The 72,089-nt window shown below is 22.6% G+C and overlaps 2 protein-coding genes across 2 annotated transcripts; both read left to right on the top strand.

Annotated features, from left to right (window-relative positions):
• The first annotated feature begins 29,884 nt into the window (after nt 1–29,884).
• Nucleotides 29,885–31,267, top strand: LOC145829155 (kelch-like protein 36). Its single transcript, XM_082936882.1, has 2 exons — nt 29,885–30,198; nt 30,397–31,267. The coding sequence occupies exons 1-2, from the start codon at nt 29,885–29,887 to the stop codon at nt 31,265–31,267; spliced, it is 1,185 nt and encodes a 394-aa protein (XP_082793008.1).
• Nucleotides 31,268–45,833: 14,566 nt separating this feature from the next.
• LOC145829154 (spermatocyte protein spe-26-like) lies at nt 45,834–47,210 on the top strand. Its single transcript, XM_082936881.1, has 3 exons — nt 45,834–46,147; nt 46,346–46,936; nt 47,024–47,210. Exons 1-3 carry the CDS (start codon nt 45,834–45,836, stop codon nt 47,208–47,210), a joined length of 1,092 nt encoding a protein of 363 aa, XP_082793007.1.
• Nucleotides 47,211–72,089: the final 24,879 nt, after the last annotated feature.

Raw genomic sequence — 72,089 nt, 5'->3', positions numbered from 1 at the left:
AGTATTTTGATGCAAGATTTTAATAAATTGTTTAGTTTTACATAACAATTTTTTCTTGTTTTATGAAAACGAGTTTCTAGTTGAAACTTTAATAAAGTTAGTAAATATTTTATTTTGATATCTTTTTATTTGCTATATTAAATAAAATCACATAAATAAAATAATAAAAAGTTAAAATTGTTGTGGAAAGATGTACTTTTAGATTTTTAAAGAGAACTGTATGAGATTTTAATGCAAGATATTAAATAAATATTTAGTTTTACAAAAAAAAGTTAACTTGTTTAGTGGCTACAAATTTCAAATAGAAACTTAAATGCAAGTCCTTAAATTTTGTTCTGATATCTTTTTATTTTGCTACATCTCGTTAAGTGGCAAATTTTGTTTTTGGAATAAAGATGAAACTTAAAGTGTATTTTTTTTGTATAATCTTCAGAACTACTAGTATACAGTTTTTTTTTTTTAATATAATAGACCTTTGTTTATCAATTGCAAATATCAAACACTTTTTCATACTATTTGTTTTAAGCTTGCTATAAGTTTGTGGTAGTATAATAGTTTCGTAGAAACTGTATATGATAAAAGTATGATCAAATACTTGTTTACTTACTACACTTACTATAATAAGGTAGGATGTTTATATGATGTACATAAAACAAGTGTTTGGACCATATTGAATTGACTATTTATAATTAGATTTATTACTTTAGAAAAAAAATTACTGTTTTAAAAAGTTAGTTTTTGCTTAGTTTGATTGTTGAGAATTTTATAAAAGAAGAGAAAAATAAAAAAAATCATATAAAGTGAAAACTACACTTAAATACCAAAAATGTACTTTTTAATTCAAGACTTTTTTTTACAATTAAACTATATTTATCTATTAGTTAACAAAAACAAATTCGACTAATCATTGTAAAATCACAAATTTTAAAACAAAAAATATTAAGTTAGCAATTTAGAATTAGAAGTTATTATACCAGTACTTAATCTTATGTAAAAAGTTCTATATAGTTACTTTTTTATAGTTATTGTAACTTTTACACAAAATTTACAGTTTTTAATAAATCAACTATATAATTTATTGCTGCACCACTACTTTATATTTCAATATTTTCTGTTAAAAGTAAACTTGTTTAATAATAAAGTAATAAAAGTACTAATATAATACTTGTATTTATATGAATAAGCAATTTTCTAAGCTTCCGTCGTCGAAGTTAAATTAAAATGTTAATTAAAATTAAGCTTTACAAAAGTTATCAGATATTCATGTTTCTAACCTTTTGTACTACGTAATTAAATTTTGTTATAAGTTTACTTATTTTAACGTTGATCAACTTGTTAATTGTTATTGTATAGTTATTAATTGAAAACATCAGTTTCATAATAAAAAAAATCATTAACTTCTTTTTATAAGAACATCAATAGTTTGTTAAACTCTGAATTATAGACAGCCTTATAATTTTATTATATAAAAGAAATAGTTTTTTATGATCTAAAAATAATAAGTTAAGACCGAAACTGAAAATCAATGAACAAACAATTTATTTGTAATGAAATTCAAATTAAAGGTCAAATTAAACACCTATACAAGGTCATTTTGACATTGTATACAAATTCATTTTGAAACACAAGTTATAAAACCTGATTTATTATTTACAAAAATAATGAAAAATTGTATATGTAAAGAGTCAAGAATAATTTTAAAACTTCAAACTCTGAAGCTAATATTAAAAATATAAGTGGGAAAAATACTTAAACAAATAATTTAAGCTAACATAACTAGGGTCAGTCAAGATTTTAGTTAAATTTTTGCAGTATGATGGTTATTTAAAATAGTTATGTACTTAATTTACTGAAAAAAGTTTAAACAGAAAATTTATTTTAAGATTGTATTCAAATAACTACTAATTAGAAATTTCTGGTGAAAAAGGTGTACGTTTTGAGAAACTGTTAGGTAATAATTTGCAAAGTTTACTGTTTATCAGAGAAAAAAGCTTTGTAGGATTGAATTCAAGTAACTATTACCGATATACTACAACATTTTTCTTACTATACGCATTATAGGTACAACTTTTTGAAAAACAAGCTACACAGAGTAAAATTTATTTTCTCTTTTTTATTATAAAAAAATCATTTTCATTAATTTTAATTTCAGAAAGTTGTTAACTTGTTTAACGAAACATTGTTGTTATCAAAACATTGACAAAACTGTATAGATAAGATACATTAATAAAACTATATAGATAATAACCATTGATTTATGTCATACTTAATTTTGTTTAAATATATTAACACAAATATTAGCTTTATTTTACGATCATTATTACCTGTAAAATAATTAAATCTGTAGAATTATTTATAAATATAATATTTATAAATAACTCTAATTGATTAATCTAAGCTTAATTTTTTTGTGACGTCATGCAGCTTAAAAAGTGTATTCTTTTCCAAGTAGCAAAAAAAAAATGGCACAGCCTGTAAACATTTGTAACCTACTAATTTGAGGATTTTTCAAAATTTGATTAAAAAGTTCTTATTAGTGTCAAACATTTTTAGTTGTACTGATATATTGTACCAATAAAAATGTAGATTTTTTTTCGATGGAAGTATTGGAAAAAACGCATTCAAAAAAAAATATTAAACCATTTTTAAGTAAAGTTAAACAACAAGATACAGATTAAAAAATTTAAAAACAAATTCAATTTAAAGAAATAATTTGTATATCATGAACATTTAAAATTTGATAAAATACTTTTTTCTTACTAAATAATGAAACTTTACAGTATAAAATTATCTCACTACTAATTGAAAAGGAAACATGGTAAAAAGCAAAAAGATAAAGAAAATACCTATTAAGTTCGATACTATATTCTAAATTTAAATTAATTTTTACTATTAGTTAAATGTTAAAGTCTTAGTTTAAACTAAAGAGAATTATTAAATTGTCAACTTAAGAAAAATTTGTGAACAAAGTTACTTTAATCTTGTAAAATACTTATATTGATATAAACGTTGATTTAAATGCCATTAAGTGCTTAGATAAAACTACAGTTACTAAAGTCGTTCTAAATTAAGCATACAAGTTTTTTTTCACATTAGTACTTGTTAGACAATGAAATCCATAACATAAATAAAATTAAAATCTCAATTTTTATTTATTAAATTAAATTAATTAAAATGCTTTATTATATGTAATTATATTACTTATTTAATACTAAACTTATTTTTTAGTTTCAATTTAAAATTTTAAAACGAGCGTTTTAAAATTGCAAACACTTCGTAAATTTAGTTTACAGTCAGTTTTAGTAAATGTTAAATTGGTTAGAAGTCTTTAAATTTAAATTTAAAATATCCGCTTTTATCTTTTTGTCTAAAATTTTACATCAAAATTTTTTCATGTTAAGATAAGTTGACAAAACAACCTTCGTAGAAACAATTAAATAAACGTGTTGATAAAAAAAAAATTTAAGTTAAATTCAAATGAATATATTAGTAAAAAACTTATTTAAAAAACGTATCTAGTACTTGTTACTGCATCTTAGAAATCAGCAAAGTTTGTAGAGTTGAATTATGTTAATTAATTAACTTCATAAAACCTAATTAGTTTTTGTATTATTAAGTACAGCTAGATACATTAGTAAAAAATTCAAAAAAAATACAGAGGACGCATTTTTATATAATTTTTATTAACTTTTCAAATATGTAAGCATTTATAAGATATGTAAAAAAATGCTAATTACAATGTTGTCGTTAAGAAAATACTCTATTACTTGTAAATAAAAATTTAAATTGCTTGAATAATTTTTTTCAGAGAAGATCTTTTAAGTGTATAAACAAGCTGAAAAATTTCAATTTTTTTTTTCTTATCATGAGAAATTTAGTACCAAACAGTAGTTTTAACATACTTACTTAACATTAATTTACATATTTTTTAGTTAATATACCGTTATATTAAACAAAAATTAAATTATTATTTTGCTGTACAAAGTCACTTTAGTGTTTTCTTCTTCAGTTTTATTTTTATTTTTGTTTAAGATTGAATAATATTTTTATAGTAAAATTAATTTATCTACAAACCACTTATTGAAAACCTGTAGTAACTATCATTTTTTTATTATAAACTTAAAATTTACTTCTTTTTTATATAACCGGCGATCAAAATTTAAATAAGTTACATTAATAATTTTAAATTTCATTTCCGAGTTAAAAAGTTCTAAGACCAATGTATAACTAATTTACCCGCAAATTGTATCAACATTATGGTTTATATAGAAAAATTAATAAATAATTATAGCTCTGTATATAGTGAATAAGTTTAAAGCTTCCATCTGTGAAGCTTAAGTAAGTAATATGGTTTATAAAAACTATCAACAAAAACAAGTTTATAAAACTTATAAGCTAGCATAGTTCTAAAAATATTTGTTTTTCAAACGAATTAGTACTTCCACAGTATAAATTAGTTTTATATTTTTTATTAGTTTAAAAATTATTACTTTTTACTTATTATTAAATAACATAATTTACAAGTTATTTTAATACAATTTTTTTTGTTATTTCTCAATAATAAAGACTTTTTTAGTTTTTAGTACTTCTTTTATTACAAACAACTCTACTTAGATTTAACAAAACAGTTTAGGTGTAAATGCATACAAGTTAATTTAAGACCTGAATTTCAAAAAAGTAAGTATTATTTTAACTGTATTTATAAACATAGATAAAGTCATATGCTTTTAGTCACGAATTATGGATTTAATATGCGTTTAATACTAAAAAAATAAAAACAATTATTCACCAATAAATGCAATTATTGTTAAAGCCTATAACCTGGATAAAAATACAAACATTAAAACTTACAAATTTGTGTTGAACAACGAAAATGAAAATAAAAGTTTTGTAATATTTTATTCTTGTCAATTGTTTATTCGCTTTGAAAATTTTACGACAAACTTTAACACCATTTGCATTTGTTTAAGTTTTAAGTAAGACTAAAACTAGGTATTTATACGAAAATGATAAAATAATTAGTTACAGTTCTACATTAACAAAAGTTATTCTTTTTTTTCAGGTAGTAATAGCATCGTAATAATGTTTTTTATTTAGTAATAGTAATTCTAGGTTTCTTTAAATTTCATAAGCTAAACTAAAATACTTGTGTGTTCAAAGTTCAAAGAATTCTTTTACTTTATTAATATAATTTTGTAAAGTTTGCTAACTATACATAAATATCTATAAAAAAATCGCTTTGAGTAATTAAAAATTCACTTCAGCATTAGTTATCTAATTATACTAAATTTTTATTTTGAAGCTAATTTAACGATCGATGACTAAAAGGCCCTATAATGGGTTTTATAAATATTACATAGTACAAAGTAAATTTATTGGAACATAACGTGGAAAATTAATATTTTTAACAGTTATAATTAAGCTGTGATTATTTAAATAAAAAACCTGAGAAAACTTCAAATCTAGTTATAACAAACCGTTTCAAAAACGTTTAAGACAAGCTATGTAAAAGTTTTGCTTGCTACTTGTCCTGAAAAAAAACTTTGAAATGTATTCGACTCGATAACCGAGGACCAGGTCCTAGGACAAAATGTTTTCAGCGTATTTTTACTTTGTCATTCACTAAAAAGTATTCTTTATATGAGTATATTAAAAAGGTGCTGATAATATTATGTTCTAGAATAAACAAAAAAAAACAAGTGTTTCTTTACTAAGTTCAAAGCTTATTTGTTTCTATATATGTAGAAAGAGTCAAATGATCTTTTTACTGTTATGTTACTAATAAAAAAAATGCTTCTATTTTACTGGTTTCATTTAATTTAGATTGTAACTAGTTAACAATAAGAAAACTAAATTTGATAATTATTAAAATAAGCTCTATTTAAAAGTTAGTCTGAGGAAAACAAGCTAGTAAAAAAAAATGTTTAAATAAATGCAATATAAATACCAAAGCTTAAACAAATTACTAAAATATAATCTATGCTTAATTGTTTTCGATAGTTAAATTGTGATACATAGAACCGTATTTAAGTTAACCAATGTGGTAAACTGGTGGAAAAATGCAATTTTTTATGAAATATGAATTAAGAAAAAATTAGATGAATTTTTAGGCGAGAATGATAAAAACTCAAAATTTTCATCATTAAAAAAAAACTAATACAATAAAGTATAAATTTAATAACCTAGTGTTGACGTCAAACATACTAAAAGTGAATGTTTTCTTTAGATGTTTTTATTGAATCAATTTAGAGTTATGGTTGTTGCAGCTTTATTTTTTTACAGAAAATAATTAAATACATTTAAGTACAATTTTTTATAAAAAGTAATAAACTTAAGCTCTATTTGTCAAATTTTATAATTTAAAAAAATTACAGCTTAAAAAATTAGTTTTACCTAATCTAAAAATATAAATCATCACCTAGTGTTGAATGTGCTAATATTATAATTTAAAAAGAAATTAAAATTGTTAGTAATTGTGTTCTTATTTAGGATTAAAGTAAACTTGAAGCTATTTGTATTTTGTTAAGAAAACCCAAGTTGTGTAAACATAAAGATTTTGATTATGTATTGTTAATTACTCTTTGCTGTTTGCAATATATAATGTAGATTTGAAATTTAGTATACAACTGACAAAAGAACCATGAAATATATTTTGTTCTGAAAAATTGAGTTTTATTTATATTGTTTGAAAGAATTTATTTTATTGTCAAAAAATGTTTAATTATCTAATTTAAAAAATCTAAAACTTACTGCTACTTCTTTTTGAAATTTAATGAAATTAAATAAGTCTTTATTGTTAGTTGTGACTAAAAAAAATTAAAAAGAGTTAGGGATTATTTTAATTTTAACTTCTAATATTCAATTCACCTAATGTTTTTTTAGTAACTAGTACGTTTAAATATGACCCGAAATTAGGTAGCAATTTTCACATTATATAGCATACATAACTTTAATTTTTGATTTTTTCGAATACTTCTTAACACAATATTAATAAAATGATAAATAACTGATTTAGAATCTATTATCAATTTATTTTTGCTACGAACGTTATCATCTGACTTAGTTAATACAAACCATACAAACCAAGATACTTAAGAAAATTTATAAATAACTGTTTTTCATTTACACTACATGTTAATAGTAACATAAAAAACAATGTATATGTTTTGACAAAATCTAAAAAATACTCGATTATAACATTTAATTTAAAAAAAACAGGGACAGAATTATTTTCTTGTTTTCTTGGAACCAAACTTAATGCGATGAGAAAATATTCCTAAAAGTACAAACTTGGCTCATACTGCAACATACCTGCTTTTATTTTTTGGTTGTTTTATAATACTGATAATCTGCAATATTATGTTTTTAAATTACATTCAAAATGGTTTAAAATGTTACTAAATAAAAATAGTTATAGCTATTTTATGAAACGTTCAGATTCTTAGACCATTTATAAAGGTTATTAAAATTGAAAACTAAATCAGTATATATGAAAAAGGTAACTTTAAAAGTTGTTAACTAGTTTTATAGTTTTATATATTACTTAACTTCTTAAAAATGCTTGAAAGAATACAAATCTTATAATATTATAACCAAAATAAACTAATACTAAACATTATTTTCATATATAGTGACGTCATTTGTCTCATTTTTAAACATTTACCTTAGATAATTGTTTATAAACTAAATTATACTTTTAACAAAAATAACTCTATAAGCATATAATTTAAAAGCATCTTTAAAAGAGGTTGCAAAACAGTTTTAAATCATAGTGACGACTACTATGTTTTTACTTCTATTAATAAACTTACTCGTGTCAAAGAAATTATTGCTTATACTGATTGTTAAAAAACTTTAAATTACATACTAGTTAAACTACTTTTATTTAAGTTTTTTATTTCCTGTTTATAAGTGATAATAACATTTGAGAGTAAATTTTTTAATAGTTTTGTTATTTATGAATTGTTTTACATATATGTAAATTACAAATATGTTTATCAAAATCAATCATTGAGATAAAACATGTTTCAAAGTGTTTTACTTTGTAAACATTACCTAATCCTACATTAGGCAACTTTACAAGTCAAAGATAAAAAAATAAAAATTAGGCATCGTATATAATAATATCTGTTACAGCTGATAAAAATTTATAAATAAAATAATAATAGTGTTTGTGTGTAATGTTTTAAATTTTTAATGTTAACCTTTTCTAAATATGCATAAGATAGTTCACAACACTTAAAAATGCTAGTAATTATATTTAAAACTTTTATTATCAAGTTTTAATTATCTATACTTCTTTTTTAAGTATTTTTTTGATGTATTTCGAACTTTAATTACGTTAAATTAATAGTTCATACGTTTTAATACGTTAAAACTATGTTTTTAATTTAACTTTTTTGAGCCTGTAAATAAGATTTGCCTTTTTAACACTTATTTTATAATAGTAAACTTACTGAAAATTTAACGTTTCAATATACTTTTGTTTAACAAACTAGGTTTACATTATACTTTAATATATCATAGCTAGAGTTCAAATACAAAAGAATATATTTAGCAAAGATAAACAATTAAAATAACATTATTGTCGATAAACAGTTTTATAATATTTATATTAGTTATAAGTAAATAAGTTATACTCACAACCTTTTTCTTAAATAACAAATATTTAAATGTAAGCATAAAGTATTATTTAGCCCAACATACCCGAAGAAACTTTTACCTCTCTAAAGAGGTTAAAAACATATATTGAAATTAATAGTTTGAACTATAAACTAAATAGTTATGACTTTTTATATCAATCTTTAAAATCAAATATTTTCAGATAATTTTGATTGTAAATTTATTTATCTAAAATTAATATAATAGAAAACAATCAACCATATAAAAAACTCAATGAAAATAATAAATTTGCTTTTAAAAACTAATATGAAAAGTCATAACTATTTAGTTTAATAATAGTTAAAAAAAAGTAGATATTTTGCAAAAACGACCATCTTATTATTCGTTGACATTTAAAATATACCTATTAAAAAGAAAGCTGTTTTTGAATGTAATTTAGTTCAAAATACTGTTTTTCACTGATTATCTTTTGGTCGTCAAATCTTATTTCTGTAAACCTAAATGTTCATTTAAATAAAAAATTTAAACACATTTTTACAAACATACTGTTTTTATGTTTGATGACTTTTTAATTAAACCATTTACGAATAAGGAAACTAATAAATCCTTTTTAATCCAAAATATCTTATTAAATGTTTATTTTCACTCAAATACATATAAACTTTTATTAAAAACTAGTTTTAAATTTTTTTTTGCCTCAAGCTGTTTGAAGCTTACAAACAAGGTTCAGCGAAAAGTCATAGAAATTTCGTTTAAGTTTTTTTATTTGTAAAACTTTGAACAAACCGTATACCGCTTGTTTAAAAATCTATTTAAATAATAATAAAGAAACGTATTTTTATAGATAAGGTTTTTAAGCATTTTTGTTTCACACTTAATCTGTTAGGTCTTATGTTAGTATATTTTGGTTGTAAACTATTTTGCTCAAAAGTAATTAAATACAAAGATTGTTTTAGGGAAAAACTGAAAATTCTTTTTGTACAAAAGTGATTCTTCTGTTTTCTTATAAGCATTTTTTACATATTTATTTTATTACTAACACATAAGTTATACAATGTCAAATTATCAAACTAATAAACTAGTTTATTAATAAATGCTTAATCTAAATTAAATTTTAATAAATTTAAAAATGCATATTTCAAAAGAATAATAAAAAAAGTATTTATAGTTTCAGTGGCGTTAAAACTGTTGCGAAGAAATTTAAAAGAAGATTTTTTTTTGATAAGTTACTTTTATTATAAATTTATATTATTTGTACCTTATTAATTTATCAAGCAATTAAACACTATACAGTAATTTTGTTTATTATATTTCAGATAACAAAACAGCTAAAAACCATCTTTGGTTTAAATTTTATGCTTCTATCTACTATTCTAAATACATTACTTATCCTAAATATATAATGACTTAATTATTTGAAATTTACTATATAATTTTTGTACAAAAACCTAAGAAAATATTTATTCAAAAACATCTTTTTTTGAAGCAGACAATAAATAAAATCTATTTTGGCTAATGTTTTTCAACTACTTTTGTTAACAACTAATTTTAAGATTAAATTTTGAGTAAATAAATAGTTAGAGGTTACATCAGAAAAAATCAATTAACACTAATTAGCATAATTAAGCAAAAATAAATTAGACATTCACAGTTCATAAATACATATATAAATCAGTTGAATAGTAATTTAACTATGATAAGAAACAATAAAAATATAAAATAAAAACACTAAAATAAGCGAGAAAATTCAAATAAAATAAAACTAAAAAAAAATATTTTCCCTAAGCATTTTCTTTTAATTTAATCAATAACAACTTATGAAGATTTGATATATAAACGTATTGTTGCTTACACAAATTAGGTTGTTTTTACAAATAAAGATTTATAAACGTATTGTTGCTTACACAAATTAGGTTGTTTTAATAAAGATTCTAAAACACTTAGGTGATAATCATTACGAGCTTTACTTATAATTGAAAAGTTACTATCACTATAGTTCTTTGCACAACCTGAACTGTTTAATAAATGTTCCGCAATCACTGATGATCTATTAGATGGTTTTTTTAAACTAGTGTCCATCCATCTTCTGAGGGAACTAAAAACGTGTTCGTCCTTTCTGATATGGAATCTTTGGGACGTTCTGCCAATGTATAAACTGTCAACACTTATAACGATTACAATACCTTTCTGTAGTTTCTTAGAAACGGCTAAATATTTAAAATACTGTAATAACCAGTCTAAAAATATAAATAATCACTCATTTGTATCGCAATCCAAGTAATCTGTTATGTTTAAGTAACTATCTTCAATTAAATTTCTACACTTAATTTGAAAACAAAACTGGTTTTCATATACAATTAGTTGCTAAAAACATTTTAGGAAAATTATAAAATATCCTTTAAAATAATTAGTTAAAACAGAAAAATACTAAAATACTTAATATATTGGTTCTATATACACTGTAAATTTGCACTACTTTGTAAAATAATTACATTATTGTTCGTGAGAATGTCTGTTACAAAAAATAAAACAGCTTGTGATAGTTTACAATCAATTTATTAAATAATCTGATTTAAAAGTCAATTTAGAAAATTTGCTTTAATAACTATTTGTAGAACTACAATATCATTACTTTTAGTAAAAAGAAAGAAAAAATACAAAGGTTACAAAAAATTCAAAATATGCAGTTCTTTAAGTGCTATATTTATTTACTTGTTATATCTCAATTACATCGTTTATGGTTATTGAAAAAGTTCACTTAACCATATTGAATTTGTTCTAAAAAACTTTTTTGGTTTTAATAATTTTAATATCTTTTAGTTTAAAAACCTCTCTGAAGGTTACTTAGTTGTATCTTAAACGTAACAAATTAGTTGTCTCAGTTTAAAATAATTTTTATTGACCATGTTTTATTTATAATTGGTAAAATAATTATGTAAATATTTCAACCAATTATTTAAAAACGACGTATAAAAAAAGGCTTAAGTCAGCCAATAAAAATGGTGTTTTTGATACTTTTGTATGAGTTTTTAAGAAAATTATAAATAATATCTTAAATAAGAAAAAATGTTAGTATAAATAAAGCATTACAAAGTACTTTAATGTGTTAATTTCTGAAAGCAAAATAAGCAATGAATTTTACTTTTTTAAAACAAAATTTTCTATTCTAATTCTTATAAAAAAATTTTTTTAATTTTCAATAGGAATTGTTATAATAAGTAGTTACAAAAATATGAATACAACCAGTCAATTATACATTTTAAGCTACAGCGTATTAGATAATAATTATGTTAATTAAGTACTTAAAAACCTATAAGATATTGTTATATGTTTGAAAGGTAGACTTGTAACTAAAATTATTTAAACTTAAACAATATTTAAAAGGTAACATCAGACAAACAATGTTATTACAGTTTATTGAAGGACAAAAAATGCTTTTATCGTGTAAGCTAAATGAAATATTTTAATTAGAATGTCGAAGTTAGACACAATATTATTGTTAATAATATTTTATAAGTTGTTGACTCTAAATAAATATTCTATCAAATATTTATGTTTTAAAGTCATTATCTTTTTTGTGTGATCGAAATTTTGTAAATTAGATCAAAGTTTATCGATGAAAAAGACCAAGTTGTTCAAATAGTACGCTTTTCAAAAATTGTAAAAAAATCAAAGTTAAATTCATTTAAGATATGCTCTAAAATGAAACATTGTTATTATTTTTTAACAACTAACATTGTTTGTACTTACAATGCTAAATGAATATAATTAGACGTTCAAAATTAGATATAACTAAAATGACATAAAATACGAACATAATTTTCATAATTTTAGCCACAAGTGGTTGGTTGTAAACTTTATTAATTAAAAAAATGCATTAAATTCTAGCAAAACTGTTTTTTTAATTAATTTTGCAATATAAAATTTGCATTAGCGAAGCTACAGAGGTCTAAGTCATAGAAAGGTTAAAAGTACATTAGTTTTATAAGTTTTTAAACTGCAAATGAATTTTTGATTAAATATTAACGTCATAAAAAACAAACAATTCATTAACATCGTAAAAATATAATTTATAATATGTTTGAGTCAACAAAGAAAACATTAGGTTTCCGTAGACAATATTGTTATAATTTGTATAAAAAAACAATTTTATGACCAATAAGTAATCAGTATAACTAAGAATACTAAATTAATTCTTACTCTTACTAACATCTATTTGTTTAGTATAACTATGGATGCTTTTAATTACAAAATACTAAAGAGACTAACAATAAAACAAAAGTACAAGTTCTACAACAAATTAGTATGAATGCTTTAATTGTCGAAACAAAAAAGAATAAAGATTAAAAAACTATAAAATCAAAGTTGTGCTACCTAAACTAAATTATTAACTAATTATATATTTATAGATACTTACAATCTGTTTGTTTGTTTTTATTAATTTTTTAACTGTCTTAAATTATAAAATATAAGTTTTAATAGCTTAAAGGTTTTATAAAATATTGTTACCAGTTTTAGATTAATACTATTGTTTTTTCAATAGAAATATACCAGCAAAGTTTTAGATAAGAACTTTTAACAGAATTTTATATAATAATTTACAGTTTTAATTCATAAAAGGTATCCTTATTACAGCTCAATGTAATTATTTTAAGTGTAATTATTAAGAAATTACCAAAATAGGCTAAACTTTAAACTGTAGTCAATAAAAAGTAAAACTAGAAAGTTTCTCAAACAAAACAAAATGTTTATCAAAAGAATTCTTACGTTAATTGTTAAGTTTAAAATTATTAAATTATAACTTGAACAAAAGTCTTTATTGGCATATTAAAAAAAAATTGTTTTTTTCATTAATTTTAGACTTTATTAAAAAAAAGAAAAAAAAAATCATTTCTAATGCATAATAATAAAAACAAGTTTAAATAGAATTTAAGTTCAGAATATCATATTATTGATTAAAAGTTGGAAACAAATCTTGTTAATTTACAACGTACGTAAAAACGTTTGTAGTAGAATAATAATTACGTTGATTAAAGTTAAAAGATATGAAATATTTGTTTAGTGTGTTAAAGTTTTCAAGTTATTTTACACCACAAAAATGTATGCGGAATATTGATTTATAAGAAGTATACAAAAAAGAAACAAATGATATATTTATTGATAATCATAATGACGTAATTTGTTACAAAACTAAATGCTCACTTTATAAATATTTATACTATTTTCTTAATATTGCATTGGTAAATAAGCTTGTTAGTTTAATCTTTTACAAGCCTCTTAATGGTGGCTTAAGAATAATAGTTGCTACAAATAAAATTATCAAGTATCTTGTACGGAGTATTTTTTAATTGTTGTAATGTTTTCATATTGTAATTTAAATATACTTATTTAGTTTGTTTTTATTTTATCTTTTAATTTATGTAACTATGTTTTAGTAAACTGTTTATTGTATAGTAAAATTAAAAAAACCTAAAAGTTTTGTTTTGTTATGTTACTTGAACTGTAAACTATAATTTTTATTTAAAAAGAGATCGGTTACTAACTAAAAATTTCAATTAAAAAACGATAAAACTTAGATTAGTTATATTTACAATAATAATATTTTCAAAGTCTAGTTTTTAACTTTTAAATATAACTTATAATAAAAAAGACATGGGCAAAATTCAATTTTTATTTAATAAAATTTCGCTTAACAACTAAAAAAGCATAACATTTAGTTTTATAAATTAATTATGAGAACGGATTTACTCGAGCAAAATACAAAAAGTTAAAAATAAAATTATGAAGTTGAAATTCAGCTTCAATGAATGCAGTCCAAACAATTAAAAGTTTTAAAAATAGATGTATTGGTTATCTGTGTACTCAACAAGTTACTGATGAAAGTTGTATCAAATGATACTAAAAAGGATTTATCAAGCGAAGTTTGAAAGCTTTTAGTTGGGAAGCTAAATGAACATAAAAAAAGTGTTCATCCATACAAAAGGTTAGCTTGAACAACCTAAAATTAATGAACTGCAACTGATCACCTAATTTTACTATGTACTTATTAGATAAAAAACAAATTTAATATTATTTATTAATATTAATATATTGAAAAAAAGTCTAAGTTTAATAAACAAAATTTTTAGTCATCAAGCAAAAATATTTATACTTTCTTTAAAATAAACAACATTTAGTATATGATATTTATACCACACTTTTTACTAACTATAAATAGCTAAATAGATAAGCTGTTAAATCAATAATTAACAAGTTGAAATATCCGCTTGTAGTAGAAATATTTTGTATACATGAGGTCATAAAATATTTATTTTCGTCAATTATAACTTCAATATGTGTAATTAAATATACGAATTAAATAAATAATTTAAACTTAAACATTTTTATTTAAAAGAAAAAACAACATTCGACAAGACTAAAATAAAAATTATATAAAAAAATAAAGTTTATGATTTCTATATTTAACAAATCTAAAATTGGAGAACAAGATTTAAATATTTAAAAGGAATATCAATCTTTTAATACATAAACGTATTAAATAAAAATACAAACATAAAACTATTTTAAAAACCTTTCTTCACGAGTTTAATTGAAAGTTTAAATAAAAATATTAAATTATAATAACCTATTTACAATTAAATGACTTCTTTTTGGTACTCACTTTAAATAAACATTGTAAACATAAACTCATTTTGCAATATATTTTTGATAACATAATATTTTAGGATCTACGCTTTTCAAAAGTTAATGAAGATAACTAAATATATTTAAGTATAACAATAAACCTAATTAAATTGTAAGATTATGCGTTATGTTAGGTAAATAAAATAATATGTACAGTGCAATGCTATTATAAATTAATTTTAAAACTATTAATGAAATAAGTTGAAACACAAGACTAGATTATCAGATACTAAATGAACTATGAATTTCTATATCAAAGTTTTATGTTGATACCGGCTTTAAAAAGGTCTTGTATGGCGTAAAAATTATTTAACAAAATTTAGGATAAAAAGGTAAAGTACTAGAATTTGAAAGCATTAATAGCAAATTTAATAAGAGGAAACAAACTTACATTCTTTAAAACTAAAATTAAAAAACAAAAACGAAACTTAATAACAAAAATTACAAAACGCAAGAAAAAAAAATTACAAAAAAATACATAAAAAAGTAGACCTTTAATTTTTATATCTTAGTGACGTCATTAGTAACAATCGTAAACGTTTTACTTGAGATTGTTTTTCATAAACAATAGAATATGAAATATGATATTTGAAGTTAAGAAATTCAATTTAAAAGCCTCTTCACGAGGTTAACATTGGAAAATTCAAATTATTTACCCTAATTATTTGTTAACTTTTGTCGAAAAAAGTTATTGTTCAACTAATCATTAATTAATGTTTAGACATTAATTAGTTTAAATTTTCTATTTAATTCTTATTGACTACTAATAAAAACTTAATGAACAAAATTGTAAACATTATACATGTTTAATTTTACTTAGGTACCTTGTTATAAAAACAATTAAAAATTATTTTCATTAAAATAATTGTTACAAAATCATAAAATAAAAATAAAGTGTTCAAATAATTTATTTTAATTTATCGCAACTCTGACTTTCTCCTGAGTTACTATTTAAAATAAGAAATCAGGTACTTTAACGTACTTTATAATATTTGTTTCACAAAACTATTTTTTATAGTTATAAAAAATAATTAGTTAATTTCTGTAGTTTTTAGAAGTAGTCGTTTACATGTTCTAGTCTAAATTAATAAATCCAAATCTAAATTACGTTTCCTATATTTCATAAGTAGTACAATTTAAATTTAAACAATTTATTTTAACGTAGTTTTTTTTCTTGTAATACTGTCTTAGTGATGTCATAAGTTTTAACCGCAAACACGTTAATTTTATAGCGATTTATATTTAAAGCTCAGCGGTTATATTAAAAAGAAAAAAATCAGTGCATCCATTTTGTTTAATTTCATAGGCACTTGTCAAAAATTTTTTTTTTCTATGAAAGAACATGTCAGTCTTTGTGTTATTGATTTTAACTTTAATCTTATAAATTATTTCTACGTTAAAACAAGATTAAATTTAAACTGTCTATTGAAAACTTATGAAAACAATTACTATTTTCAATTTTCTATAAAACTTTGAAGTTATTTGATGAAATAAATAATCAAAAAACGAAGATTGAATGAATTTAAACCAGTTTTAAAATTTCCTTGCTCATAATAAAATAATTCAAAATACTGTGATTTAGCCAAAAATTTTAGATTAGATGTTTTTAAAATAAAGAAAGTTATAAAAAAAATTATTTACTTAGATAAATATAAAAAAATCAAAGTTTTTGCAACGAAGCTATTTTTTTTGTACTTAAGTAACACTTTTATAACCTGAAGTTGTTTTATAAATGTTTGTGGTTAAAAAGTTGTTTAACTTATTTATTACAAACAAATTACTTTGCTTCCTTGTAAATGATTTAATTTAGCTTCCCTCTGTATTCATCAATATTAATAAACAATCACAAAACTTTCTTATAGAAAAATTTTAACAACTTTTACCCTTTAAAAAAATCTACTAATCCTGTTCCGAAGAACTTTAGTCTTAGTTAAATTGCATGTAGATATTACAAAACTGGTTAGTTATAAACAAATAAAAGTTATTCAAACTTCAACTTAAACTTAAAAATAAAATTTTTTGAAAAGTGATTTACTGATAGATGTAAAAATTATCTTTCAATCACAAAGAATAGATTTAATGTGCCTTTATATCAAAATAAATTAACTTTGATCAACGTACTTCAATTAAATACGTTTTAATTATTTCATCATCGATCCTTATAATAAAAATTTAATCTAAATACTTAGTAAAGTACATCAAACATAGTAAATTATTTATTTACTTTAAGACTTCAAAAACATTATAGGTAGTTTCAGTTACTTTTAAATTTAAGTAGTGCGTAAAGATGTCTCAATTTGTTTAAAACAGAAAATCGTACACTAGTATACAAAGAAAAAGTACTTAGCAAGTTTTGTTAACTTTTACATTGCTTTTATTTATCTTTCGTCGAAGACATATGTTATAAACCTAAATGCTACTTATCTATTAGTTTGTTGGAAAACAAATAAAATAAGAAATTATATTATTTGGAACTGTAAAAAATAACGCTTATACTTCAGAAAAGAAAATTTGACAATATAGTAAGATGCGAATAAGCTTGAAATAACTACATGCTAAATAAAAAAATACATTATATTTAAAAAAAACAACATTGTTTGCATTTATTTTTTAATGATGTCGTTTTTAAAAACATAGAACCTCTTTCTGTGTTATTTTATTTAACTTTTAAAGTTTAAAAAAAAAAACGATTAAAATATTATTTAAAATGACAGTCTATTTAAAGTGTTTTTTGAAATTTTTATATAAGTAAACTTTCTTGTACAATTTACACTAAAAACTTTATAGACATAATAAAATAACAGCTAGTTTAGTTTAATAGTTTTTAAATTTTTTTAATTTGTTTCATTAAGTTTCTTTAGACAATTATAGAAGCACATGAAAAATTTAAGAATTATAGTAAATGTGATTATGACATTTAAGTATCAAAAAAAACTAATCTTTACTTTTGTTTTATTTTAGTGATGTCATCATTTAAAACCAAAAACAATTCCTTAGAAATTTTTAAAAAATTTAAATTTACAAAAGCATCAACTTAAAACAAAAAAAAGCATAACTTAAAAATTTCTATACAAGAGGTTAAATAACAGTTTTAAGCAAATAATAAAATTAAAAACGATTTTTAAAGTATTATGTGTAGTTGTATTTTGATCAGTAATTTTTTAACTTTTTAGCAATGAGTTGCTTTAGTATTTAATAAAACATAAATAACCATTAAGCGAAAGATAAAAGAGTAGAGAAAAACAAATTTAATGCACAAAATTAGTTGTTAATTTCAATGACTGAAATCATATTATGACCATCATGTTATATATTATTTAACTATATAATACTCACAAACTTTTGCTTTAATAGTAAACATTTAAACATCAGCAAAGTGTAATAACTTCTTGAGTATAAACCTAAAAATTTAAAGCCCCTTCGATAGAGGTTAAATATATATTGATTTAAAAGATACGTTTGAGTAACTCAATGTTTATTATCAATCAGTCATTTTTAACTAGTAAACATAGGCAATCTTTACATATATTTGATTGTAAACCTTCAACGCAAACTCATTAGAAAACGTAAACTTGTTTTAAGCCTCCCTCAAAAAAGTTAAAATAAATAAGTAACTGTTGATAAAACTTTAATAAATATCTTTGGTATTAGTTGTTGTAATCCTGTTATGATGTAATTTAATATCATTAAATATCCTGTTGTACTAAACTGTTCAATTAGTATGAAACAATTGTTTAGTTTAGTACTTGTAAAAAATATTGAATTTTGTATATAATACAGTAACCAATGTTTTTAACAGTTTTTATTCGTATAGTAATTACTTTATAGCAAATTTATTGTTTTTTTTTTCTTAAGTTCTGTCATAGAAATTATTTTATCTCTTACATATTTGCATAAAATAATAAATTGTTTGCAAACAATTATCATCTCATTTTAAAACAAATTTACAACTAATAGCAAACTAAAATAAGTATATGTTGAAGAAATCTATACAAAAAGTTAAGCTGAGGTTAATTTTTTAACAAAGTAGAGAAGTCCAATTTTGTTTTTGTTTCATTAATTTAGTACTTTTATTACAAGTTGTTCACTATTACGTAGAATTAAAAATAAAACAATATAGCGAAACATTTTAAGCTCTCTAAAAAAAGTAAAAAAAGTTTTTAAGGCTATATTTTTGGTTTATAGTTTATTAACGTTATGACTTTGTACCGTAAATTGAATTATTTCTTCACATTAACATTTTAAATCTTTTTACAGAAGGTTTAACAGCATAAACTTTTAGTAAAAAACTTAAAAAATATATATAGTTTTTAATTCGTAGTTATTTAAAAACATATGCATCTAACATGATAATTAGATCTTTAAATTAATAACTTAGATTAACTATTTTAGTTTACTTATGCCAATAAACAATTTAATATTTTAAAGTTAGAGTAAAGATAGTAAAAGATTAACTTTATGCATATAAATCGATAAGTTTAAAAGAAAAAGACCGTTTGTTTAGTTTATAAACATTTTTTAAATAAATTCAAAAAAAATCTTTAAAGTGTAAATGTATCAACTCATTAAAGCAATATTGTAGTATTTATTATGTTTATTTGTCAATTAGTTTGGATATAGGATTTGTATAGGTAACCATGCTGTATTGGTTACTGATTTTCAGATTTGCTTTAGCTTGTTTTGAAATAAGATAACATTTTTAACTGATTTCATTTGCTTAATTGCATTTAATTAAGACTAATATGATTTAAGTTATTGTTGTATTGCAAATTTTTTTACTGGATTAATTGTAATTTTATAAAGCTTTGAAAACATACACTTTTTTAATAAAAAAATACTTGATAATTTTGCATAAGTATTTTTTTTTTTAAACCGCTTAACATATAAATATTTACTGAAAAGCTAACAAAAAAAGAAATCAAAAGTTTAAGTTGTTCAGAAAAATTAAAAACATGATGTTGTTTATTTTTGATTTTATGAAGAATAAAGTAAAATGTAACAATCTTTAGTATAAAATTCCTGCAAAATAACATATTTAAAAAAATTGAAAAATATTTAGTTTCGCGATTAGGCTTTTTATAATTATTTTATAGTTTTTTACTGATAATTTTTGTTATCACGTGCAAATTGTAACTCGTGCAAAACTAATCATCGTCTTCGTGCAATTTTGTTCCCTCGTGCAGTTTTGGCTTTGTGAAATTTCGGCTTCGTGCAGTTGTGTGCACTTATGCAAGTAGTTCCCTTGTGCCATTTAGTAACATTGTGAATTTTTGTCTTCGTGAATTTATACCCGTTTCCAAATTAACAATCTTTAAATTAGTAACAACAACTTTTTTGTTACTTTATAAACAGAATTTCCTCTTTTGATGAAAATCAGTGTTGAAATAGTTTATAGAATATGCTTATTAACATCGGAGTAATGAATGGTGTACAATTAAACTTTTATGTCTCAAATAAATTTATACTTCGTAGTCTTTAAAATTTTAAACGAAATTTACAAAATGTTTCTTTAAATGACATAAAGAATTAATAAGAAACAACTATAAAAAAATGTTTTTATCATTTTCACAAATATAGAGTTTTATTATTTTATTTTAAAACATTAATATCAATACAACGACCAACGTAGTTTTAAAAATGTATCAAAGTAAATTTTAAAAAAATTCAATGCTAAAAGTTTTTTTTAATTGAATTTTAGTGACGTAATTTATTTTAACTCTAAAACTTGTTAAGTATTTAATAAAAAACAAACTAATATTAAGCTAAAGATTTTGAAAAAAAAAATTAAAACTTCTTCATATGAAGTTTACTATTAATTTTGATAAAAAATGTTAGAAAATTATGTGTATTCTATTCAATTCGTGTATATTAAACTTTTATTAAACGTTTAATAACTTCTAAATTAATTGACATTTGTACTTGTACAAGTTACATGAAAGTGAAAACGACAGTTTTACTTTAATTTTCTTTTTTCTAATATAAGCTTTTTTTTCTGACGTCATTCATCATAATACCAAATGCTTCTTTTGTAAATTTTTATATAAATATACTAGTTAAAAATCATTAGTCAAATATAAACGCTGCATAATTTGAATACGAGGTTATTAAATAGTTATAAAAAGTAAAAAAATAGATCTTGACCTTTCATATGAATTATATTTAAAATATTGTTTATAGTGATGTTTTGCTTAAATATTTAAAAAACAGTTTCAAACATTAAACGAAAGAAAAAAATGTATAATTTAATATTTTGCTACACTTCATTAACTCGTAGTTTTAATAAGATAAATCATATCACGACCTTCATGTGTTTATTTTTTTCATTATTACATTTTAAGTAAAATATAATTTAGTTGAAAATTATAACAACATGTTCTGACTATTAATCTAAAAGTTTACACAAATAGTTTGAGTATACAACTTCAAGTTATAACAAGCAAAGGTTATTTAGTATATACAATTTTTCTCTGGTATTCTCGGATCCCTGCATTAAATCAGCGTATCAAAAATAAAATTAATTAAAACATTTAAAAAATTTTAGTTTTATAAAATACCAAAACATTTTAAAGTGGATGTATTCTAAAAAAGCTTGTTTTTATTAGCGTACTAAGTTATAGACAATTTAATAAAAAGAATTATTAAATAATTGCTTTAACATACACAAAACTGTAATAATTTTTAGTTAGGAAAAAAAGTATGTTAATTCAAATAGTATTTAGAAATTATTAGTATTGAAAAACAGAATTTTTTCAAAAAACTTTAAAATTTTAATTTTATAAATATCTATTAGGTTTAGAGTATGTTTACTTTTTTATTTGAACTTGAGAAGAGAGAACCAACTTTTTATTACAAAAATTATATATGGTGACACAATATAACACAAGGTATATAAAACAACAGCTTAAAAAAATTACTCATTTAATTAAAATTGAAAATTATATATAAGTGTGGCCAGATGGTTTAAGGATCCTAATAACAGCAAACTTTGCATGATCAGTCCCAGTGGTTTACACATAAACAAGAGCATACTGTTTTTTTGTTTTCTGTCAACATTTTGAGTGATAAAAAACAAAATTTAAGTCAATTAATCACACCTGAGAAATTTCATCTGCCACTTTTAGATTGAGTATCATTTTTAATCTAAAAATTTATAAAAAAGTTCTCAAAATTAGAACACCTGACAATCTAAACACTAAAGAAAATTCCATAACAATATGAGTAAAAAATAAATTTTTATGAAGCAAAAACCAAATATTTTCTTAAATAAAATTTTTGATAGTAAATTGCTAGCCAACTTCTTTATACTATCTTTTTTTTTAGATTGATTCTTATGTCTATTAGAAATCAACATTTTACATTTGTTAGCAACTATAATAGAATAATATAACTATTAACGGGTTGCAACTCTGAACAAAAATATCAGAAAAGAATCTTAATGAACTTTCAGCTTATAATAGAATTTTTTTTTAATCTGACTTCCTACCTAGTTTACTTCCTCAACATTTACACTTAACTACAGATGCAGCTTTTGAAAAAGGGAACTACATTATTTTTGCTTAAAACATGTTCAACGTTCAACAAAAATTTTAGAAAACGTCAATTTACTTTTAAGCTTTCAAAAAAAATGTTTAAAAAAATGTTATAAAATCTTTTAAAAAAATTATAAAGTATATTTTTAATTTTTTCAATCATTTAATTTGTAAGACTTACTTTTTGTACTAACTTTAGTTAATAATTTATAAAGGCATTATTTTTAATTTCAATAATTCATAAATCTACTTTAAAAAAAAACTTTAAACCTTTTTTAAATTGTAAAAAACGAAACAGCCATATTCTTTTCTTATTTTTTTTTTATTTAATTTACTTTATAGTTTTAAAATCAGTTGTAAGGTTAAGCTTAAACACAAGCATTAAGTTGCAACGATAAAAAGTACCGACCAGGCATGGTAAAATTTGAAAACCACTAATTTCAGCTGTTTTATTGCTTTAGTAACCAGAAAGTTACAAGGGCGCTGCCGACCCCTGACTTAGAACAACTCAGATTGTTTTGAACGTTTTAAAAAAACTTAGGCTAGCTAAAGTTTGTTTTTTTTTAATTACTGGCTAGTTTTAATATTTTTGATGATCTAAGCCTTTGTATATGTTTAAAATTGATCTTAAAAGTTGTGTAAAATGGTTTAGTGTTACCTAATATTTTTCTAAATTATCAACAAGAATCATCAGCTTTTATTCAAGTATTCTTTTATTTTTTCACTTGGATAAGGGTTTTTTATTTTATTTTTCTAAATTTTATAAAATTAATTTTCAAGTCTTTAAAAAAACTCAGGCTAGCAATGTGTTACCTAAGCTAGTTGTTTTTTATTATCATTCACAAATTGATCAGAAAATGAGGCGAAGTTGTCACAAAAGAGCTAAAATTAATTTTTAAACAATCCATAAAAAATTTGCAATTTCTTTAAATTTATAAAATCATGATTGTTTCATAACAAACTAAACTAGGTATTTTTCTTTTTTTTCTCCTTTTGACACATTGATTGAAATTAAAAAGATTGAATTAGTTCAAATTTCTTAAATATTTATATACATGTTTTTTTTGTAATTATTCTATTTTATTGTTTGTCCCGTTTTAAATGACATTTTATTACTGCCATCAACAAAATTTCAGTTTGTTAATCAAGGACATGTTTTAAGAAGCTTTTATATTTTACTTTTTTTCTTAAACTACTTAAAAAATTAATTCTGTAATGTATTTAAGTTGATTAAAACGTCTATGTTTAAAGTATTTAATATACTGTTTTACTAAGTTACTAGTTAATTAACTTTTTATACTAAGTTTTTAAAAATATTTTGTTTTCTTAGTTATTCTAGAACTGATTAATTTTAAGTAGAAAAAGTTTGTTTTAGAAAAATCATATACTCACATTTTCCTTTCTATATTATATACTCTTTAGACTTTAACATCAGTTGACAATAAATTTGTTTTGAATGTTGAACATTTGCTTAAATTTCACTGTTTAACAGTTAAAACTTTAAAAATATATAGTTTTGTCATTAAACCAGCAAGATGTTTGGTAAAGATGGGTCAAGCAGGCATATTTTTTAAATTTAAGAACTAAAACTTAATAAAAATAAATGCTATAGTTTTATATTTATAACATATTTTTAGTAGCAGGAAATTAAAGTTTATTATAAAGAAGTTTTTTTATATTTTAGACATTAAGTTCAGATAGCCACATGCTTAGAGAAATATTATTTTGTTAAATTATTTTTAAGGTTTTATAACTTCACTTCACAGAACGGTAAACATTTTAATTATATTTGATGACCAAGACTTAAGTGAAAATAAATTTTTTGATGTTCCAAATATTTGGTAAAGTTAAAATAAAAAACTATTTTGCTTTACATTTTCAAAACGTATAGTTACCACCAGAATTGTTTTTCACTAAAGTTAAAATTTTGGCTTTATTTAATAAATTCTTACTTGAATTTTATATTTTTAATAAAAAATAAGGACTTAAAAACAAAACAAAGTTTAAGAAAAACAATGTTTAGTTGTTAAAAGTTTAAATAAATTAACTATGTGACACAAAATCTAAAGGAATTAAAATTAAGCTAAAAAGTGATCAGGTTTAAGAATTTATATAACTTGAAATTCTGTTTTAAATTTTTTCTTTTATATAGTTTTGTTAAAATAATCTTAAACTTGGCTTTAAAATATAATAAGACCCAAAAAAAATTCATGTTTAAATCTTGAAGAAGTTAAGAAAACCTAGAAAAAAAATTCTTTAAAAAATTTGAAACCCTGCTTACTTTCCAACTCTGATATTTTTAAGATTTTTAAATTATTTGATTAGTTCAGGTCAGTCTGTATTTTAACAAATAGTTTGTTTCTTACCAAATTTTATCTAAGTTAAATACTTATTCTCAAATTCACGGTACTTTTTATGGTTTTATATATATTTTTTAATAAGACATTATTGAGTAACTTTGTATTGTTTGTGTATTTTATAAATTTAAGCATTGTCAAAAACATTTATTTTTTAGTTTTTCTTAATACTGAGCTTTTTTACCAGGCATAGTCATGTTAGCTTGTTTTACTCTGGTTAGTTTCTGGTCATCAATTCTTGAATTTTTGCCTCAAAGTATGGCAATCCTTGAAATATGCTTACAATTTATTTGTACAGTATTTATTAATAAATCTGTAATTTGATTAACATTGAAATAAAACTATTTCAAACAAAAATTTTTGAAAACCAAGCTTGAAATTTAATTACAAATCTTAAAAAAACCTGCAAAAACCTGAAATTTTAGAACCGTCTAAGTGTTAAAATTTTTAATTGACACAAAAATCAATCATTAAAAAAAAATCTGTAATAAAAATATATTTCATTAAAAAAGACATTTAAAGTAGCTTTAAAGTATCTCACTAGCAGAACTTACCTTAATTTTAACCCTAAACTTAGTTTGAAACTAAAAATGGCTAAAAAACGTGTACTTTTAAAAACTTAGAGATAAACCTTGAAATTATGGGAAAAATTTGTTTAAAAAATTAGCAACCCTGGTCACTTGAAAGATTTGGATATTTTAAGTTTTGAAATAGTCTGACCAACTCAGACTAGTTTATAATTTAAAAAAAAAGGCTTTTTTCAGCAACTTTCAGTCTAGTTTAAATACCTTTTATCTCAAATTCATGGTATTTTTATTATTTTATAATTTTTTTTTTAATTTTGATTTTGTTACCTCATTTTGTATTGGTTGTCTAATTTTAAAGTTTTAAGCTTTATCAACAAATTTTGTTTTCAGTTTTTTTCTAATTCTAGTGTTTTTTTTTTAATTTTTGCATACTTATGTTAGCTTGATGTACCCTGGTTAGTTTTTAGTCATCAATTCTGGCAATTCTGCCTCAAAGTGTAGCAACTCTTAAGTACGCTTATAATTTATTGATACATTATTGCCAACTATTAAAGTTTGTTTAAAAACTTTTGAATGATTTAAGTCTCAGGATATCTAAAATTTAAAAAAAGTTTTTTTTTTTTCCTTAGGCAGCTTGGTTTGATAAGTTTTCTTAAACTTTATATCGGTTATCCTAAACTTAATCTTTTTAATTTTAGTTCCATTTTTCAAATAAGATACTTAAAAATAGTAGCAGTTATATTTATAACTTAATTGTACAAATTTAAACTTAAAGCTAAAGTAATTTACTTATTGTAAATTATAGATTTAAATTATACTTGCTTTGAATACTTATAATTGTAAATACATAGTAAAATTTCTTTACCAAAGTTGATATCAAGATTAATTAAATTAGTTAATGTTTAACCAAACTTAATTTTTCTAAAAAGAATGAAATGTTTTCTTTAATTAAAAGTATTTTTAAATAAATGTAAATTGTAGATTTGAGTAAATAATGAAACTTAATATTCTAAAAATTAACAAGTTTTCAACTCAATTAAACTCATCTGATTATTCTTTATCTTTTAAAGACTATGACCAATTCAGGCTAGTTTACATTGAAAAATGAATGTTATATTTTCTAGCAAATCTCAGGCTAGTTTAAATATTTTTCTAAATTTTAGGGTTCTTTTTATGACTTTATATGAGTTTTTCAAATGCAATATTAATTAGTATCTTTTCTATTGTTTTTTAATTTTCTTTTTTAATTTTAGGTTTTTAAAGTGATTTTTTTCAAAACTTTAGGTATTTTTCAAAAAACTTCAAATTCTAGGGTTTTAAGCCTAAATTGTTAAGTTCTCGGATTTAAAGTTTTTATCAACTCTAAAACTAACAAATAAATTTAATTAATTTTTCAAAATAAATAAAATCAAGTAATTGAAAATATTTCTAAAATAAGAGAACTTAAAAGCTTGTAATTTTTAACTAAATAAATTTTTGAAAATAGATAAAATCAAGTTTTTGAAAATATTTCTAAAATAAAAGGATTTAAAAGTTTGTAAGTTTTAATTTAATTAAATAAAAACACATTTAAAAGCCAAAAAAGTAGCCTGAAATTTGAGAAATAATTTAAAACTTGCTCAAGTACTAGCCTACACATTTATTGAAGTAGTTTTATTTATTATTAAAAATTTTATTTTTTTTTAACAAAAATAAATTTGATAAAAAACAATTCAATTTTTTTAATTACTTTAGAACTAGTATATATTCATTAAATCAATGATTGTAACACTCAACATTATTGATTTTAAATAAGAAACACAAAATTAGCATCAAGTATGCAGGATCTAGGCGCAAAATTATGGTGCAAAATCATCACCAGTTGCTTTCACTAAATTTAACTCATCAAAATTTTAATTTTTTTTTTTTTAAACTTCATAACACAGAAATTAAAAACTAAACAAGAAAAAGTAGATTTTGTTAATACATCTGTCACTCACTAAAGCATACTAAGTATAGTAGATTTTAGGAATAATTATGTAGTTTTTGATTAGTATTTTAAACATGATATATATAAATAATTTTTTTTGTGATAATAAAAATTGTTTGGTTAAAAATATTGCAAAGAGAAAATACTAACACTTTTATTTGTTATAGCTTCAGCTGGTTTAAGTCTATAGAAAAATAATCTAAGTTAATTTAACTTTAAGCGTATAAGTTGCTATAATTTTGTTATTAGGTTAGTAAAATAGTTTATGTGTTCCTATCCTACCATTAGCAGCGTACTAAAGAACAAATGATTTTTTTTTAAAGTAAAAAAAAATGTTTTCAAAAATCTTTGTTAGCTTGAAAATCACTGGATTAAATTATACTATTGTTAAAAAATTGGATCTTATGATGTTTAAATACTTGAATATGTAATGATACATTAAATAAGACATGGAATTAATGCATAAAAAAATGCGGTCTAGTTTTATACTTATGTGTGTTTTATATGTGTGTGTGTTAAGTAATTCATAAGTAGTGTTAAGTAATTAAAGATGCAGTTTTATGTGCTTAATTACATTCTTTGTCCAAAAATTAAAGGACTTTTATATAACTTATTAGGAAAATTAAATTTTAAAAATTCCAGAACTTTTGTACGTCTGTTTACCAAAGTGTTTTTTATTTTAAACTGAACCAGATGAAGATTAAAGACTATTTTTTTTTTTATATGAAACATATGTTCGGAAATTTAAAAAATCGTAATTTTTTAAAAAGCTATATATTGTTACGTATATGTATACTTTATTCTGAGAACTTTATATGTTTCAATTTTACCAAGCAAAGAAAAAAAAAATTTTGTTTCACAATTTTTGTACAATATTTTTATTTATGTGATTAATTATGATAATTTTATAAAACTCTTAGTATATAATAATCGTTTAAAAAGTTCAGTTTGAAAGTTTCAAAGTATTTAAAACAAAAAAGCTTTTTAAAAATTAATGTTAAAGTGTTAACTTTTTACATTTTAAGTTTCAGAAATGTTATAATAAGTTGTGAATAAAGATAAGTTAAACATCATTCAAGTCTTTACAGGTAGAAATTACTCTAGTAGAACTATGGGAAAAAAAGGAACACATGACACTACTCATTCGGTAAAAAGCAGCAATAGATTATTTTTTACAAATAAGCAAAATTGTGATTTTGTTGATCTGTGTAAAAATAAATTTTTGAAGTCTAAAGAACAACTGAAAATCTCTAAAAGAGTTGCTAAACTAGGTTAGACTTTTTAAAACAACTACGTTTAAAATAAAAAAAAAGGTTTTAAAACAAACTGGTGTTTTTTAGAGTATTTTATAAATTATTTCTGTTCACCTTAAACTGAATTTATTTTGCTGAAAAAAAAAATGTTAAATTTTTCAGTGCTAAATTTGGCCCGTTAAAAACTTTACCCACTATTTAATTTGCAAGAAGTATACACGCTTATTTTTATAATTTAAATATTTTTTTTTTATAAACTTTATGATAAATAGCTTATTTATTTGGTCGTAGCTTAATAATTAGATTAAAAACAACTTTTAGTTTTAAACCAGCTATCTAAAGTTTAAAGTAGATGTTTAGTTCCTTATTATAATTACAAGGGTCTTTAGTCTTTTTCATCTAAAGCTTTAACTATTAACTTCGTTTTCTTTTATTTTAATACAATCGTTAAACTGTTGTGAAAAAATTTTAAGTAAAAATAAAACTAGCAGTATGTTTTTGTTTGGAACTAATAAATTAATATATTCTAAAAAAAAGCAACCATATTATTTATATTTGTTTAAATAGTTTAGTATCCTAAAAAAAGTCATAAAGATGCAAATTAATTTAATTTTAATTAATAGTAGACTAAAGAGATTTTTTTATTTGTTTAACCGTAGACATTAATTAAAATTCATTATTTCCTAAATAATTATAAAATTTTGTAAAATAGTACAACATTATCTAAACTAGCCTTTGTAAATTTATTGCATTTTTTGCAATTCAAAGCTATAAGAAAAATGAAGTTTTTTTTTTTAAGATAGTAGTTGAAAAATAACCATTTAGAATTTTTTTTAAATTTTTTATCCTAACTTAAGGTGTTTTAACAAAAAATAGAGTTAAAGAAAAGTATGTTTTGAGTTTATGACGATTTCAAGTATAACATCATTACATTTTAGGTAACATGACAGAAGATTTAATAACATCTTCAAAAGAATACAAAGTCTCGTTATGTGAAGATTTAGAACAAGAAACATGTGAAAGCATCGAATATACATCTAATAGTGAAAATTTGATAGCTATTTATTATTTTTCTCGACTCTTTAAGTTATCTACTGCATCTGAAAAATGTTTTCAATTTATTGAAAGATGTTTTCCAATGTTTGTTGATAAAACGTCATTTTTAGAGTTAGACTTTAAAAGCATATCAAACGTATTGTTAAGCAGTGAACTAAACGTTGATTCAGAATTGGAAGTTTTCAACGCATTAGTTTCCTGGTTAGCTTACAACAAAGGACGTAGTAAATATGCAAAAAGTTTATTCATTAAAATACGTCTATCATTGTTATCAGTTCCTGATTTGAATTATGTTTCACAAAAAGCAACCAGTTTTATAAACGACCGTGCTTTCATAAATGAAAAAATTTCAGAAATGAATAAAAACTCTCAAACAAAAAACTCTAAAAATGTTGTTAGGTATTGTAACCAGGACAAGTTTAATATAATCTTTTGTGGGGGTGAGAAAAAAGGAAAAGTTGTTCGTGACGTGAATAGAATTGAAGCCTACAACCAAAATTATGTTAAAAGTTTACCACAGCTCGAGGAAGGCAGAAAATATTCAAAAACAGTTTGCTCTAGAGGTCAAATTTATGTGTTTGGTGGCTATGGTGGTAATGGTTGCCTTAAGTCAATTGAAAAATACTCAAGTACTAATAACAAATGGGAAATTGTAGGTTATATGCCCGATGAACTTGTTGATTTTTGTGCGTGTTCTTTTATGGGGAACGTTTATGTTTTAGGAAATGTTAGACGAGGTTTTTTAAATTCTTTTCTTAAGTTTAATCCAACAGACCGTAGCTGGACAGATTTTGCTGAGATGAACGTGGCAAGAAAGTTGGTATCATGTTCTGTATTTGAAGGTAGAATTGTTGTTTCCGGTGGATGTGATAATGATAACAATTGGTGCTTTAAAACCGTAGAAGCTTATGATCATGTAGCTAATACTTGGTCAACTATGCCTAATATGATTCGAGGAAGATATGAACACGAATCATTAGCAATAAAAAACAAGCTGTACGTAATCGGAGGAAATTTTACTAATACATTTGAAGTTTATGATTCAACTTGTAAAAAATTTGTTTTAATAAATGCTCCTCAAGGTCGCTTTTCACTAGACTTACATCTCCCAGATGCTGTTGTTTCGATTGGTAACAAACTTGCTGTATTCAAAGGTAGAAAGAGTTCTTGTTTAATTTATGATGTTGAAAATAAAACTTGGTCAGAAGAACCTTGTGAAGTAAGTGGAAATCTATTAAAATTTAGTTGTGTCAAAATACCTCATTACTAAGAAATAACAACAATAATACTTATTATTGAACACTTTAGTGTTTATTGTTGTAAAATACAAAATTGACGCGTGTATAGCTAATTCTATTACATGCTTGCATTAGACTTTCTTTCGCATAAAATAAAGTTTTTAATTGTAAAGTTGTTTTGTGTGACTTATGTTGTTTATAATTTAAGCTAAAAACAATAGTCATCAAGGTTATATTTAATTCATTATCAATTTAAGTCTTGTACATAAAACTAAAAGACACATGTGGTTATCAATAATTTTAAGACTTTTTATTAAATAATATTAAATAATTATAAATAAGTTTATTTTTCTATATTTTAGACACAAATAAATTAAAAAGTTTTCTCAAAGTATATTTAAATAACAATTGTTTTTCAATTTTAAGTTTTTTTTTTGTATTCCGTTTTATTTTAGAAAACTTCGTTTAAAAATAGTTTTAACGGTTAAGTCTTACTAAAATTGTGAAGATTCTTACTTTAAACAAAACGTAGCAAGTTGTTGAATTGGTAATACAAATCAAATCTTCATTATATCAAAGCAAGAAAATGATAAATTACTAGGTTAAAATATTTTATATTATGCTAGTTAAATTTAAAAAAAGTGATTTGTATTCTGCCAAGCGGCTCTTTGAATTAAAAACTCTACTAACAGAAGTTAATATAAAATTAGAAGAAAAAAGTTTATGGTTTTGCTATTAGCATATATTATAGGAATAGTTGTAAATAACTAAGAAATTTCCAGAGCTTCTGTATCAATAAAAAAAAACTGAAAAAATCTAAAATTTTAAAGGGCTCCACTCAAAAATTCAAACCGCAATAAGGTAGATTTTATTTTAAATTAAAAGCAAATTAAATTAAAGAAAAAAATTATTAATAAAAAAAAAGTTCAAAGTACCTTTAAAGATAAAGAAAATGATTGGGTTTAAAGTTCGGACGATTTTTAAAAATTACAAATAAAGCTATTCGAGCCATAGTAACTCTTGTAATTCAAAGAGGTTGTAACTTTTTATTTCAAAAAAAAAAAATTCATACATCGTTCGTGACGAGATAAAACTTAAAAACATTAGTCATTTTTCTTGCTCTAATAAATTGCATCTAGTATAAGAAACCAATGAAATTACAAAATTTGGTTCTTCATATCTAAATAATTAAGCTCATTTTTAAATAAGTTTAAAACGAAACTTTTAGTTTCTCAAATACCTACAAAATTAATTAACTTAAAAAAGAATATCTCTTCGTCGTTAAACTTATAAAACAACAAAAAAGAGCAAAAATTTCAAATGTGTTCCGCTCTAACAGGCTTATAGCCAGGAAGCTACTTTTAATTGCTGTCTAATCATGCGGCTTGCCACAAACACAAAATTTGGTTGAGCAAAACTCCAAGGTCGGGGCGACAGATGCACCTTAATGTTCAATTGGCTGAACAGCTTCACCATTCTGGGAATATTGCTTCACATTACAGAAAAACAGAAACACTACAGTGAGTAATATTTTTAGTCGGAGAGCAAGATGTAAACTTCCGAACTTTAGCGGGCGGGAGAATTTTAATTTCCTTCAATTCACCAAGTTTACTTTATTGTCGAGTTAGTTTTGACAAAATATTAGTTATACATGACCTTTTGTTTTCTAGTGCTCATTTAAAAACACCTTTTAATCTACAATAAGACCTCTTTTTTCTTTTTATCTCAAAGACAAGAAACTCTACTTTAAGTTCTTAAAAATTATTTAGTTTGTTTTTTATGCATAATACTTTAAAATAATTTCTACAACATTTAAAGTCATAATTTAAATTTAAAGCTAAAATTATCTATTTGTTGTGAGTAAAAATATTTTTTTTTAAATATTTCATTATTGATGCTTAGTAAAGTTTATTAAGATATACAAAAAAAAAACCTCAACTTGTGTTTCACCAAATTCAATTAAAAAAATATTGACAACTCAAAACAACTACTAAAACATAAAAATCTAAGATTAACAAGGTCTTTACTTAATTTTGGCTGCCAAAAAACCTGAAAACCATAAAAACCTCAACTTGACAATTCAGACTAGAAAAACCTGGAGTTTTGAACAAAAATTACTAAAGAACCTGAAATTTTACACAATTGCTTTTGAAGTTAAATTTTAAAAAAGTAAATTTTAAATTTACACTAAAAATTAAATATACCATACTGTTAAAAAAAATTTGAAATCAGAAAAAGGAAATATTTGAAAAAAATTTAAAGCAGCTTTACAGTATTTTTACAATGATGTTATAATTCCTCGCACTGTTATTATCATTTAACTTAGCTTTAAACTAAAAGTAGAAATTTTATTGTATTAAAGTTAAACTTAATTTTAGTTGATAAATTTTTAGTTAATTTAAAAGTTAATCTCTTGTTATGAAATGTAAGTATTCTAACACAAAGAAAAATTAAAAACTTTAAGTTGTTTAAAATTTAAATAACTTTACTATAGGACAGGGGTCGGCAAACCGAGGCCCGAGGGCCAATTGCGGCCCTCGAAGGGTAAATCTGCGGCCCGCAAGCACGTTTTATTTAAGAATGGAATGCGGCCCGCGAAAGAAATTTTTGTGGCCCGCAAGCATGTTAATGTGGCCCGCTGAGCAACAATATGTTTTAAGTTAAATTTTTACTAGTAATTTGGTTTTGTTTTATTTCGTTTTATGTTCATGTATAAAATTTTTAAATAATAAAAAGACTTTACTGTATTAGCTAAAAAATGTCAAAAAAAAAACAGATTAGCTTTCTAAGAGGGTATTTTCTCATTTTCATAAAAGCTTTTTTCTTACAACAGCAAGTAATTATTTGAAAAAAGAGTGTAAAGAGTGCTTAGATTTAGTAAGTCAGTTATATAATAGCTACTTAATAAATAAACCAAATGTAAATGTTTTTTGCACAAAAGTAATGCACAGTAATTAAATAAAATAGCATTTCTTACAGTTTAGGTATTCATTTTAAATGTATTTTATACCTAAGTTTCTTTAATAGATTTACTATTACTAAACATTATATTTAAGTGTACACAAATACATTTAATATAACATAATAATAAGAAATAAAGTTTATTTGATTTTGGTTTTAACACGTTTCGATTTTTTAGTAGTTTTTTTCACTTAAAATTATCCATTGCACACAAGTGTACAAAGATGCTCATATTCTAAACCACTTTTTATTTACTACTTATGTTAGATTAAGTTTAGTTTATGCTTAAATGTCTAACATTATTGTATCTAAATGTAGTTTCTAATATGTTCAGAAACATTTAAAACAATATGTATGACATAAATTAAAATAGTTTTTGTTATGTACACATTTTTATTTTTCAAACAATGTTTTTAGGCTAATGAATTTAGTTGTTATGCATTGCATACTAATATAAACAATTGCTGTTTTTTGAAACTACCAGTTTAATACAAGCTAGATTCAAGAATGGTAACTTTATTAAGTTTGTACATTGTGAAGCAAATAAGTTCGAATTCAATTTTATAAATAACTAAACATTGCTACAAACTCAGACTATGACCATTTGAAGACTTTAAATCTCAAGCCAATTTAGTCTATTTTTTTAATTATTTACTTGAATTGCTTTTTGTATACGAAAATATCAGGCTAGTTTTTTGTCACTAAGGCTGGCTTTTTTTCTTTAAATAGTGGCAAATTAAATTTATGATGTATGTTTTGGTAAATACACAGTGTTGGTTTGAATTATAATATATGTTAAATTTTAAATCTTGCAGCTGATACAATTTGAAATACTGTTTATACTACTGTATAAAGTGTGAATAATCAGTGTTGCCAAAAAAACTTGAGTCCCGGTAAATCTTGGAGTCTGAAAATTTATACTTAAATAATCTTAAAAAAGTTTAAATTTGAGAATTTTTGAAAAACCTGCAGTTTCAAACAATTTTTACATGTAAAGTAATAAAATTTTGATTTGAAAGAAAAATTTTTCATATAAATATTTTCATTAAAAACCACATTTAAAGTAGCTTAAGAGCATCTTTTTAAAATTGATATTATGTTTAAAAGATTTTTTTACCTTTAGTTTAATTTTATACTGAATACAGAAGAAAAAAATTGTACTTTTACAAACTTTATATTGGTGCATTGCACCTTTGCATTTAATATCTATTTATCTATTGCTGTGCTTTGCATTAGAACTTAACCTAGAAATTCTTCTAAAATTTCAAAGTTAATAAAAACAACTCAAATAAAAATTCTCAGATAACAATGTTTTGTCAGTGCTCTCATCTTAACAGATTGATTAAAGTCCTAATTTGATTTATGCTGCTTTATAATCTGCAGGCATTTCTTAAACACGAATTTTGTTGTCAGTAAAGAAATAAACAAAAATCTTATACTAACGTCAACATAAATTCTTTAAGAAACTTAAAATTCTAAACGGTATCTTCATTTTAGTAATTAGTTTTGCTACTTTGTTACTTGCCTTAACTTTTTCTTCAATCACTCTGAAGATAATCATGTGCTTTGTTGGAACTGACTTAAGCGATTTGCTTTTTTTTTGTTTCTTGCAATAACTCCTAAATTACGTTTTTCAATGCTTCTAGCTCGTCCTATATTTCACATTTACTCTTTTTAAATGCAAGATTTTTATTGCAGTAAAAACATTGCTATAATTCTTAATAAAAAGTTAGTTATTATTCATTATTAAGGGCTTAATAAGCTTTTATACTTTTGTTAAAAGTGTTTAAAAAAAAATAATTGTCCATTGAAATTGACTTATAATACTTTTTTTTGATTTATATTTAATTTACTGTTAATAAACTTCGTTATTTCTTTATTCTGAATTTTCCTTTAAACAGGGTTGCCAAACAAGCAGGCTAGTTTAAAAGTTTGAAGAATACAGACTAGATTAAACCTGTTTAAGACATTTGTTTAAGACTCAGGTGTGTGTGAAACTTTTATTTTAAACACTTTGAATTCGCAGAATAGTTTTTACAACCGTAATGTAGTTTACTAATTGTATTTTTCTTTCTTGTCTTCTCACATATTGTGTACTTTTTTATAATGATGATATTTCAATTAAGTATTTAAGTTTGATTAACACTAAGTTTTATGTTTTTTTAACTTTTAATTAACTTGGCTGGTTTGATATAACTTAGACATTTTGCTGTTAAAGTTGCAACCATGTTAAATACTAATTGATTACTAGTAAGGTATTTTGTTAAAGGATTTAAGAGTTAATTATGCTAAAATTTATTTTAGATTTTTACATAACAAATAAGTATTAGATTTATTTAGTCAATTAATTAATGAATTTTTAAAGAGTGTAAATTATTTGAGACGCATTTTTTTTTAATAATATTTTTAGAAACATGAAAAAAGGGTTAATAGTACAAACAAGGCACAAAAGTGACCTCTAAAATATTTTTAAGCTGAATTTTTATACAGATTTAGGTTATAAGTAAAATTAAAAAATATTAAGTTCAACCCATTAATCTTTAAGAAAGTACTTAGTTTATTAAGGCTTAAGTACATTAGTCAATGTAAATTTTATTATATAAAGTATTTTTAATTTAAATAGACATTCTCTGTATATCTAAAAGTAATTTGAAATATCAAAGTAAATAAAAGTAAAACTTTCTCTAGTAAGACAAAAAGCAAAATATTATTCAAATGTCACTAAAACTAAAACTGCGGCCCGCTAAGACTTTGAAAACTTGAAATTTGGCCCGCGAGCACCAACTGCCTGCCGACCCCTGATCTACAAAGTGAACAGAACATTAGTCTTTTTCTAAATAAAACACAACTTAAAATTTTAAATGATATACTTTTTAAAGCTTTTTAAATGAAAGTCGAAAAATTTTAAAACGACTCCAATATATGGTTTTTTTTTTGGAAAAATAGATTCCAAAATAACGAATGCTTGAAATATACACCAAATGTAATATCAATTTTTTTATCACCTATTTTTAGGAACTTTTAATTTGTATTTTAAATAAAATTAAATGTTTTAAAATAAAGTTAGAAGTATATAAAAAAACGTTTTCTTCGTTTCAAATTACTTATAATTATAACTTTAAAAAAACTAAAAAAGCGTATTTTTTTTTTAAAGATAGTTTTTTTGTTCATTTAAATGTTATCTGATTCAATTACTTTACAGTAAGAGATTTTTTTCTTTCTTTTAAATAGATCAACTTATTGAGAAATTTAGTATTTCTTATACAAACACAGGAAATGAATTTATAAATGTGTTATCATCTATAAAACTTTTTTTTGTTATTTGAAAGATTAAAGTCATAAAAATATTTTTTGTATGTTTGTTTTTACTTATTACTGACATTAAATGTAAATAACTGTAAAACCAAATGAATATACTACAATATATGTTAATTAAATTGTATATTGTAATGTTGAAAGTAAATTTTGATTATTATTACTTTATTTTCAACAAAACTTTAATTAAACGATAATAATTTGTTTTTATTTTTCAAAACCAAATAGAGATATTTCTTATTTTGGCATAATTTTATATATTTTTCATTTATTAAATCGTTCGCATGTTTACACTTCTTTGAAAAAACATGATTTAAACCTTTGGTACAACTATAATAAAAGGACTATAAAAAAAACAAAGTAACAAACTTTATTGAACAATGATGAAAAAGGAACAAATAACATAAATACAATAAAATAATTTCAGACAAAAAAAGAATAAAATTTGTTAAGACAACTAAAACTATGAACAAGTAAGAAAGTAGATAATCAAAATTCGTTATTTAACTGCTTTTTGTTTAACTTTAAATTATAAAGTGTACTTACACATAGAAATATAAACTACACAACTAAATAAAGTGATAGATTTAACAAAATACACTTTAAAATATTATTTCAAGATACAACTTATATTACAATGGAAAAAGCTTTGTTAGGATTGTGACATTTAAAGAAAAGTTTTAGAAATTTCAAGCGTTAAAATAATTTTAAATTTTTTTATTTAAGTCTGTTGTATTTATTGACTACTTAATATTTATATTTTAATATAAGTTAAGAACGATTTTTGAAAGCTAAAAAAAATAACTTTTGGAAAAAAGTTTATAATGTTTTAAAAAGTTTGGGTACAAATAAAAAATAAAATATTGTAACATAACATAATAACAATATAAAACAGTATTTATGTATATGACGTAATAATTAAAAATGTTACGTCATAAATAAACATGAAAGGAGAACAAATCTGAAAAAAGCTGCTTATTAATTGTAGGTAGAAGTTATACTAGCTGCAATTCGTTATACGTTTTGCAATTACAAATTTTTATTGGAAGTTTTAATTTTTAAATTAGTATATATAAATGATTAATCTTTAGTTGTAGTTTGAATAAAAGCTATACTTTTAAATGTAGCGAAGATGTTTAATGTAAATTTTACTAATATTCAAAGAATAGTACTTTAGATAAACATTAAACACATACTAAAATATAAATTCTGTGTTTCTTGTAAAAACACATGAAAAAACCCAAAATAAAAGATAAAACAGTTGTATAGATATAAAATATAGAAAAACATTTATATTCATTTATTGCTTCTTAAATGCAAACTAGTTTTAATTGTAATATATTATCGTTTCACATATAATTAAATTTGAAACGAATTAAGAATTAAATTCAATTAAAAAACAATCTTTGAGAAAATTACTAATCAACTCACGTTTTTGTATTTTATTGCACAAAACTGTACTATAAAATAGATTTTTTTATCAGGATTAAGAACTGTTATTTTCAAAAATGCAAAACCTAATTACTAAAAAGTAATAAATCAGTACAATCTCTTATAATAATCGGAGAAACTTATTTTTATTAAGTGTAAATCTTTTAACTTGTTTAAAACTAAATTTGGTAAATATGTTTAAAGTTAGTAACTAATCATTTCGACAATTTATCTACAAAAATATAACAAAAGCAAAATTAGAAAAAATATATAAACGTATTTGTACAAAAAAAGACAAATTTGTACATAAGAAGCCACTTATATTTTGGAAAACTCTAAACAGAATTTAAAAGATTTCATTTTTCTTTAGCATATCAGTTCGTACTTGTAGAAGATATCTGAAAATTATGATTAATTTTAGTAATATTATAAAATTATATAAACTTATATTGAAGTACTTAGTTCTTGTGTTATTAATTTAATCTAAACAAGCACAGCTAAAATGCTATAAAAACTTTAGGGTCTGAGTCGTTGAATTAAAAATGACTTCTTTTTTGTATTAAAATTTAGACCATAAAATAAACATCAACAGCAAAAACAAAAGTGTTTAGTGAAGAAAGTTTGTTTTAATTAAAATTAAGTAATAAAAAATGAAAGTTACTACAACTTAGTTATTGAAATGTTAAAAAGCGAACAAACATCAGTTATTGGTTGAATGTGTTTAAAAATATTTCGTGAGAGTGTAAGCTGGTTTATAAAAAGTGCTAATTGCAAACAGTTTATTGGTGATTTTTATCTATTATTTAATTAATAAAATTTAATAAATTATATTCAAGATTAACCGGTTTGTTCAAGTCTTTAGATTGAATGCAACTAAAATTGCATTTAAAGTTATTCTTTCTAAAAGGTAAACAAAATCTTTATAAAAAGCTACTAAAAAGATCATAACAACATCGTACGATTTTAATTACACAGGTTAACGATTTAGGCAAACAATACTACACAGTAGTTTATTGTAAGTAGTATTGTTAAAACAATATACCACTAATCTTTCAAACAAATTAATTTGGATAAGTGCACTTACTTAAGTAAACTTTTAAAACAACAGTTTGAATGACTATAATTAGTTTTTTAATACTTTTATCTACTTTTATTTTTTACAAATATATAGCCTCAAATAAGTTTAAAGTATTACTTTTGATAGTAGAATAAAGTATGCATAACCACATATTAAAACATTTTTTGTACATATATGATTTTATACAAGTGTATATTAAATGTCTGTGACTTACACACTTATTTCTATATACACTAAATAAAATAAATAAGATTTTTTTTTAAGTTACTAAAACCACTGTTTAAAGTTAATCATGAGTTACTATAAAAAATATTTGTTTTAATTTTGTAAATATAAAAAATTAAAGTTGTTAGTTACACAATTTAAACCAAACATTACACATTTTTATTGCTTGTTGTTTTATTAAAAATATACATACTTAGATGAATCAGTTTTTCAAAAACAAATAGATTAAAATACTTTAAGTCACCATACAACATTCTACGTTAAAAAATAAATCATTTTACACAAACAAATTAAACTTTAAATGATTTATTGTTTTGTGGTACTTTTACAAGATTTTTATGAGTATTTTATAAATACTTGATCATTTAGCTTTAAAAATTTTATACATGAACTGATATTTTTAAGAGCTAATAAATATTTGAATTTTTGTAAACTTTGATTAGAATATTTAATTAGGACATTTATTTAGGAGACTTATAATTTAAGATATTTATCGGTAAGTTTTATTTGTTATTTAGCCAAATTTCATAAAAACAAAACAACCTTAATTTACATCCGGCTAAATAAATTTTGATACAAATTTGATATTGATATAACAAAAAACGTAAACAATGTGTAAATTTTAGATTTGTTTACATTTTACATATTTTATTGTATTATTGTAACATAACCATAATTGTAATGTTTATTCCAAACCATGTTAAACTTGATATTTGTATACTTCTTAATTAAAATTGTATATACTGATTATTGTTATTTTCTGAATAAGTAATTAAGTTTATGTAAATTAAGTTAGACTTTAAAATTTTAATACGTTATTTCTAAAGTAAAAATAAATTTTTTAATAATTTTAACAATACTTTCTAAACAAAACCGAAGAAAAATAATCAACAAAATACAATTGATATAGTAACAAGTACATAAAAAGACATTTGAGAAATATTTGATAGTTCAGTTCAGACCTAAGCAAAACATTAAGTTGAACATTAGAGTTCAAACTCTAAATTTTAAAACTTGCACATTACATGCTGCTTATGGAATTTAGACAATTTATATATATGTCTCTATATGAACTTACTAAAGTAGTTTTATATTTTAGTTTTTGAAGGTCCTTTCAAATATAATATATAACTTTTATTTTTTGACTTAACCAACAAACAAAAGAAACATACAAAAAAAACTAATTACGTGTAGTTTAAAGATTTATATAATAATAAAACATACGTACATTTTTAAAAGATCGGTTAGATTTGTCATAATTATATAAAAAAAAAGTATTAAATAAACATACTCTATTTTCTACAATAATAATAAAGCTTTTAAAGAGTTACAAAAGTTTATAAGCTATCTATGAATATAATTGGCAATTACGCATAAATTATAGAGGAATTTATTCATAACAATAAAATAAGTATCTTTGTATGAGTTCAATTATTTTATTCAAGTTGGTAACTTAAATTCGAACAATAAAGGTATTAAGGAGATAAAATATTTCAAAATTCAAGTAAATTCTTGCAAATATTTTGGTCACATAACAACTTATGTTACGTACTTTTTTTGTGTTTTTTATAACAGAAATGTACCTTTGTGTATAGTAAAGTTATATTATTGTTTTTTTGTATTCAAACACTCGTTATGATATTTGTAGTATAAAGTTTTAGTATAAATAATATTTAATATTTACATATCTTAAAATAATAATTTTGAAGCATGAGGTTTTCAAATTTAAATAAACACAAAATATATACAAAAATTTTATATAAGTAAAGGTTTTTGTAATTTTTTTATACAAAACATTTTATAAACAAAGTGGTTTAAATCAAGTTTCAAAACTAATTTATATAAACCCGACTAAGTTAAAATTTGCATAATACCTATGCAATGTAAAGAATTTTAATCTCTGCATTTGCACTTTTTTCAACTCAATTATCTAAAGGTCAGATTTTTTGAACAAAAGCGCTTTTTATTAATAAGCCTATTTATATGTGGTTTAATTAAACGTTGTACTAGTTTAATTTCATTTGGTTTAAATTCCGAACAACTTTTACTAAATACAAACAACTTACAATTACCTTGTTTATTGTCCTTCTAATTTATTACAAAACTGTTATTGTTCACAAAAATAGCTTTGTATAAAAAATGTTTATAGTGAACTGCGTGTAAAACTAAATAGTAAATATATTTTTTTTTTTAGTTAGTCAGCTTCATAAAGATTTTTGTAAGTAAATCTAACAATGAAATGAAAAAGAACTGAAAGGGTTTAATTAATTAAAACTATGTTGTACAATGATATTTGTTGAAATAACATTCGAAAAACAAAACATTTTAAGGTTCAAGAAGTTTTATAACAGTATAGAAAAACGTCTGAAAGTATATATTTTACAATCTATTACAATTCATTTCAATTCTTACTTACAAAACAAACAAATCTAATTATGTTTATATTAGTTCCTAATCTATAAAAACACATAATAACTTAAAGCACTGAGTATTTAATTAAAAAATGTTTAGTTTTTGAACTTTTGTAAAAATTAATCTAAAAAAATACTTATATACAACATTTTGTTTATATTATCGGCTTAAATTTTTTTTTCAACAATAAATTTACTAAAGCTACCACTCTAAGTTAATCTACAAAAGCATTTTTTATATGTCATTAAATCTCTAATTTATGTTTCTTTTTGATAATTAGTCTAATTTCTTTAAATTTAAGAGTTAGTAATCTTTATTCTAACTTTTTCTAATCTTTTGAAAAGCATTATTTTAAAATAATAAATTAAATTTAAAATATATTTCTTACACTGTATAAAAAAAAACTTTACATATTGATCATAAATTAAAGCTTGCCAAATGCTAATTTTTAATTTATTTTTTAGTTTGAATGGCTAAATTTAAATAAAGTAAACAACTTTAGAACCTTTAAATAATAAAAACTTTTAGCAAACATTTTCTTTATCCACAACAAAAACTAAAATGTCAACATTATTTATTTTAGACTGAAACTTTATAAAAAACTATTTTAATCTATTCAAAATTTAAAATAATTAAAACACTTTTTTAATTTCTAAATTGATGCCTAACAAACAATCTTTTGTCAAAAGTTAATAATAAAATGTATGAAAAGCTTTGTAATTTAAATTTGTATGAATCAATTTTGATTTTTTTGAAAACACATGCTAAACTTAACAAATTTCAAGCGATTTTATATTAATAATTAATTAGGAAGTTAAAGTTAAATCATAAAATTTTTAACGAAAGTAATCGATATTAATTGTCTGTAAAAATCTAATAAAATACAAGGTATAGTTAAACGTAAACATATATTAATTGTAATTAATAAGTTCTTTGCAAAATTTTAAAAAATACAAAGAAATGTTATAACTTATGTTCTAAAATTAAACGTAAGTTTATTTCAAAGTTTATTTTATTTTTCAGTTAGTTCAGGTCTATAAAAAAATAATCTAATTTAATTTAACTTTAAGCGTATAAGTTGCTGTAATTTTGTTATTAGGTTAGTAAAATAGTTTATATGTTCCTACCATTAGCAGCGTACCAAAGTACAAATGATTTTTTTTTAAAGTAAAAAAAAAATGTTTTCATAAATCTTAAATAGCTTGAAAATCACTGGATTAAAATATACTATTGTTAAAAAATTGGATCTTATGATGCTTAATTACTTGAATATGTAATGATACATTTACATAAGACATAAAATGTTTAATAAAAAATTCAAACAAATTAAAGTATAAGCTAGTATTTGTTTGAATGCAAAAAAAAAGCGGTCTAGTTTTATACTTATATGTGTGTGTGTTAAGTAATTCATAGGTAGTGGTTAAGGTACAGTTTAATGTGCTTAATTACATTCTTTGTCGAAAAAAAGTATGTATGACATATACATAACAATGTATTTAAAATAAGGTGACTATTTAAACGTAATCACTTTCTACAGAGCCAACTTAAAGTACTTTTATATAATTTATTACGAAAATTAAATTTTAAAAATTCCAGAGCTTTTGTATAACTTTTGCACGTCTGTTTACCAAAGTGTTTTTTATTTTAAACTGAACCAGATGAAGATTAAAAACAATCTTTTTTTGTGTATATGAAACATATGTTCGGGAATTTAAAAAATCGTAATTTTATAAAAAGTTATCACATTATTACATATATGTATACTTGATTCTCAGAACTTTATATGTTTCAGTTTTACCAAGCAAAGAAAAATATTTTTTGTTTCATAGTTTTTATACAATCTTTTTATTTATGTGATTAATTATAATAATCTTATAAAACTCTTAGTATATAATAATCGTTAAAAAGTTCAGTTTGAAAGTATTTAAGTATTTAAAACAAAAAAGCTTTTTTAAAATTAATGTTAAAGTGTTCAACTTTTACATTTTAAGTTTCAGAAATAATATAATAAGTTGTGAATAAAGATAAGTTAAACATCATTCAAGTTTTTACAGGTATAAATTACTCTAATAGCACTATGGGAAAAAAAGGAGCACATGTCACTACTCATTCGGTACAAAGCAGCAATAGATTATTTTATACAAATAAGCAAAATTGTGATTTTGTTGATCTGTGTAAAAATAAATCTTTGAACTCTAAAGAACAACTGAAAATCTCTAAAAGAGTTGCTAAATTAGGTTAGACTTTTGAAAACAACTACGTTTAAAATAAAAAAAAAGGTTTTAAAACAAACTGGTGTTTTTAGAGTGTTTTATAAATTATTTCAGTTCACTTTAAACATTTTATCATTTTGCTGAAAAAAAAGAAATTTTGTTAAATTTTTTAGTGCCAAATTTGGCCCGTTAAAAACTTTACCCACTATTTAATTTGCAAGAAGTATACACGCTTATTTCTATAATTTAAATATTTTTTGTTTTATAAACTTTATGATAAATAGCTTATTTATTTAGTCGTAGCTTAATAATTAGATTAAAAAACAAGTTTTAGTTTTAAACCGGCTATCTAAAGTTTAAAGTAGATGTTTAGTTCCTTATTATATTTTACAATTGTCTTTAGTCTTATTCATCTAAAGCTTAAACTATCAACTTCGTTTTCTTTTATTTTATTACAATCATTAAACTGTTGTGAAAAACATTTGAGTAAAAATAAAACTAGTAGTATGTTTTTGTTTGGAACTAATAAATTAATATATTCTAAAATAAAGCAACATATTATTTATATTTTTTAAATATATTTAGTATACTAAAAAAAGTTATAAAGATGAAAATTAATTTAACTTTAATTAATAGTAGACTAAAGAGAATTTTTTTATTTGTTTAAGCTTAGGCATTAATTAAAATTCATTATTTCCTAAATTGTTATAAAATTTTGTAAAATAGTATAATATTATCTAAGCTAAATTGTGTAAATTCAATGCATTTTTTTTTGCAATTCAAAGCTATAAGAAAAAAGAAGTTTTATTTTATTTTAAGATAGTAGTTGAAAAATAACAATCTTGTATGTTTTTTAAATGTTTTATCGTAATTTAAGGTGTTTTAACAAAAAATACATTTTAAGAAAACTATGTTTTGAGTTTATGAAGATTTTAAGTATAACATCATTAAATTATAGGAAACATGACAGAAGATTTAATAACATCTTCAAAAGAACACAAAATTTCGTTATGTGAAGATTTAGAACAGGAAACATGTGAAAACATCGAATATACATCTAATAGTGAAAATGTGATAGCTATTTATTTTTTTTCTCGACTCTTTAAGTTATCTACTGCATCTAAAAAATGTTTTCAATTTATTGAAAGATGTTTTCCAATGTTTGTTGATAAAACGTCATTTTTAGAGTTAGACTATAAAAGTATATCAAACATATTGTTGAGCAGTGAACTGAACGTTGATTCAGAATTGGAAGTTTTTAACGCATTAGTTTCTTGGTTAGGATACAACAAAGGACGTAGTAAATATGCAAAAAGTTTATTCATTAAAGTACGTCTATCATTGTTATCAGTTCCTGCTTTGAATTATGTTTCAAAAAAAGCAACCAGTTTTATAAACGACCGTGCTTTCATAAATGAAAAAATTTTAGAAATTAATAAAAACTCTCAAACAAAAAACTTTAAAAATGTTGTTAGGTATTGTAACCAGGACAAGTTTAATATAATCTTTTGTGGGGGTGAGAAAAAAGGAAAAGTTGTTCGTGATGTGTGTAGAATTGAAGCCTACAACCAAAATTATGTTAAAAGTTTACCACAGCTCGAGGAAGGCAGAAAATATTCAAAAATAGTTTGCTGTGTAGGTCAAATTTATGTGTTTTGTGGCTATGGTGGTAATGGTTGCCTTAAGTCAATTGAAAAATACTCAAGTACTAATAACAAATGGGAAACTATAGATCATATGCCCGATGAACTTGTTGATTTTTGTGCGTGTTCTTTTATGGGAAACGTTTATGTTTTAGGAAATGTTAGACGAGGGTTAATAAATTCTTTTCTTAAGTTTAATCCAACAGACCGTGGCTGGACAGATTTTGCTGAGATGAACGTGGCAAGAAAGTTGGTATCATGTTCTGTATTTGAAGGTAGAATTGTTGTTTCCGGTGGATGTGATAACAATTGGTGCTTTAAAACCGTAGAAGCTTATGATCATGTAGCTAATACTTGGTCAACTATGCCTAATATGATTCGAGGAAGACATGAACACGAATCATTAGCAATAAAAAACAAGTTGTACGTAATCGGGGGATTTTTTATTAAAACATTTGAAGTTTATGATTCAACTTGTAAAAAATTTGTTTTAATAAATGCTCCTCAAAGTTGCTTTTCACTAGACTTACATCTCCCAGATGCTGTTGTTTCAATTGGTAACAAACTTGCTGTATATAAAGGTAGAAAGAGTGCTTGTTTAATTTATGATGTTGAAAATAAAACTTGGTCAGAAGAACTTTGTGAAGTAAGTGGAAATCTATTAAGTTTTAGTTGTGTCAAAGTACCTCAATACTAAGAAATAACAACTATAATACTTATTATTAAATACTTTAGTGTTTTTTTTTAAATACAAAATTGACGCGTGTATAGCTAATTCTATTACATAATTTGCATAAGACATGTTTCTTTCGCATAAAATAAAGTTTTTAATTGTAAAGTTGTTTTGTGTGACTTATGTTATTTATAATTTAAGCTAAAAACAATGGTCATCAAGGTTATATTCAATTTATTATCAATTTAAGTCTTGTACATAAAACTAAAATACACTTGTGGTTTTCAATAATTTTAAGACTTTTTATTAAATAATATTAAATAATATTAAATAAGTTTATTTTTCTATATTTTAGACACAAATAAATTAAAAAGTTTTCTCAAAATATATTTAAATAACAATTGTTTTTCAATTTTAAGTTTTTTTTTTGTATTCCGTTTTATTTTAGAAAACTTCGTTTAAAAATAGTTTTAACGGTTAAATCTTACAAAAATGTGAAGATTCTTACTTTAAACAAAACTTAGTAAGATGTTAAATTGTTAATACAAATTAAAACTTCATTATATCAAAGCCAGAAAATGGTAAACTACTAGGTTAAAATATTTTATATTATTCTTGTTAAATTTTTTAAAAAGTGATTTATATTCTGTCATGCGGCTCTTCGAATTAAAAACTCTAACAACAGAAGTAAATATAAAATTAGCAGAAAGAAGTTTATGGTTTTGCTATTAGTATATATTATAAGAATAGTTGTAAATAACTAAGAAATTTCCAGAGCTTCTGTATCAATAAAAAAAAACTGAAAAAATCTAAAATTTTAAAGGGCTCCACTCAAAAATTCAAACCGCAATAAGGTAGATTTTATTTTAAATTAAAAATAAAAAATGGATTAATAAAAATAAAAGTTCAAAATACATTAAAAGTTAAAGAAAATAATTGTATTTAAAGTTCGGACGATTTTTAAAAATTACAAATAAAGCTATTCGAGCCATAGTAACTCTTGTAATTCAAAGAGGTTGTAACTTTTTATTTCAAAAAAAAAAAAATTCATACATCGTTCGTGACGAGATAAAACTTAAAAACATTAGTCATTTTTCTCGCTCTAATAAATTGCATCTAGTATAAGAAACCAATGAAATTACAAGATTCGGTTCTTCATATCTAAATGAATAAGCTCATTTTTAAATAAGTTTAAAACGAAACTTTTAGTTTCTCAAATACCTAAAAAATTAATTAACTTAAAAAAGAATATCTCTTCGTCGTTAAACTTATAAAACAACAAAAAAGAGCAAAATTTTCAAATGTGTTCCGCTCTAACAAGCTTATAGCCAGGAAGCTATTTTAATTGCTGTCTAATTATGCGGTTTGCCACAAACACAAAATTTGGTTGAGCAAAACTCCAAGGTAGGGGCGACAGATGCACCTTAATGTTCAATTGGCTGAACAGCTTCACCTTTCTGGGAATATTGCTGCACATTACAGAAAAACAGAAACACTACAGTGAGTAATATTTTTAGTCGGAGAGCAAAATGTAAACTTCCGAACTTTAGCGGGCGGGAGAATTTTAATTTCCTTCAATTCACCAAGTTTACTTTATTATCGAGTTAGTTTTGACAAAGTATTAGTTATACATAACCTTTTGTTTTCAAGTGCTCATTTAAAAACACCTTTTAATCTACAATTAGACCTCTTTTTTCTTTTTATCTCAAAGACAAGAAACTCTACTTTAAGTTCTTAAAAATTATTTAGTTTGTTTTTTATGCATAATACTTTAAAATAATTTCTACAACGTTTAAAGTCATAATTTAAAATTTAAGCTAAAATTATCTATTTGTTGTGAGTAAAAATACTTTTTTTTAATATTTCATTATTGATGCTTAATAAAGTTTATTAAGATATACAAAAAAAAAAAAACCTCAATTTGTGTTTCACTAAATTCAATTAAAAAAAATATTGACAACTCAAAACAACTACTACAACATAAAAATCTAAGATTAACAAGGTCTTTACTTAATTTTGGCTGCCAAAAAACCTGAAAACCATAAACTTGACAATTCAGACTAGAAAAACCTGGAGTTTTGAACAAAAATTACTAAATAACCTGAAATTTTACACAATTGCTTTTGAAGTTAAATTTTAAAAAAGTAGTTTTAAATTTACACTAAAAATTAAATATACCATACTGTTAAAAAAAATTTGAAATCAGAAAAAGGAAATAATTGAAAAAAATTTAAAGTAGCTTTACAGTATTTTTACAAAGATGTTATAATTCCTCGCACTGTTATTATCATTTAACTTAGCTTTAAACTATAAGTAGAAATTTTATTGTATTAAAGTTAAACTTAATTTTAGTTGATGAATTTTTAGTTAATTTAAAAGTTAATTTCTTATTATGAAATGTAAGTATTCTAACACATAGAAAAATTAAAAACTTTAAGTTGTTTAAAATTTAAATAATTTTACTATAGGACAGGGGTCGGCAAACCGAGGCCCGAGGGCCAATTGCGGCCCTCGAAGGGTAAATCTGCGGCCCGCGAGCACGTTTTGTTTAAGAATGGAATGCGGCCCGCGAAAGAAATTTTTGTGGCCCGCAAGCATGTTAATGTGGCCCGCTGAGCAACAATATGTTTTAAGTTAAATTTTTACTGGTAATTTGGTTTTGTTTTATTTCGTTTTAAGTTAATGTATAAAATTTTTAAATAATAAAAAGACTTTACTGTATTAGCTAAAAAATGTCAAAAAAAAAACAGATTAGCTTTCTAACAGGGTATTCTTCATTTTCATAAAAGCTTTTTTCTTACAACAGCAAGTAATTATTTGAAAAAAGAGTGTAAAGAGTGCTTAGATTTAGTAAGTCAGTTATATAATAGCTACTTAATAAATAAACCAAATGTAAATGTTTTTTGCACAAAAGTAATGCACAGTAATTAAATAAAATAGCATTTCTTACAGTTTAGGTATTCATTTTAAATGTATTTTATACCTAAGTTTCTTTAATAGATTTACTATTACTAAACATTATATTTAAGTGTATACAAATACATTTAATATAACATAATAATAAGAAATAAGGTTTATTTGATTTTGGTTTTAACACGTTTCGATTTTTTAGTAGTTTTTTTCACTTAAAATTAATTCCATTGCACACAAGTGTACAAAGATGCTCATATTCTAAACCACTTTTTATTTACTACTTATGTTAGATTAAGTTTAGTTTATGCTTAAATGTCTAACATTATTGTATCTAAATGTAGTTTCTAATATGTTCAGAAACATTTAAAACAATATGTATGACATGAATTAAAATAGTTTTTGTTATGTACACATTTTTATTTTTCAAACAATGTTTTTAGGCTAATGAATTTAGTTGTTATGCATTGCATACTAATATAAACAATTGCTGTTTTTTGAAACTACCAGTTTAATACAAGCTAGATTCAAGAATGGTAACTTTATTAAGTTTGTACATTGTGAATCAAATAAGTTCGAATTCAATTTTATAAATAACTAAACATTGCTACAAACTCAGACTATGACCATTTGAAGACTTTAAATCTCAAGCAAATTTAGTCTATTTTTTTAATTATTTACTTGAATTGCTTTTTGTATACGAAAATATCAGGCTAGTTTTTTGTCAATAAGGCTGGCTTTTTTTCTTTAAATAGTGACAAATTAAATTTATGATGTATGTTTTGGTAAATACACAGTGTTGGTTGGAATTATATTATATGTTAAATTTTAAATCTTGCAGCTGATACAATTTGAAATACTGTTTATACTACTGTATATAAATGTGAATAATCGGTGTTGCCAAAAAAACTTGAGTCCCGGTAAATCTTGGAGTCTGAAAATTTATACTTAAATAATATAAAAAAAGTTTAAATTTGAGAATTTTTGAAAAACCTGCAATTTAAAACAATTTTTACATGTAAAGTAATAAAATTTTGATTTGGAAGAAAAATTTTTCATATAAATATTTTCATTAAAAACCACATTTAAAGTAGCTTAAGAGCATCTTTTTAAAATTGATATTATGTTTAAAAGATTTTTTTACCTTTAGTTTAATTTTATACTGAATACAGAAGAAAAAAATTGTACTTTTACAAACTTTATATTGGTGCATTGCGCCTTTGCATTTAATATCTATTTATCTATTGCTGTGCTTTGCATTGGAACTTAACCTAGAAATTCTTCTAAAATTTCAAAGTTAATAAAAACAACTCAAATAAAAATTCTCAGATAACAATGTTTTGTCAGTGCTCTCATCTTAACAGATTGATTAAAGTCCTAATTTGATTTATGCTGCTTTATAATCTGCAGGCATTTCTTAAACACGAATTTTGTTGTCAGTAAAGAAATAAACAAAAATCTTATACTAACGTCAACATAATTTCTTTAAGAAACTTAAAATTCTAAACGGTATCTTCTTTTTAGTAATTAGTTTTGCTACTTTGTTACTTGCCTTAACTTTTTCTTCAATCACTCTGAAGATAATCATGTGCTTTGTTGGAACTGACTTAAGCGATTTGCTTTTTTTTTGTTCCTTGCAATAACTCCTAAATTACGTTTTTCAATGCTTCTAGCTCGTCCTATATTTCACATTTACTCTTTTTAAATGCAAGATTTTTATTGCAGAAAAAAAATTGCTATAATTCTTAATAAAAAGTTAGTTATTTTTCATTATTAAGGGCTTAATAAGCTTTTATACTTTTGTTAAAAGTTTTTAAAAAAACCATAATTGTCCATTGAAATTGACTTATAATACTTTTTTTTGATTTATATTTAATTTACTGTTAATAAACTTCGTTATTTCTTTATTCTGTGATTTTTCCTTTAAACAGGGTTGCCAAACAAGCAGGCTAGTTTAAAAGTTTGAAGAATACAGACTAGATTAAACCTGTTTAAGACATTTGTTTAAGACTCAGGTGTGTGTGAAACTTTTATTTTAAACACTTTGAATTCGCAGAATAGTTTTTACAACCGTAATGTAGTTTACTAATTGTATTTTTCTTTCTTGTCTTCTCACATATTGTGTACTTTTTTATAATGATGATATTTCAATTAAGTATTTAAGTTTGATTAACACTAAGTTTTATGTTTTTTTAACTTTTAATTAACTTGGCTGGTTTGATATAACTTAGACATTTTGCTGTTAAAGTTGCAACCATGTTAAATACTAATTGATTACTAGTAAGGTATTTTATTAAAGGAATTAAGAGTTAATTATGCTAAAAATTTATTTTAGATTTTTACATAACAAATAAGTATTAGATTTATTTAGTCAATTAATTAATGACTTTTTAAAGAGTGTAAATTACTTGAGACGCATTTTTTTAAATAAATATTTTTAGAAACATGAAAAAAGGGTTAATAGTACAAACAAGGCACAAAAGTGACCTCTAAAATATTTTTAAGCTGAATTTTTATACAGATTTAGGTTATAAGTAAAATTACAAAATATTAAGTTCAACCTATTAATCTTTAAGAAAGTACTTAGTTTATTAAGGCTTAAGTACATTAGTCAATGTAAATTTTATTGTATAAAGTATTTTTAATTTAAATAGACATTCTATGTATATCTAAAAGTAATTTGAAATATCAAAGTAAATAAAAGTAAAACTTTCTTTAGTAAGACAAAAAGCAAAATATTATTCAAATGTCACTAAAACTAAAACTGCGGCCCGCTAAGACTTTGAAAACTTGAAATTTGGCCGGCGAGCACCAACTGCCTGCCGACCCCTGATCTACAAAGTGAACAGAACATTAGTCTTTTTCTATATAAAACACAACTTAAAGTTTTAAATGATATACTTTTTAAAGGTTTTTAAATGAAAGTCGAAAAATTTTAAAAAGACTCCAATAGATTGTTTTTTTTTGGAAAAATAGATTCCAAAATAACGAATGCTTGAAATATACACCAAATGTAATATCAATTTTTTTATCACCTATTTTTACGAACTTTTAATTTGTATTTTAAATAAAATTAAATGTTTTAAAATAATGTTAGAAGTATATAAAAAAACGTTTTCTTTGTTTCAAATTACTTATAATTATAACTTTAAAAAAACTAAAAAAGCGTAATTTTTTTTGAATATAGTTTTTTTGTTCATTTAAATGTTATCTGATTCAATTACTTTACAGTAAGAGAATATTTTATTTCTTTTAAATAGATCAACTTATTGAGAAAAGTAGTATTTCTTATACAAACACAGGAAATGAATTTATAAATGTGTTATCATCTATAAAACTTTTTTTTTTGTTATTTGAAAGATTAAAGTCATAAAAATATTTTTTGTATGTTTGTTTTTACTTATTACTGACATTAAATGTAAATAACTGTAAAACCAAATGAATATACTACAATATATGTTAATTAAATTGTATATTGTAATGTTGAAAGTAAATTTTGGTTTTTATTACTTTATTTTCAACAAAACTTTAATTAAACGATAATAATTTGTTTTTATTTTTTCAAAACAAAATAGAGATATTTCTAATTTTGGCACAAATTTATATATTTTTCATTTATTAAATCGTTCGCATGTTTACACTTCTTTGAAAAAACATGATTTAAACCTTTGGTACAACTATAATAAAAGGACTATAAAAACAAACAAAGTAACAAACTTTATTGAACAATGATGAAAAAGGAACAAATAACATAAATACAATAAAATAATTTCAGACAAAAAAGAATAAAATTTGTTAAGACAACTAAAACTATGAACAAGTAAGAAAGTAGATAATCAAAATTCGTTATTTAACTGCTTTTTGTTTAACTTTAAATTATAAAGTGTACTTACACATAGAAATATAAACTACACAACTAAATAAAGTGATAGATTTAACAAAATACACTTTAAAATATTATTTCAAGATACAACTTATATGGCAGTGGAAAAAGCTTTGTTAGGATTGTGACATTTAAAGAAAAGTTTTAGAAATTTCAAGCGTTAAAATAATTTTAAATTTTTTTATTTAAGTCTGTTGTATTTATTGACTACTTAATATTTATATTTTAATATAAGTTAAGAACGATTTTTGAAAGCTAAAAAAAATAACTTTTGGAAAAAAGTTTATAATGTTTTAAAAAGTTTGGGTACAAATACAAAATAAAATATTGTAACATAACATAATAACAATATAAAACAGTATTTATGTATATGACGTAATAATTAAAAATGTTACGTCATAAATAAACATGAAAGGAGTACAAATCTGAAAAAAGCTGCTTATTAATTGTAGGTAGAAGTTATACTAGCTGCAATTCGTTATACGTTTTGCAATTACAAATTTTTATTGGAAGTTTTAATTTTTAAATTGGTATATATAAATGATTAATCTTAAGTTGTAGTTTGAATAAAAGCTATATTTTTAAATGTAGCGAAGATGTTTAATGTAAATTTTACTAATATTCAAAGAATAGTACTTTAGATAAACATTAAACACATACTAAAATATAAATTCTGTGTTTCTTGTAAAAACACATGAAAAAACCCAAAATAAAAGATAAAACAGTGTATAGATATAAAATATAGAAAAACATTTATATTCATTTATTGCTTCTTAAATGCAAACTAGTTTTAATTGTAATATATTATCTTTTCACATATAATTAAATTTGAAACAAATTAAGAATTAAATTCAATTAAAAAACAATCTTTGAGAAAATTACTAATCAACTCACGTTTTTATATTTTATTGCACAAAACTGTACTATAAAGTAGATTTTTTCATCAGGATTAAGAACTGTTATTTTCAAAAATGCAAAACCTAATTACTAAAAAGTAATAAATCAGTACAATCTCTTATAATAATTGGAGAAACTTATTTTTATTAAGTGTAAATCTTTTAACTTGTTTAAAACTAAATTTGGTAAATATGTTTAAAGTTAGTAACTAATCATTTCGACAATTTATCTACAAAAATATAACAAAAGCAAAATTAGAAAAAATATATAAACGTATTTGTACAAAAAAAGACAAATTTGTACATAAGAAGCCACTTATATTTTGGAAAACTCTAAACAGAATTTAAAAGACTTCATTTTTCTTTAGCATATCAGTTCGTACTTGTAGAAGATATCTGAAAATTATGATTAATTTTAGTAATATTATAAAATTATATAAACTTATATTGAAGTACTTAGTTCTTGTGTTATTAATTTAATCTAAACAAGCACAGCTAAAATGTTATAAAAACTTTAGGGTCTGAGTCGTTGAATTAAAAATGACTTTTTTGTATTAAAATTTAGACCATAAAATAAACATCAACAGCAAAAACAAAAGTGTTTAGTGAAAAAAGTTTGTTTTAATTAAAATTTAGTAATAAAAATGAAAGTTACTACAACTTAGTTATTGAAATGTTAAAAAGCGAACAAACATCAGTTATTGGTTGAATGTGTTTAAAAATATTTCGTGAGAGTGTAAGCTGGTTTATAAAAATTGCTAATTGCAAACAGTTTATTGGTGATTTTTATCTATTATTTAATTAATAAAATTTAATAAATTATATTCAAGATTAACCGGTTTGTTTAAGTCTTTAGATTGAATGCAACTAAAATTGCATTTAAAGTTATTCTTTCTAAAAGGTAAACAAAATCTTTATAAAAAGCTACTAAAAAGTTCATAACAATATCGTACGATTTTAATTACACAGGTAAACGATTTAGGCAAACAATACTACACAGTAGTTTATTGTAAGTAGTATTGTTAAAACAATATACCACTAATCTTTCAAACAAATTAATTTGGATAAGTGCACTTACTTAAGTAAACTTTTAAAACAACATTTTGAATGACTATAATTAGTTTTTTAATACTTTTATCTACTTTTATTTTTTACAAATATATAGCCTCAAATAAGTTTAAAGTATTACTTTTGATAGTAGAATAAAGTATGCATAACCACATATTAAAACATTTTTTGTACATATATGATTTTATACAAGTGTATATTAAATGTCTGTGACTTACACACTTATTTCTATATACACTAAATAAAATAAATAGGATTTTTTTTTAAGTTACTAAAACCACTGTTTAAAGTTAATCATGAGTTACTATAAAAAATATTTGTTTTAATTTTGTAAATATAAAAAATTAAAGTTGTTAGTTACACAATTTAAACCAAACATTACACATTTTTATTGCTTGTTGTTTTATTAAAAATATACATACTTAGATGAATCAGTTTTGCAAAAACAAATAGATTAAAATACTTTAAGTCACCATACAACATTCTACGTTAAAAAATAAATCATTTTACACAAACAAATTAAACTTTAAATGATTTATTGTTTTGTGGTACTTTTACAAGATTTTTATGAGTATTTTATAAATACTTGATCATTTAGCTTTAAAAATTTTATACATGAACTGATATTTTTAAGAGCTAATAAATATTTGAATTTTTGTAAACTTTGATTAGAATATTTAATTAGGACATTTATTTAGGAGACTTATAATTTAAGATATTTATCGGTAAGTTTTATTTGTTATTTAGCCAAATTTCATAAAAACAAAACAACCTTCATTTACATCCGGTTAAATAAATTTTGATACAAATTTGATATTGATATAACAAAAAACGTAAACAATGTGTAAATTTTAGATTTGTTTATATTTTACATATTTTATTGTAATATTGTAACATAACCATAATTGTAATGTTTATTCCAAACCATGTTAAACTTGATATTTGTATACTTCTTAATTAAAATTGTATATACTGATTATTGTTATTTTCTGAATAAGTAATTAAGTTTATGTAAATTAAGTTAGACTTTAAAATTTTAATACGTTATTTCTAAAGTAAAAATAAATTTTTAAATAATTTTAACAATACTTTCTAAACAAAACCGAAGAAAAATAATCAACAAAATACAATTGATATAGTAACAAGTACATAAAAAGACATTTGAGAAATATTTGAAAGCTCAGACCTAAGCAAAACATTAAGTTGAACATTAGAGTTCAAACTCTAAACTTTAAAACTTGCACATTACATGCTGCTTATGGAATTTAGACAATTTATATATATGTCTCTATATGAACTTACTAAAGTAGTTTTATATTTTAGTTTTTGAAGGTCCTTTCATATATAATATATAACTTTTAATTTTTTGACTTAACCAACAAACAAAAGAAACATACAAAAAAAACTAATTACGTGTAGTTTAAAGATTTATATAATAATAAAACATACGTAAATTTTTAAAAGATCGGTTAGATTTGTCATAATTAAATAAAAAAAAAGTATTAAATAAACATACTCTATTTTCTACAATAATAATAAAGCTTTTAGAGAGTTACAAAAGTTTATAAGCTATCTATGAATATAATTGGCAATTACGCATAAATTATAGAGGAATTTATTCATAACAATAAAATAAGTATCTTTGTATGAGTTCAATTATTTTATTCAAGTTGGTAACTCAAATTCGAACAATAAAGGTATTAAGGAGATAAAATATTTCAAAATTCAAGTAAATTCTTGCAAATATAACATACACATAACAACTTAAAGTTACGTACTTTTTTTGTGTTTTTTATAACAAAAATGTACCTTTGTGTATATTAAAGTTATATTATTGTTTTTTTGTATTCAAACACTCGTAATGATATTTGTAGTATAAAGTTTTAGTATAAATAATATTTAATATTTACATGTATTAAAATAATAATTTTAAAGCATGAGGTTTTCAAATTTAAATAAACACAAAATATGTACAAAAATTTTATATAAGTAAAGGTTTTTGTAATTTTTTTATACAAAACATTTTTTAAACCAAGTGGTTTAAATCGAGTTTCAAAACTAATTTATATAAACCCGGCTAAGTTAAAATTTGTATAATACCTATGCAATGTAAAGAATTTTAATCTCTGCATTTGCACTTTTTTCAACTCAATTATCTAAATGTCAGATTTTTTGAACAAAAGCGCTTTTTATTAACAAACCTATTTATATGTGGTTTAATTAAACGTTGTACTAGTTTAATTTCATTTGGTTTAAATTCCGAACAACTTTTACTAAATACAAACAACTTACAATTACCTTGTTTATTGTCCTTCTAATTTATTACAAAACTGTTATTGTTCACAAAAATAGCTTTGTATAAAAAATGTTTATAGTGAACTACGTGTAAAACTAAATAGTAAATATAATTTTTTTTTAGTTAGTCAGCTTCATAAAGATTTTTGTAAGTAAATCTAACAATGAAATGAAAAAGAACTGAAAGGGTTTAATTAATTAAAACTATGTTGTACAATGATATTTGTTGAAATAATATTCGAAAAACAAAACATTTTAAGGTTCAAGAAGTTTTATAACAGTATAGAAAAACGTCTGAAAGTATATATTTTACAATCTATTACAACTCATTTCAATTCTTACTTACAAAACAAACAAATCTAATTATGTTTATATTAGTTCCTAATCTATAAAAACACATAATAACTTAAAGCACTGAGTATTTAATTAAAAAATGTTTAGTTTTTGAACTTTTGTAAAAATTAATCTAAAAAAATACTTATACACAACTTTTTGTTTATATTATCGGCTTAAACTTTTTTTTCAACAATAAATTTATTAAAGCTACCACTCTAAGTTAATCTACAAAAGCGTTTTTTATATGTCATTAAATCTCTAATTTATGTTTCTTTTTGATAATTAGTCTAATTTCTTTAAATTTAAGAGTTAGTAATCTTTATTCTAACTTTTTCTAATCTTTTGAAAAGCATTATTTTAAAATAATAAATTAAATTTAAAATATATTTCTTACACTGTATAAAAAAAAACTTTACATATTGATCATAAATTAAAGCTTGCCAAATGCTAATTTTTAATTTGTTTTTTAGTTTGAATGGCTAAATTTAAATAAAGTAAACAACTTTAGAACCTTTAAATAATAAAAACTTTTAGCAAACATTTTCTTTATCCACAACAAAAACTAAAATGTCAACATTATTTATTTTAGACTGAAACTTTAAAAAAAACTAGTTTAATCTATTCAAAATTTAAAATAATTAAAACACTTTTTTAATTTCTAAATTGATGCCTAACAAACAGTCTTTTGTCAAAAGTTAATAATAAAATGTATGAAAAGCTTTGTAATTTAAATTTGTATGAATCAATTTTGATTTTTTTGAAAACACATGCTAAACTTAACAAATTTCAAGCGATTTTATATTAATAATTAATTAGGAAGTTAAAGTTAAGTCATAAAATTTTTAACGAAAGTAATCGATATTAATTGTCTGTAAAAATCTAATAAAATACAAGGTATAGTTTAACGTAAACATATATTAATTGTAATTAATAAGTTCTTTGCAAAATTTTATAAAATACAAAGAAATGTTATAACTTACGTTCTAAAATTAAACGTAAGTTTATTTCAAAGTTTATGTGCAACTACAAAATTGATATAACCAAAAAGTTTGCAAGAAATACCAGCATTGTTATATTAAAGCTATAATTTTATTTTGAGTTATACTGTTTTAGGATACACATGAGAAATAGACTTACTCAATTTCTACCGGAAGTAGCTTTTGTGACGTCATAACATGTATTGATTGTCACGTAGAAAAATCTTTTTTTTGAAGTTAGTAAAATTGTAAAATATAAAGTGTGCACTTATCTAAATGTTTCTCAAAGTTTTATAATGTTTAAAAAAATGAAAAAAGATGTCAACAATATTGGAATTTCGCTTATAACATTTTGCATTTTTAATAGGCAAATAGTTATTTTAAAACATATATACGAAAAACTTCTTGACTTGAAATATTCGTTGTAAAATTTACTTAATCGAACGCAAAATTTACAAATTTTTAAATAGAGAAAAACTTTAAGCACATTACAGTTACTTTACTCTAATTAAATTATATGCTAATTCAGTTAGTTCAATTCAAAAGTTTTGATAAATTTTTTATATTTAATTAAAATATCTAAATGTTAATTAGTCGACCTATCAATCAAACAAAGAATTTTAATTTAGTTAATTTAGAACATTCACTAAAATCTTGTTTATATTTAAATTATTACATGTACTTTAAATACAAGCTTATATCTAAACTAGTACAGTACTATTTTTACAAGTGATTTTAAATATATTCAAATTAATTCTACAACTTTTGAAATAAATAGAAACATTTACATTTTTATTATCATTATTTATAGTGATAAATTTCAAAATACTTACTATAAACTTAAACAAACTTGAACTAATTTAAAACTTTATTTTAACACTTCTAAAACATTTATAAAAATTTTAATTAGTGTCTTGGAGAGTTTGGTTTTTACTTAAATTTATTTTCCGTTAATAAATTTCTAGAAGTAAATAGACACATTTTAGTAAGAATTTTAAAGTTTATAAATGTATTTTCATTGTTAACATTGTTGTATACTATTGTAAATTATGAAAATGTCAATTTGAAACACGAAATGATTTTGTTACTTGTCAAACATTAAATACAACTTAAATTAATTTCTTAGATAGATTAATTTTTACCTAAAAAACTCAGCCAGTAAATTCCAAGAACAATATACAATTTTATTGATAAAAAACAATGACGCAAGTATAAAAATTACGTATATAACTTTTCATAAACAATGTAAAACTTTATATAACCTAATATGGATAAAATTAAATAAAAAATCATACTTTGGTAAATTTATAAATAGTAAAACTTTACTTATGCAATTTAACCTTTTTAAGAACTTAACTCACAATGGTATAAACATGTTAAGAATTTTTTTAATGAAATTGGTTGTCATAAAAACCTATTTAACTGAAAATTATTATACTACCATTTAAAAAAAAGACATTTTTTAAGTATTGATATTTCTTAGTTTTTAAAAACTTTGAAATTTTTAAGAGTTGATGAAAAACTATTTTTTTAATATGACGTGGATAAAACAAAGTTTTCAAGTTCAATTCAAAAAGAAAAGAAAATAAAACTTTACCTTTTAAGGCAATAAAAAAATACAAAGTTTTGTCAATTGCCTTATTTATTAATTTTTTACTATAAATTTACTCCCATTAGTTATAGTTTGTTGTGAAAAAACAAATTTAAAACCGCAAAAAGTTACCTAAAATTACGTAAAACTTTTTTTTTACAATTAAAACTTAATTTTTTTTTAAACTTATCTGACAATGGTATAAACATGTTAAGAATTCTTTGATGACAATGAATGTCATAAAAACATTTCTAAGTGAAAAAACTACACTACCAATTAAAAAAAGACATTTTTCCAAGTATTGTAAAATTGTTTTTAGCTCGAAAAAATTTTAAAATTTCAATCATTTGTGAAAAACTAAGTTTTGAAACCTTCTAATATGACGTAGATAAAACAAAATCTTCAAGTTCAATTTAAACAGGAAAAGAAATAAAACTTTACCTTTTAAGGCAATAAAAAATACAAAGTTTTGTCAATTGCCTAATTTATTGGTTTTTGTATTTTAAATTTACTCCCATTATTTAAAATTTGTTGTGAAAAAACAAAAACTTAAAACCGCAAGGTTTTACCTTTTGTTAAAAATTGACTAAAAATATTTTACTAACTTTTGTAAAGTGAACTCATTGTTTAAGAGATAAGTTGTTCACTTAGATTATTAATACTCTGTTGAAAAATGGTTGTATTAGATAAACAACCTTTTGTTAAAAAAGACCAAAACTATTCAACGTTTACAAAAAAAAAATGTATTTTAGTTGTTTCAATTTTTACGTAGATAATCTATGAACTCATTAAAATATGTTTTAATTAAGAAATTTTTACAACTTTAGCTAAAATAGATATTAATTAATTTATAACAACATTCTTACAAGTTTTTTTTTTAACTTTTAAAATGCTTTACAAAATAATCTTAATTAAATAAGCACAAGTTTTATAATCATAATTTATTCTAACTATTTATGCATTAATAAAAATATGTGATTTGCTACAATTCCGGTTTAAAAAATTTATAACAGAAATTATTATTAAATGTCTAGTCATTAAAAAAAAACAAAATAACATCTGATCTAATCAGACTTATAAACAAACCAATAAAAATCAATTAATCTAAACTAATAGAAGGTGTCAGTATTGTTAATAGTGTTTATAAAGTACAAAAACAAAATTACTAGTATTACTTAACTGAATTAAAACTAAACTATTTTTATCATTTTATGATAATAACAAATAATCTCATACTTAATCTTATTTTACAATATAAAGTAAAACATAAAACACATATAAAACTTATTTTTATTGATAAACGATATAAAATTTTAACAAGATTAATTACAAATTTTGCAAGCTAAGATCAACAACGTGATTCAAAATAATTATTATTATTAAAGTATTTTTAGTTTTAATTCTCACAGAGTTTATAATGGTATACAATTAGTATTAATTACAAAAGTCAAAAAAGTTAATTACGTTCTTTAACAAACCTCAAGTCAATAACAGTTAAAATGCACAGAAAAAAATAATTTAACTGTCTTAAATTTTAGCGTTAGTTAGTTCAATCATCTCTTTTAGTAAAGTTTATAATCTAATAAGTATCACAAGCTCTCTTATTTAATACACAATTTATTTAAGTTATGTTAGGTCAAATTGTGGTTTTAATTGTTTTAAACTTGTTCACTAGCAAGATTTATTAAGTAAAATGAAAGAATATACACGTTACTATACTAATCTTAATTTTTTTATTTGCTGTTTTTAAGCAAGCCTCTAAAATTAATGAACTTTTATTGCAATTTAGTAGAAGTAATACAAAAATGATAATACTAAAAAAATGTAAACAAGCTTATATGTATAAAACGCAACGACCTTTGAAAAAAAACTAAACAGAGATTTGTTAAAACAATTGTTTGCAATGTAAATGAAAACATAAACTTTAATTTTGTTAACCTTAAATTTTAAAACCAAACACAAAACTATTATTATTTTGATTTGTAAATACAACACTCCTTCAAATAAACAAGTCAAATATTGGTTCAAGTCACTAAAAGTTCAAAAAAACATTAAAAATATCTAATTGGTTGTTAACAAATAATAACTAAACAAATAATTAAATTATTAAACCACATTAAGAAAAATTAAATATAAATTAGAAGATACTTTCCTTTAATTTAAATGTTGTTTGCACTTAAGCATAAAAACAGTACCTAGACAAATAACCACATAAAAAAACTTTACACATTAAGATGTTTGCAGATTAAAATCATTTAAAGAAAACTTTACAGTAAAGTATACAGTCATTTATCTTAAGACTTCAAAAAGTTTACAAAAATTTATTAGTTTCTGAGATTTTTTCATAAATTGCAAGCCTTAAGTTTAAAACAACTTCTTCTAAAAATCATTATTATTTTTCTACAGGTATAGAAACAACTTTTAATAAATAACTTTAAACTAACTTTTTTTTTAATTATAACGTTTACGAAACTAATCTATCTTAAGGTTATTTAGTATTTTTCGACGTTTATCAAAAATTCATAAATTTTAAAACCGCTTTTATACAAAATGTAAAGTTATTTGATTTATTCAAAATTCAAATAATAAGGTCTTCGTAATACAAAACTAAAAATTTAGTATTATCTAAAAACATTAAAACAAATTACTTACACTTTTAGTAAAATTCAAAAATACAAAAACCTAAATACTAAATTAATGGAGAAAAAAGCTTAGTTATACTTTTATAATAGAAAAAAAGACAAATAATAAATAACATTGAAAAAAATAAAAAAAACTCATAATAAGCAGAAATAGAACGACCACAAATGAAAAAATAACAAGCGAAAAAGGACAATATACTTAAAAAATTTCATGTAAATTATCATTCACAAAAACGAAAGTTTAAATTGACGTTAAGTTTCTCATGAAATTGAAGAATAATTGCAATAATGTGAGTGGCAATTACGTGACGTCGTAACCGTCACATTGTTACGTCATAATAGAAAGTACAAGTTGGATTAATACGTCATTATAGAAAGTGCATGATAGGTGAACATGTGTGACATTATAGTTCATAAGGGTTATATGTTATATGTATTTTTGAAAGCATGTGATTATAGTTTGTAGTTAACTTATGATTTGTTTTTTTTGTACAATTTATTAAATATGAATCACATCAAATTATAAATATTAGTTTTACTTATATCTTGTTATTTTTATACTTTTTTTTTACTAAAACAATATATTCTTTTATTGTGACTCAAATTTGGCTATGATTTTGTGTGTTTATTTTGAACCATTAAAATCACATAAATTATTTTACTATTTGAGTCAATCTTTCAAAGTTTATTTAAAAATATTTAGCTATAGTTTTAGTTCTTTTTAGTTAAGAAATAGAACACAAAAAATAAATAGAGCCATTTAAGTTAATTAATACAAAAAAAAATAAGTTAACATAGTACTACAATAAAAACAATAATATTATATTTACACTTAGATGTATAAAAATGGTACGAATCATAGTATTTTTTTTTTAATAAAAGTTTAAAAAAAACTTCAAACAGCTTTAAAATGAATAATTGTTTGACTGATTTATGTTAAAATGGTTATTAAAAGTTTATTTTTACTTCAAGCAAAATTGTTTCAGACAAAAAATATTACAGACGAATTCATTGATTTTTACAAAGGAAATATGACTAATGTTTAACAACTTTTTATGTATTCTTTACTTTTATTTTAAACAGATTAAGTTTTTCTTTTTAAATTTGAGCCAAAAAACGACTGCAATTTAGCTGTCATTTTTCATTACACATAAAAATTTCTGTCAATCAATTTTGTTTTGTGAATGTGTATTATGTTACTATTTAAACTGCATTTGTTTAAATATATTTACCAGTTTTAGCTTACTTGATTCAAACTATATAGTTTTTTTTTAACTAACTATGCTACATTTTTAATTATACACAAATTTTAACTTTAAAAAAGATAACACACTATAAGTCTATAATGCATTACAAACATGTACTATATAACGATTTATATGACTTTTAAATTATTTTCTATTAACTGTCTGAAAATAAATTTTATCTTTAAATTAGTTGTATGTATAGTTAACTGATAATTTTTCAAACTTTAATCTACGTTTAAATACTCAATTATTTCAAATTAAATTTTGACATCATTCTAGACACTAAAAAACAATCAAGTAACAGCTAATTTCATAAAAAAATGCAACTTTATATATACATACAATAATCTATATTGAAAGCCATAAATGGTTTTGTAACTTACATAACATTAATATTAAACTAATAATAAAAAAAATTGAAAAATACTAAAAACACAATTATGAACGGAATTATTTTTTTAATGTTGAAGTTTTAAATAAAAGTTAGTTAGATTATAGTTCAAAGTCATAACAGGTCAACATTTATATTTAATTATATATAATGTAGAGTAGACAGTTGAATTAAAATACCAAAACACAATTATGAATAGAGTTATTTACAAGTAGCCCACTTACTTAAAAGTAACAAAGAAAATAAAAGAAAAAAATAGTAAAACAAAAGAATAAAAAGCAAAATACAAAAGAAAAATTTTGTTCACACACTTTGAACTAAACATTGAATTTTATTAAAGGGTTAAAATCTACAAAAGTTTTATAAAAACAACTTGATATAATGTTAATTTATATATCAAATAGAAACTAACCCTTACAGCTTTAACATTTTCTAACATCAAAGTATTATTATGATGTACTAAATAAATAGAATTATACCTATTTGTTATTTTTGAATACTCAGAAACTTTTAATTGTCAACAAATTCCTTAAAAAAACCATAATATTTAGTTACTTCATAAAGAAAGTTTACAAACACTGAGAATCTAAATAGCAATTAAGAAGCAGTCAAATGCATAACAAAACAAAGAAACAGTACAAAAGAAATAATCCTCACTTATAAGTAGACAATAATAACTATTAACATACTTAGCTAGAGGTATACATGTGTCAAAACTTGCTTTACTTATTCAATCAGTTAATTTTATTCTGTTTTAACATGTTTTTAAATTTTGGTAACCTTACACAAAGTATGTACTTTGTAATAATCAAAAAAAATAATGTAATAATAATTACTTACACACTTAGTAGGAGTTACATACTTGTCAAAACTTGCTTTATTTACAAAACTATTGTATACCATATTTATTTATAAGTAAAATAAAGAGATAATTAAATATCTCTATCTTTATCGGGTATAAATAGGTATAGCAACTTAATTTAGTTATAAAATAAACAACAAAAACTATGTACAATTTATTGCCTTCATAAACAAACGATTTAAAATGGTGCGCGACGCTTAAGTTTTCTACACATTAATCTTATACGAACTTCAATATCGATAAAAGTTGAAAATACAATATTTATGAACGTAGAAATCCTATCAAAATTGTTTCATATCGTACCACAGCTTACGTCTTCGGCCTCGAAGTCTCACGTAAGCTGTTTTATATCGTTCTATAGTTAACCTCTGCGGCCGCGCAGTCCCAAGCCAACTATTTTGTGTCGTACTGCCATTCACGTCTCCGGCCTCGAAGTCTCACGTGAAAAGCATGCAACTACTTCCACGAAGGAAGAGTCGCCCCGTTGAAGCGGCCTAGGTCCGCTCCGTAGGGTAGTTGAGGTTTAGTAACCTAATTGTAGATGAGCTTCATCGTTTATATACATTTTTACTCTCTCTTTTGCAGGTGGCTTGACATGTTGACAGTTGCAGGTGGCTTGACTTGTTAACAGTTGCAGGTGGCTTGACATGTTGACAATTGCAGGTGTCTCGTTGCATGTTGGAAGCTGCAAGTGTTTTGGCATGTTGGTATATGCATGTTGGAATCTGCAGGTGTCTCGGCATGTTGGAATATGCATGTTGGAATTTGCAGGTGTCTCGGCACGGTTTTAATAGCCAGCTTACATACTCACCTGGTTTTGCACAAGGCAATTAATGAATACAAAATTGTATTTATTTTGCCTTTGTCAATCAAAAAATATCGAGTAGAATTTAAAATATAAATTAGAGAACTGTTGTTATTATTTATTTGAAACTTGTCTTTTTAAAAAAAAAATTAATTAAAAAAGTTTTAAAATTTATTCTAATGCATGCATCGACATATGGACAATTGAAGTGAAATAAGTATAATTTCACATAGATGTCCAACATCGACTCTATTATAAAAAAATTTTTTTTTTTAAATTTGCAAAAAAAAGAAATAAAAATTTACACGTTGTAGTAGAGTTTTGTTGCCATTGACAATTAAATAATAAAAACACCAAAATAATTTCAAACTCCAAAATCTTATTTTTGTCTGCAATATTCACAAGCAATCACTAAAAAACCAAAAACGAGAATCATCGATACAATTATCTAAGACTAAAAACGCTAAGGCATTGACGCAAAAAATAACATACATTTTGTTTAAACAAACCACATAGTATTTTTTATCTTATTGTAAACAACTTGTTGTTTAGGTGTTGATACAATAGGCTTATGAACTTGAAATTTTTAAATTAGTTTTTATTTTGAAACAATTACTCTTAAAATACTTAACTCATGCAGTAAAAATTAAAAACTAACAACTTAATTTGTAAATTCAATAAATATACTTAAGTCATATAAAATGTCTAAAGCAAAATAAAGAATAAATATTTTTACAAGTATATTTCTATAGTTGAGAGAACTTTGTATCATATGTAAATTTTAACTATATACAACAAACGGTTTTTTTTTAGTTTTTTATGTTTAAACAATATTTACACAAATATACACATATAAAGATATATAGTTTTTAAAGTTATTTACAAAGTTTAAACTTTGCTTTGTCTTACTGTAGATGTTAATGTTTGACTTTGGTTGATTTGCAGACTGTTGATAAATGACTTGGTCAACTTCATTTTATAAGTGCTTTTACTTCTGTTCAAGATACATAGCTGTCATAGATTATTTAATGAAGTGTTTGAACAACAATCGCTTTTCTTCACATACATATATTGTTTTGTTGCTAAATCGAGTTTTTACCTTCCGGGTGGAATAAGTACGCATACATAAGCACTCTTTTTAACTGTTTTATTTCTAGTACTGGAGCACTTAAATCAAGAGCGATTTTCATTGCTGCAAATTAAATGCCTTTATGTCTGTGCGGCTGATAAAAAGCGATTTAATTTTTTACGACAAAAACAAGTGCAATGGGAGTTAAAAGTGCTTTCTTTGCGGCTTACATGCGCTCATTGACGGCTTATATGCGATTAGCGACTTTTTAATAATAAAAGCTTTGCGTTAAAATGTTGTACACATTTAGCACAAAATAAAAATATAGATGACAAAAAAACTGCACATACATAAGGAAATTAAGCAATTCTTTGCAAAATTTTTTTTTTGCTCGCAATTAAACCACTCGAGAAATAAACACTATCATTTTAATAAAACATAGTAGACTTTTATCACACGCTTTTACCTTTAATTTTACACTCACTGTCACAAAGACCGGTGATTTACACTACCATCCTTACTAAAATCAAATAAGCGATCATCGCAAACTATAATTAAGATCAGTTTTACACGTAGAAAAGCATTGTAGAAATTATTCTGGGTTGTAAGTCTAATAAATGAATGAATTCTTAAAAAATAACTTAGTAAAATAAATTATTTTCTGATCGGTTTTAATTAAATCTTTACTTATGTTTGCCTTGTCTTCGAAAGGTTAGTTTTAAGAGCACGACCGAGGACGCCATTATTGTATACCATATTTATTTATAAGTAAAATAAAGAGATAATTAAATATCTCTATCTTTATCGGGTATAAATAGGTATAGCAACTTAATTTAGTTATAAAATAAACAACAAAAACTATGTACAATTTATTGCCTTCATAAACAAACGATTTAAAATGGTGCGCGACGCTTAAGTTTTCTACACATTAATCTTATACGAACTTCAATATCGATAAAAGTTGAAAATACAATATTTATGAACGTAGAAATCCTATCAAAATTGTTTCATATCGTACCACAGCTTACGTCTTCGGCCTCGAAGTCTCACGTAAGCTGTTTTATATCGTTCTATAGTTAACCTCTGCGGCCGCGCAGTCCCAAGCCAACTATTTTGTGTCGTACTGCCATTCACGTCTCCGGCCTCGAAGTCTCACGTGAAAAGCATGCAACTACTTCCACGAAGGAAGAGTCGCCCCGTTGAAGCGGCCTAGGTCCGCTCCGTAGGGTAGTTGAGGTTTAGTAACCTAATTGTAGATGAGCTTCATCGTTTATATACATTTTTACTCTCTCTTTTGCAGGTGGCTTGACATGTTGACAGTTGCAGGTGGCTTGACTTGTTAACAGTTGCAGGTGGCTTGACATGTTGACAATTGCAGGTGTCTCGTTGCATGTTGGAAGCTGCAAGTGTTTTGGCATGTTGGTATATGCATGTTGGAATCTGCAGGTGTCTCGGCATGTTGGAATATGCATGTTGGAATTTGCAGGTGTCTCGGCACGGTTTTAATAGCCAGCTTACATACTCACCTGGTTTTGCACAAGGCAATTAATGAATACAAAATTGTATTTATTTTGCCTTTGTCAATCAAAAAATATCGAGTAGAATTTAAAATATAAATTAGAGAACTGTTGTTATTATTTATTTGAAACTTGTCTTTTTAAAAAAAAAATTAATTAAAAAAGTTTTAAAATTTATTCTAATGCATGCATCGACATATGGACAATTGAAGTGAAATAAGTATAATTTCACATAGATGTCCAACAAAACAACCAGTTAATTTTATTGTGTTTTTAAAGTTTAATATTCATACATTTAGCATGAACTTTATAATAATCGAACAAAATGACGTAATAATAATTCCCAACACACTTATTTTAAAATACGTGCCAAAACTTGTTATACTTTTAAACATACTTAAATATTTGTATTATAAAATGATTTTATTTTTGTTTTAACAAGTTTTAAAGTTTATTATTTTCACGTTTAGACGTGTTTTGTACTAATCGGAAACTTTTAAGTAAAAATTTCTAAAAACATACAAAATAACATGTTTATAAATACCTGGTATTAATAATTTTATTTACTTTAAATAAATAAGTAAAATTAAGCATTTTTATCGATAAAAATTAATTGCTTCAATTGAACAACTTGTAGAAATATTAATATAATTGTTAGAAGTTATGTTAAAACATTTAAAATAGCAGGTTTACAACACTTAGCTATCATAGGATGTATTCGTTTTCTACAGGTTTTACTAAACATAAACTTTAAACAAGCGTTAAGTATAAATAACGATTTTAACTTTTGTCGAGAAAAATGTTTTACTTTGGCAAGTTAAGGATATGTTTTCTTGGCAACTACTTGTACCGTTTTTAATGACATAATAACTTGAATTTAATTAAGTTATGATTTTTTGCCAAAACAATTAATAAAAAATAGTAAAACTTGTAAAAAATAGTAGTGATGGAATTAAACTGAAACGTAAACTATTTTTCATTTATTATTTTATGTTTTATTTGTAAAAAATTAATTACTAAACATTAAAGATTTTCATTTAATTTAACCATTGTGGTTGAAAATAATTTTGATTGTTACCACATAAAAATATTCTAACTTATCATAACTGAATAAGAATTAAATGAACATTTCTAAACAGCTCTTGTATAAAACGTATTTTTGGAGAATTTAACTTTGCTTCATAAAAAAATTAGTTCATAAAAAAGTTTTTTTCATAGCTAAATCAACCTTGTTCAAAAAAATTGAGTAAATTAAAAAAAATTGAGCTAAGATTTTAAAATAAACCATAGCTTTAATGAGTTAATAACATTTTTCTTTTTCATTTCAAAATTTCCAATTATTTGAACCTAGATAATAATACAGTATTTATTAAACTAAAATTCAAGTTATTTTACAATTCGATAAAAAATATCTAATTTTTAGAAAAATATCCCTTAACAAAAGATTTTAATTAAAGTATATTTTATTGCGCAATATAAGGACAATATACATAGGTTAAGATAACAATAGAAATATCAAACAAAGAACTATTTTACAAAAGGACACATTTATACATGTATACTTTGGAAAAATAACAAAAGAATACACATCTTAAGTTAGTGTAATTAAAACAAAGACTTCGTACTAAAATAATTATAACAATATGTACTAAAATTTCTACACGTTATAATTTATGCTGTTTCAGAACAAACATAACATTTTTATTATAAAAATGTTCTTACAATACATCTAACAAGTTTTTCACAATAACAATTTCACGTTTTTAGGTATTTAAGTTGCGAAAACGGATTAAAACATTTGTTAAGTTTTGTGTTAGAACATTTAAAATAACACGTACTAACTATCTGTGTTTAAAATTTAAATACATATACTATATTTTACAAGGACATTGTTTTCCTTATAAATGAATTTTTCATTTAATTATATTTTTCAAGTATTAGTTTTTACATATTTTGACAATTTTAATGTTAAAATAGCACGAACTTTTTACAAATCAAAAAATATATGTTTAATAAAAAATAACACGCTCAACATGTTTAAACACCGGATTATTTTTATTTCAACAATATTTAAACAACAATCAGCATATGTGTTTTTAACCAGATTAACGCTTCGCTTTAAATACAGACATAAAATTTACAGTTGAAACTGGTAATAATTTTTAACTTTGAATTAAAAAATTTACAGTATTATTTGTATTAAAACTTTAAACAAGATTAATGTTTGACTTTATAATAAAGTTTTCAAACATACTAATTTTCAAGGAACTAATTGTCTTGTATATATGATATTTTTCTAGTACAACTTAGATAAACACTATTCTGATTAAAAAAAAAAGAGTAATTAAGAATGAAAAAATTGGTTAAATTTTAACATTTTTTGATAAACTTAAAATATGAAATTTTTGTATAAA

The sequence above is a fragment of the Thalia democratica genome, chromosome 2, assembly GCF_965202585.1.
Source record: "Thalia democratica chromosome 2, ktThaDemo2.hap1.1, whole genome shotgun sequence".
NCBI classification, from domain to species: Eukaryota; Metazoa; Chordata; class Thaliacea; order Salpida; family Salpidae; genus Thalia; species Thalia democratica.
Note: the sequence above shows the minus strand (reverse complement) of the source record. Positions and strands in the feature narration are given on the sequence as shown.

What these genes read in the sequence shown, in the direction of transcription:
- LOC145829155 (XM_082936882.1), top strand. Translation starts at nt 29,885, where the DNA reads ATGACAGAAGATTTAATAACATCTTCAAAAGAATACAAAGTCTCGTTA. An exon ending in TTCAACGCATTAGTTTCCTG is followed by an intron (nt 30,199 to 30,396) that starts GTTAGCTTACAA and finishes AAATGTTGTTAG; the next exon opens with GTATTGTAACCAGGACAAGT.
- LOC145829154 (XM_082936881.1), top strand. Translation starts at nt 45,834, where the DNA reads ATGACAGAAGATTTAATAACATCTTCAAAAGAACACAAAATTTCGTTA. An exon ending in TTTAACGCATTAGTTTCTTG is followed by an intron (nt 46,148 to 46,345) that starts GTTAGGATACAA and finishes AAATGTTGTTAG; the next exon opens with GTATTGTAACCAGGACAAGT. An exon ending in TTAGCAATAAAAAACAAGTT is followed by an intron (nt 46,937 to 47,023) that starts GTACGTAATCGG and finishes TGCTCCTCAAAG; the next exon opens with TTGCTTTTCACTAGACTTAC.